General features: G+C 38.3%; 1 protein-coding gene across 1 annotated transcript; it reads right to left on the minus strand.

Annotated features, from left to right (window-relative positions):
* Positions 1 to 10,945: 10,945 nt before the first annotated feature.
* RXFP2 (relaxin family peptide receptor 2) lies at positions 10,946 to 43,128 on the minus strand (the record flags this gene model as incomplete). Its single annotated transcript, XM_026108806.2, is given in 24 exon segments — positions 10,946 to 11,998; positions 12,000 to 12,139; positions 13,400 to 13,618; positions 15,149 to 15,559; positions 17,157 to 17,277; positions 17,280 to 17,323; positions 17,326 to 17,384; positions 19,353 to 19,424; positions 24,566 to 24,651; positions 24,732 to 24,801; positions 26,158 to 26,229; positions 27,266 to 27,337; positions 28,471 to 28,542; positions 29,759 to 29,830; positions 30,167 to 30,171; positions 30,173 to 30,242; positions 31,131 to 31,202; positions 32,703 to 32,774; positions 33,784 to 33,825; positions 33,827 to 33,884; positions 34,399 to 34,476; positions 35,844 to 35,957; positions 39,334 to 39,366; positions 43,047 to 43,128. Coding segments are annotated over 24 exon segments (2,208 nt in total), but the record flags the coding sequence as incomplete, so codon positions are not given.
* Between the last annotated feature and the right edge of the window lie 28,961 nt (positions 43,129 to 72,089).

A 72,089-nucleotide genomic window follows, 5' to 3' on the forward strand; every position in this document is an offset into this window, starting at 1 on the left:
GAATTATACTAAATCTACTCTGCCTGTGCTCTATAAATGGAACAACAAAGCCTGGATGACAGCACATCTGTTTACAACATGGTTTACCGAAAATTTTAAGTCCACTGTTGAGACCTACTGCTCAGGAAGAAAGATTCTTTTCAAAATATTACTGCTCATTGACAATGCACCTGGTCACCCAAGAGCTCTGATGGAGATGTACGGTGAGATTTATGTTGTTTTCATGCCTGCTAACACAACATCCATTCTGCAGCCCATGGATCAAGGAGTAATTTCGACTTTCAAGTCCTATTATTGAAGAAATACATTTTGTAAGGCTATAGCTGCCATAGATAGTGATTCCTCTGATGGATCTGGGCAGAGTAAATTGAAAACCTTCTGGAAAGGATTCACCATTCTAGATGCCATTAAGAACATTCATGATTCTCGGGAGGAGGTCAAAATATCAACATTAACAGGAGTTTGGAAGAAGTTGATTCCAACCCTCATGGATGACTTTGAAGGGTTCAAGACTTCAGCGGAGGAAGTTACTGCAGCTGTTGTGGAAATAGCAAGAGAACTAGAATTAGAAATGGAGCCTGAAGATGTGACTGAATCGCTGCAATCTCATGATAAAACTTTAACAGATGAGGAGTTGCTTCTTATGGATGAGCAAAGAAAGTTGTTTCTTGAGATGGAATCCGCTCCTGGTGAAGATGCTGTAAACGTTGTTGAAATGACAACAAAGGATTTAGAATATTACGTAGGCTTAGTTGATAAAGCAGCGGCAAGGTTTGAGAGGATTGACTCTAATTCTCAAAGAAGTTCTACTGTGGGCAAAATGCTATCAAAGAGCATTGCAGGCTACAGAGAAATCCTTTGTGAAAGGAAGAGTCAATCTATGCAGCAAACTTCACTGCTGTCTTATTTTAAGAAATTGCCATAGCCACCCCAGCCCTCAGCAACCACCACCCTGAGCAGTCAGCAGCCATCGATATCAAGGCAAGACCCCCCGTCAGCAAAAAGATTACGACTCGCTGAAGGCTTAGATGATGGTTAGCATTTTTTAGCAATAAGGTATTTTTTAAGTAAGGTATGTACATTGGTCTTTTAGACATAATGCTGTTGCACACTTAATAGACTACAGTATAGTGTAAACGTAACTTTTATATGCACTGGGAAACCAAAAAAAATGTGTGACTTGCTTTATTGCGATACTCGCTTTATTGCGGTGGTCTGGAACCAAACCTGCAATATCTCCAAGGTATGCCTGTAATTTAATCTCCAAATTATGACCTGTGTTTTAAGGATAAGGACAAATGCTTCTACAGTTAGAAAGAATTACATTATTGCAATTTTTGATTAATTTATTTTGTGTTTTTCTACCTCTTCTGGAAGCAATTATTTTATAGCCTCTTCTATTAAAGTCCATTCGACATCATATTTGTCACTGTATCAATACCATCTTCCATTTGCAATGGAAATATGAAAAGAATTCTGGGGGATCCTGAGATGCCTGATTGCACTAGAGCCATCAAAAGTGTTTGCAAGTGCATCTAGTCCCTCTCTCAAAGGATTAGAAGTAGAATTCAGCAAAGGCTGACACTGTGGTTTTACATGCAGTTAACTGATCTATGGTTTGCAGCTGCCAAAAAGAAGACGACTTCCTTCTTGCCCTTTTTCTCCTCTCCAAGCTCCTGGTTGCACATTCTTGTTATTTACCTAATGCCAACTCTAGTGCTTTTTGAACTCTGCACAGGCTTATATAATTTACCAACCTGATAGAAAATTAGTCCAATAGGAAACTGAATAGCTTTCTGATGAGTTACAATTTGAATTGGCTCCCAAGGAGGTCTGACAAATGCCAGAGCTGATGCAGAATAAGCCAGAGCATACAATAAGAGTGGGGCCACATAGCTGGGCATTAAGGAGGGAAGAAAAGGAAGAGTGGATTAAGAGTGAAAGCCAGGAAATCATTATAAAGTCTTTAAGTCCAAAGCTTTTAGAACCACAACCGGAATTCAGAAATGAAAGTGTACTGGGAATTGGGAGTTACTCTTAGCTCTTTAGATCTCATGGTCAAAATATGTGCTAGGCTGTGGATTTCATGAACAGTTAAGAGAGATTTCTGCAGAACCAGATCCTCCTGAGAAGCCAACTTGAACCAGTTTAAGGTATATACTTAGATTTCATGCGGTCACTGCTGGATTAGCAAAATCACGAGATACTGATTCATGTGCCAGCTGGAATATGTGGCACAGTGCTCATGATCCAAGTGTCCTGTCCTTTTCCTGTCACTTGGCTTCCCTGTGGATTGCCAGGGACCAGTCTTACTGCACAACAGGACTTTTCTGTGTGATTCCTGGTTGGGTCTGCTCTTGGCTCACAAAATGACAGTCCTGGAAGCTGCATAGCATTTTCACTGACTTTGGGATATTTCAAAGATAAGATTGAAAATCTGAATGCAGGTTTCCTATACAGGTGCACAAAGTTCTTACTTTTTAAAACTGAAGGGCAGCACACAAATATGTCATGCAACAAAATATTTCTGTGCACTGAAAACGTATAAGATCATAGATATAATGCTTTGAGCAGATCAGTAACTAGGAGTTATATACTGCTCTGTATTATTCCTACATCTTCCTAGTTACAGGAGAAAATGAGGCAAATAAATTTCATATGTGGTTTGAGGGTCTTAGCATTATAAAAATGTGGCATTTTATGCATGCTGAGAGCAAAGTCTGAGTCTAAAAGGTCCAAACATAGATATGCTCAATGTAGCACTCTTGGGAAAATCAAAGATGAGTCAATTCTTAGGGGAGTCCATTCAGTGGTGTCAGTAATCTAGATATTTCAAAGCTGAACTCTAGAGAGCTAAATTTACCAGTGATTTTTTTTACCCCAGAACACTAATATTAAAAATTCCTTTTTGTTAGATTAGGAACTGTTCAGTGGGGACACTTTATCTTTAAGTGTATTTATAGTTTGGTTTAAATATTTGTGGCAATAGTAATAATGGCACACACATTTTTTTTTCCATTTTATTTCTTCTTGATTTGGCTTTCTGAAACCACAAACAATATTCCTTTGGGCTAGCAAGACGCTTGCTCACAAAAAGTCCTGACCCAGTTCTAAGCTGCATTTCTAAAGAGTTTGGTCTGCCCACCCACGGTGACTGAGGACATGGTTTTGGAAAAAAAATTAAAAAAAAAGCCTAGATTAATAGATTAATAAATTGTATGGAAATTAACTGCTGGCTCATGGAGGCTATTTCCATTTGTCAAAAGCTGAACTTATTTTTAAAAAATCCCCAAAGCTTGCATACATTTACTAAATTAACACATGAAAATAATGTCATAAAGTGTGACTTTTGGGGACATTTCATAAAGAAGCCAATATGCCTTTTGAAACCTGACTGAAAATGTTTTCATCATTTATAGTCAAGCTTTTGAACTGAACTGGGAATTCAGTGATTTGGACTTAAGTAGAAGCCCAGGAATATATTTGTAGCTTTTGGAGGATACTGTTATCTATGTATTCAGTAGAAATCATAATTAGAAATATTTTTGAAAAATGCATGCTATAATACATGTCTGCTTTTAAATGGACACTGTCAATAAAACCTTTTACTTTATAAAACTTCCTGCTTAACTCTGTTACTAATGTCATCTTGAAATATTGACACTGAAAGGAACTTTATTTACTTGTGCCTGCTTAGTTACTATTTGAATTTCACTTGGCTTACGTGATGAAAGACAACATTTTTTTTTTTCAGTCTGCTTCAGTCCAGTTATCTTCTCTGAATACTCAGTTTTCATTGTAATGCAGCACAGGAATATTTGAACGAAAAATTATGGGTTTTGTGAAAAAAACATGAATAATAGCTTTCAGACCTACAAACGAGGAGTAACATGTAAGAGAAAAATGTTTGTTAGTTATTTTCATATTAAATATTTCTTTCACTCTTTTTTTTCCCTTCATCTTTTGTTAGGGTACTCATGAGCATTGTTTTGAGGGGAAGGGAGGCCTTTGTCTTTGTCCCTCCTTTTCCCCTCAGTTGCAAATAATAGCACAAATAATCAAACTTATATTACTGCATCTTCAAGGAGCATTGCATGAGTCTCCAGCTGTGCTCCCATTACCTGTGTAAGCTGATTTAAATGTGATCTGCGACCAAAAGAGGCCCATGCTCTCCCCCAGCACTGGCTGCTGATTCCTGGCCTCCCCTTACAGCAGTACTATCTCCTGTCCGGTTATTCGGTGAGCTGAATTGGGGCAGTGATGTGGCTGAACAGTAGCCATGCAGAAGAAGCTAGCTTAGCACCAGGCTCTTAGATTGGCTGAGGACTGTTGCAGTTTCCATTAAAAGAAAAAGCTGGGCAGATGATTTAGGTAAAATTTCTTCCTTTGCTATCTTTTCCTTTCCATAGCATCACAAGGAAACATACATTATTAGCCTACAGTTTGGAGTCTAAAGGTAGTCAATTCCATCTCTATAAGATAGCCTATATCATCAGATTCACTAAGGATTTTCAAGCAGAGCTGAATTAAAAAATGATCATGTAGCTAATTTTCTGCAAGATACAAATGCGAAAGAGCTGTTTTGATTTAGTAGAACCTGAAGTATTATGATATTGAATAATATTAAAAACATGTAAACGTCATTCCTACAGGATGACCCACAGGGCAGCAACAGCTTGAGGAGGTGGGACAAGAAGGATAAACAGCGTTTCAGCACAAAGGAATGGAGATGGGGTGCAGGGAAGCACCTTGACCAAAGCTATTCCTTTGGGACCCGTGTTCTGATTGCATAGCCCATCAGCTGAAGCCATGTAGTGATAAGAGGATCTGCTTGTGTGTTTGTGAAGAAGGATCAATAAAACCGTTCCAACAAAACCACTTGGAGACAGAAATCCCTAGACACTCCTCCATGGAAAGAGCTGGAGCTGAACTTCTAAGGCAATGGGTCTTGATTCTCTGCCAGCTTCTCTGCCTGCCCCAAACTGATCTACATCACTGATGTTAAAAGACCTCAGAATATCATAGCAGAAGAGTTTTATACTCCCAAGCAAAATTATAAACTATTCTGTAGGTATGAAACAATGGAGATTCATTCAGTGTGTTATTGCAGCTTCTGTATTTGTTTATTTTAATGCTGGAATAACATTTCTCTCACACTAAGTGGAGCTGACTTTAGGGCCAGTTTTGTAGTAGACAGCAGTGGATTGACATTTCCTTCTCTGACTATTTTCTTACCCAAGCTACACAGCAGATTGAAGGAGAGGAAGTAGTAACAGAAGTTTCACAGATACTTTAATTAAAACGCTCCTGCTTTTTCATCAAAAGCCACACTTTCGGATTTCTGTCCCTTTGAATTTCTCATAGAATCTCACAGCTGGAGATCTCAGGTCCCATCTCATCCCATCCATCTGAGAAGCTTCCTAGCTCTAAATAGCTCATGTAGGACCACCCAGCCTCCAAAAGCGAAGCTGAGGGACTCTTTCCCTTTGAATAACTGTTCTGCAATAAAAAGAATCTTCAGAAAATATTTGTGTGGGCTGACAAAGAACGCTTTACCCGGACATTATTCCCTCAGTAGCTGTTAGAGTGAAAAGCAGGTTTCAGTCTGAGTGGTTATATATAAGAGATTTATAAGATTGATGTCATTAACACTTTTCACTATAATGATACTGATAAATGCAATATTCAATAACTTTTTTGCACTTAAATTGTATATTGTATTGTAGTACTATATCTACATATATAACTTTAAAAATCACTCCCTACCTACAGTTTACTTTCTTCTTGTCTGTTATAGTTGATATTGTTCATAATCCAAATGCCTCTGATGCTTTTAAATTTGATACTACCTGTGTTGAAAAGCAAGACAATGAGCAGTCCCTGAGGAGCTGGATTGTTCCTGACAAGCACAGTCCTGTGCAGAGAGGCCAGATTGTGGCAAAGGACCTCGAATTCCTGCAGTGCTCAGGGACATCACACTGCAGTCACAGCTCTGTTACCCTTTTGATAGGTACACAGGAACTCTCCTTGCTGCATGACCAGCTGCTGCTGACTGATGCAAAAAAACCCTTACTGATTGTGTCTGCAGTCTTGTTATACTGCTTATGCCAGTTCCCGAAAGAATAATTTCCCTGGCTCTTCCCTTTGCCTGCTAGCCCTTTGATAACCCTTGGCCATACTCACAATGCATTGGGGAACACCTGTCCCAAACTGTGGCTGGTCTCAATTATGGTGGTGTGATACCTCAGTTATTCTATGCATCTGGCATTGTAGAGTGACAGATGGTGCTTCTGCCTAGAGCTGTGTGGAGCACCCAGCACCCCTTTCTCCCTTTTCTCAGTTTCATGGGTATGTCACGTGGTGACTGCTGGGATCAGTGTGAATGCTGAGAGACTGCAGAAGGAGCAGCTCCTTGGAGCTGCATGGAGGCTCCCCAGGACATGATGAGGAGCGTGAGTTAGAGCTGATGTCAGACGGGACATGTCACGGATGCCACAAGCCCTGGTGGTGCACTTTTAGTGCCCGAGGGCCCCTCATGCAATATATGGTAAATTTGTTCAGGACAGTCTACATGGAGATGCCTGAGGCAACCCTACAGATGTAGTCTCTGGGAGAGTATATGATACATATTAAGTCGCAAAAAGATACTGGGACTGCTGTTATTTTTAATAGTGCTATCATGAAGGGCAAAGTTATCTCTGCTAAAAGTGAACTCCCTTCTTGAGATACCTTTTCCCTCACAGTGAAGGTCTCCCATATGTTAGAGGAGTGATTAAGGAGCTATTGTAGCAAAGCCAGGGGAGCTGCCATGAACATCTTGTTAATTTATCTGTGCTGTACTGCTTGGTGAACCTTTACAAACAGGATTATTCACTTGCCAATTCCTCCATTGTCATTCTGTTGCCCCTTTCAATGCGTGGTAGCAAAAGCAAAGCAAAAGAACCTAAAATGTCAGCTTCTGAAAAGCAGTATTTCATTCAGTTAGATGATGTTATTATCAGTGCACATAAAGCAGAGAGCTGAAAAATAATACAGTAATAAAATGCAGATGGAGAAAAGACAGTAAAGAGCAGGGAGCATAAAAAAAGTTAAAAAGCCTCAAAAGAGGAGAGCTTGTTGCCTCTTCGCAGTAACCTTTAACTTTAGTTTTCTTTCTTGTCCTGCAATAACATGATGAAATAGATAGTGTCATAACAAGCTTCAGTCACACCATGCTTCAGCATGTGCAGTGTTAGTTACAATCCCTAAAACTCTGTGTCCAGATGGAGGCAAAATTCCCCACATACTGTTGAGCTTTACTATTCTTTTCCAGGAAGGAGGAATGTTACCTAGGAGATACTTTTACTATTTACACCTTTGCTTTTATTAGTGAATACTGAATCAGAAACAGACACATTAGTTTAAAAAGTAATTGTCAACTGATGTGCACCATCAGCACATCAACATTTTACCATATATGCAGTGGCTATTTCAGTGCTTTGTTTTTCTTACATTTTTAGGCTGCAAAACAAATAATGTTGAAATATTACTCATACTGCTGAATACGTTGTGTTTGACTTTTCAGAAACTATTGAAATTATTGATTTCTAAAGAGTAGGATAAAAGGAAAAAGCAGCCTAAGTCATGAATATGTTTTTGGTGCAAAACTTTTTTAGAATTAAGAGACTCTCTTTTGAGATATAATTTATTTAAGGCATCTGTGTGTTCGAATGCGGAGACATGGTTCAGTATTCAATCCACCACCACCCTCATCTATCATACTGAAGTACATTTTTTGTAGATTTATGCAGACAGGAAGGTGACTGACTTTACTTTCTGTTCCATTATTCATGTGTTGTCCTGAGGGGACCTTTGTTTATATTACAGTATGCCTCATGAACAATCTTTGTTCAGTGTAGGAAAAGTAAATATTTTTATCCTGGACAAACAATGAATAATGCAAAGTCCATTAGAACTATCCTAAGGGCACATACTGTAAAACACTAAACTTTGAAAATACTGAATAAAATGGGATTGTCTAAGAGCATCTCCATTTTAAAATACATCATCCTCTGAACACAGTTTTGTATCATGCAGCCCATCCTGTTTGATCCATTTTATCTTTCAAGTAGGGAGATAATATAAATGATTACAGTTTAAAAGATCTGGCTCTGCGTTTGAGTATCAGCTGTTAGGATTTCTGAGGCTTGAAAAGTTATGTTGGTCAGCCATTCACTGGTAAAGCTACAAGGGTTTGTTCTTTGCTTCTACCAAGCTCATAACACAGAACCTTAAAAAACTTCCCTGTGTTGCAATCAAGTGAACTGAACTTGGTATTTTTACCAATTTGAAGACAATATTTTGTCTTCAGTTCCTGCTCCTGTATTTCACTGTCTTTGATCTTTTGATCACTTATTGATTGTGAAGGACAAGAAATGATTTTATTCACCACTGTGATTTGTCAGAAACATTTTCTTCTGAAGCCAGCCATTAGGTTTTTCTATTTGCTTGTTAAACACATGCCAGTGACAATAGAATAAAAATATTTAACACAGTACAAAGGCAACTCTCTTTTCAGTTCTTCATGGTGGGCGACTATATGAACAATATTTGTTCAGGCACAGCTGTTTGTTCTACTCTTTTTTTTTTCTTTTTAATTAAAAAGTAGACAAAAAAGCATGGAAAATTTATAAAGAGTTACAGTAAGAAAGGAAAAAAAATCCTACAAATCTTCATAGCCCCACACAATATTTTATATACTAAGAAACTGTGTGAGCTCCTATGAGGGCAGGTTTCTGAGGACTGTAAGAAAGCAAATGTCACCCCTATCTTCAAGAAAGGAAGGAGGGTCCAGGGAACTACAGGCCAGTCAGCCTCACATCCATTCCTAGGAAGGTGATGAAGGAACTAATCCTGGAAACCATTTCCTAACGTATGAAGGACAAGAAAGTGATTGGGGTAGTTAGCATGAATTTATGAGGGGCTTGACCAATCCAATAGCTTTGTACAATGAGAATTCTGGCTTGGTGGATGATGGAAGAGCAGTGGATGTTGTTTATCTCAACTTTAGGAAGGCTTTCAGAAATGTCTCCCATAGGATCCTCACACACAAACTGATAGAATAGGGACTGGATAAGTGGTCAGTGAGGTGGATTGAAAACTGACTGAACTCCCAGGATCAGAAGGTTGTGATCAGCAGCACAAAGTCCAGCTGGGGGCCGATCACCGGTGGTGTACCACAGACATCAATACTGTTTAACATCTTCATTAATGAAGTGGACGATGGGACAAAGTTCACCCTCAGCAAATTTGCAGATGGTACAAAATGAGGAGAGGTGGTTGATGCACCAGATGGTTCTGCTGCCATTCAGAGGGACCTCAACAGCCTGGCAAAATGGACAAACAGGAATCTCATTCAATTATGTGATTCTGTGTATAACTTCTCCTTTTCTTACCTTTTAACTATTTGTCTTTCATTTTTCACATTTTATCAGAGGAGGACATGGCCATCAAGTTTCACAACCTATAAAAAAGAGTATTAGTGTTGCAAAATGAAATAGTCCTTAAAGACCCTTAACATTTAATGTACTAAATGAAATAAAGTTTCAACAATGAGAATTAGGCTTTTGAGACATTTGTAGTCTTTCACATTCATAGGAAATTCAATTACTGCAAGTGGAAACACAGCAAACACAAACTTGAATTAATTTGCTTATTTTTAATAGATGGCATACTTTAAAAATCTGTTGGAATAGATTATCAGTGGGTGTGGAAAAATATCCTTCTGTTTCTCCAGATCTGAAGATCCCAGACAGTGATACAGACCAAGTTTAGATGGAGCTTCATGGCTCGGTAAAGGTAAAGTTCTACTTTAACCCAAAGTTCAAGAGAAAGAACCAGTTGTGTTTAAGTGAAGATTTTGTCAAGGTGAGGAAAGCATCATAGTTATGTCTACATTATTCCAGAGAATATGCCCTGAGAGGCCTATTCAAGACCAATTTCCCTTTTCTTCCACATTATTTTTATAGTGAAATGCCCATAGCTTGCTCCAGAAGGGCAAAAGTTGGGATGCCAGGAGTGTATATGTAGGGGTGGGACTTGCCTCTACAGTGCTCTCCAGAGCAGCCACAAGAAATCTCGCTGATCCGTAGCTGGCAGCACCTCTGCAGAGGCAATATGTATCTCAGGCAGCACAGCAGCTTAGTTGGGTGCTCCCTTCTGACTTCAGCATGCAACCACCCTTTCTGTGGCACTGGCAGTGGGACTGTCCTCCTGGGACAGTCCTTTGCTCCTTCCCTGGGATATCCATCCACTGTAATAGCATGGGCATATCCAAAGTGCTGCTGCCTCTCTTGAGGACTCTTCCTGTAGCATTTAGGGCAGCCAGAGCCTACTTCACCTGCACAACTATGAGCAGAAAACCACCACTACGAACCTGCAAGCTGCTGTACCTGCTTGAAGTCCTGCTCTGCCATCGCCAGGTAAATGCTGAACGCAGAAGGCCGTGGGCAACATTCAGGCCAAGTGGGATGGTGTCTAGTGAATTAGGGAGCCAAATGGGTTAGGCAGTACTGGGAAGTAGATGGTTTGTATTGCTGTCTGGGATCTTCAGATGCCTAACGGCCGATTTAGATTTCATCAGGCAGAATCCCATGCTGAAATGTGTGCTGTGGGAATGCTTGGGTAGAAACCTCAAAGGCAGGCTCATTGCCACAGTACAGTCACCTTATTGTTGGACTTGACCTCCTGCCTTCAGACGTATCCATTTTATTTCACAGTCTGGGTGGGCCTGAAGCACATATTCATTTTTTTCATCTCAGTTGAGAAATGTTAACTCTTCAGGCTCTTCATTATTTTCAGTGATATATCCATACACTTTAGGGTTATTCTCTCTTCCTTCATCATCATTGCACCAAACTCCTTTTGTCTAATAACACTTTAGAATGATTTATCAACTGGAGCTTCTGAAATTTTTACTGAAGTTTACTTTAGTAAATATTAAAAAAAAAAACGTAAAGTTTGCTGAAAGTTTTGCTTTACTCTTTTCCTAAAATCTTGAATCTTTTCTTTGTAGTAGGTTGGCAGCTCATATGTTATAAGCTGAAATACAACTGAGATGGTTATGAAAACATAACTAATAAAGGTGAATTGTTCTTCATCAAAAGTGCCTGAGTCCCATAAATGGTCCCCCAAACATACACTTACCCATGCTGCCAGCATGCCTATGCTTGGTAAAAACTGATGCAATGAAAACTGAATTGACTGCTTTCAAAGATCATTCAGAGGGTTTCATTATTTAATTTTTATTCCAGTCTGGGTTCTGTTGCTTGCACAGGAAGTTTCACTTGACTTTTAGTACCTTAAAAAAATTACAACAATACTACTTGGGTCTTGCAGTTTTGAGTAGTGACTTTATGTGCACAAAGAGACATTCACCTCTTTGCAGAGCCCACATATTAAATCCTACAGGATTAATACAGATTTTCATGCTGCATAAATGTTCTAGCCTTTTCCCCCAGGAACTTTCAACCTTGGGAGAAATACTTCTTCCCAAGGATAATCCTGAAATTGGTAGTACAGTCCTAATGAAATCTTCTTGAAATGTCATTTGCCTTAACCTAATATATGTTAAGAAGACTGTATCTTGGCAAGTACAGGTACACTGACCCTCTGGGGAAGCTGGATGAATAGTACAAAAGTATCGTTGTCTTCAGCCCCAGTGCACAGTATGCCTGTGTTTCAAACTGTAACACAAATCTCACATGATAAATGCAACAGTGGTCATTTTATTTTCTAGCAAGACGAATACAGAGATGGTAATGACCAGAAAGACACTACATATAAATCTCAAAGAGATTAATACTGCTATAATGCAATTAGGTCCAGTTTCCATGATCTTGTTGAGAAACACTTATAAATTAATAAGAGTTAGTACCATCCCCAGGAATTATTTTTTTAAAAATCCAAGGGAATTGTCCGTCCACAGGACCGAAGTGACCAAGGTTTTTTTTGTCATTTTTGAAAATTTCCCTCCTTCAACGTCTGTCCAGTGACTGCTTTAACTTTTCCTTAAAGAAAGTAGTTGTGAGAGTATAGAGAATGGGGTTCAAGGCACTGTTTATTGGCAGGACAAATATCACTATCCAGGAAGTGACAGTGTCTAGGAAAAAATGTAAGATATTTAGTATGTTCTTTTGTAGGAATGCTAAAGAAACAAATATGTAAAGCCTTTGCTGTCTGTCATTTCTGCAGAACTGTAGCATAATATCATTTTTACAAGAAAGGAGTTTGAATTCAACATTACTCATTGCATTTTTCATTAAGCTCATAATGCGTTTTCATGAGAAGGTAAAAATGGAACTTTTTTTGATCTCAGTATGTCTTTTTTTCTATCTACTGGAATTTAATAAAAGCACTAAACATGAGCTAAAGTCCATCCCTCTTTATGATTGTATTTAAGATAAATTCAAATTCCATACTTCAGTAAAACCCAGTCATAAAACCAATTTCAGTAATACCTATTTTTTACATGGCCATTTTCATCAGTGGGTTTCAAAATGCCTTACAATGAGCAGTCATTATTCTTATTTCACAAAAGGGAAAAAGGAGTGAAGTGACTTGCTCAGAAGGCCCTGAGCTGAGTTGTGTGTAGGGCCTAGGCATCTTGAATCTCACTCTGGCCATAGTGGTACATCTGAACACTCTCATGACAGCCATATTTTATTTTTAACTACCTACATGTAACCTCTTTCACCTGGCCACACAAATAAAATTCAGTGCTACTAATGAGGGTAAATAGGTTAAAACAATTGACAATGATGTACTACATTTCTTTAATGCCTTTCATATTAAGGGGAATTATTTACCTAATTTTCTACGAACATGAGATATACATTTTCTAGAGTTACAATGGGAAAGCAGGATGCCTTTATTACAGTGTTATCACTTAGCAGCTGCAGGGCGCTGTGATATTGCCCGACTCCTCCACTGTTGGGTAGCTGAGAGCATGCCCTGCGTGCGGGAGTAGGGAGGGCCTGTGGCCTCCTCAGGACCCCCTGGAAATCACTGCGTGCACTTACGTATATGGAATCTGGGTTGCTTAAAAACCCTCTTACAGTTTTGTTTTCCAAGTGGTCAAACTAATGGACTTATTCATCCGTAACACAAGGAGATTTTGCAGCTGTAGCGGAGGAAAACCTCTTCAGTGGATAGCTTGTACTGGTTCTCAGATACACACATGGATTTGAGGTCATATGCATATACCTTAAAGTTTAGTTTCTGAATGGAGAAAAAATTAAATATTTTGGGCAATACTTCCTCTCATCCCCACCCATGGTTAGCTAGAATTATGCTGGCAGAATTGGTTTGGTTTAAACTGAATCTTTAACAAAAAAAAAATCACACTCTTAGACAGCATTACCTAGAATTTCCACCTGGAATAAGAAGAGGATTTTAATGACAGAGACAGGAATCCAGCAGGTGGCATCAGTGAATACTATAAAAAAGAAACGATTGGCAACAGCAACATCCCTGCGAATGTGACCCCTTACTTCCAATGTCTGAAGGGCAGTTTTTTGAATGGAACAAAACATGCTGACATACGAAAACACTATTATGATGAAGGCTAGCAGGTTCACACCTATGGGGAAACAAGATTCAAAGCAAAAGGCATTAAAATGGTATTCTCTCCCCTCTCTCCCACCACTTTTCTGTTTCATTCTCTTCTGTAATTTTATTGTAATTTTTAACCAATAAACATTAATAGATACCAATTTTATGTTAGAAATGGATCCTAAATATTGTCAAGAGTCACACAGCCTACTCACATGCCACGTGTTCCCATCTGTTACACAGTGAGATGTGAATAAGTTGTAAGGAGTTACTATAGAAACAGTTAATGCACGGTGTGGGTGGGCTCATGATTCCACAGAGAGCTGATCTCTTGGCTAGCAATGCTGCAATAAATCTGAAACAAAAAGTTCCTGTAGGACTCTCTCACAGTAATGAAAGAATGACATATTCCCTATCAAAGTGACAAACCCATCTGAAGCATATGTTGATATCAGATTGGCTTCTTCAGTTTTGTAAAAATATCCATCCCAAATTACTGGTGGAAGAATATATGCAAAATGAGCTGTGCAGCTTGGGTTTTAAGAATCACCCTACACTGTGTTTCAGAACAGGACTTTCGACCATTCATCAAATGGCAGCTCCCATTTGTCAAATATAAAATGGTCTTCAATAAATAGCTGGTAGCCATTGGTGGAGCCATTTATGTCAAAATCCTAGCACCTGAAAACAGGCTGTTACTTAGAAGTATGGATTAAAATAAACAAAACAAATTGAAAAGTATAACAATAATTTTACTTATGGATGGGAAATTGCTACTTGAATCTCATTTGACATACCGATTGCCTTCTTTACTTTCTATTCAATATAATTCTAAACAAAAACCAGTTTTATCTTTTGGTGTGTAGGGATTTTTGCCTTTCTGATATCAAGAGACAAAACCAGCAATAATGGTTAAATGTGTATATATTGGCTACATAACCCACATGGCTCAGCAAATACGGGTCACAGAGAAGATCGTTTTATAGCATTTTGAATAGTTCTCAGTTTTTGCTGTGAGTGAGTGCTCTGAAGCTGAACATAACCAGTTCATACGTATTTTAGGCTGGAGTTTCTGCTTTTTATTGTGTTTATTTCGAGTTTATTTTATATATTTGATCAGTCATTATTCTGTGCCACTATAATGCACATAAAGCTATACTTTTAAAATTTCAGCCCATATTATTTAGATTATCTCAGTTTGCTGCAACAGAATAAAGACGATTCTGAGTGGTAGTTGAAGGCTGCTGATTTTACTAATTTTTTAAAACAATAAGTTTTCAAACCATTGTGCTGTGCACACGGTACAGCTAAGTAATTGTATGACCTCACTGTTGTTATCCAAATTCTCTTCAATGTCTTCTCCTCTTCTTTGTTACACTCATTTGTGTTTTGTTAAAACTAAATGCTAAACTCTTCATATGACAGACCCCTGTAAGTGTCTGTGCAGCCAGCACCCAGCAGATGAGGCTGCGGTCCTGTTGTGTGCCTTTGGAAAGTATTACAATATGAACAGTAATAGTGTAATGAGTAATTATAAGCTGATAAAAATTAAACTTACCAGGAAAAATACCAAGAGAATACCCATTGCCTCCAATTTCTTCTATTTGATCAGAATTCAATGGGTAACAAACACTATTTTTCCCATAATAATTTCCAAAAAAGTCCTCATTCCAAAATGGGATTATTGCTAAGAAAAATCCAGCAATCCATATAGATGTAAGAATCACTATTGTCTGCTGCTTTCCAGGTTGGATATTTCTGAAGGGAAAGACAATCACTAAATACTTTTGCAAGGTCAGAAATGTCAACAAAAGGCCAGAGACCTCTGTAGAGAGCGTGGTGATGAACCCCATGATATGACATGGTAAACTTTCCATCCACAGCACAGCTAATTTTTTATACTGTCCACGGTATTTAACATCAAGAACTTCAATGAAGAACAAATACACCTCCATTAGACAATCAGCACCTATTTAAGAAACAGATTTTACAGTTTACTGAAAATAGCAATGAAATGCTTCATGTATAGTATACTTCTATGCGTAGCCAAACTCTGGTATACAAAAATACGTTAACCCTGTGTTTGTGGCATCAGAATTCACGTGCTATGGGGCTACGTGTACCCTAGTCACAGATAGGACAGTGGAAGCTGGTGTGAGGATGTGGGGAGAGGAAGTGTTGCCTAATGGGACTTCCATGAGCACGCAATAATTTGGGGTAAAACTCCCTGGCTGTAGCCAGCACTGCAGCTTTTGTTGACAGCAGGGTGCTGAACTCCTTCGCTGGCTGTATTTGGCACATAAGCGTGCAGCCCTGGAGTGCTCCTGTAGCAGAGTGCGGGCAGCACTCATGGTTCAGACATTACAGTGGCAGAGTGTAAGGCAGGAGCAAACTGGAAGAGTCTCAGGCAGAGTGCAGGGGACCGGACAGGTTTATGGCTCTATCATAAATACACAGAAGATTTCAGACACCTTGCCAGGGATTCACCTCTCCTAATTTCACACGTCCACAATATGTATCTACTAACAAGGTGAATTTATTTTACCTGACTTCAGCCATTTACAAACCTGAGGATCTAAGCCAGTCATGCCTTGGCTGTTTTCACAGTTAGTGAAGTCAATAGATACTTCTGGGACATGATTCATCTGGCCTATTTTAAATAACTTTTTTAGAATTAGATAAATTGCATCTTCCACTGACTACAAAGAGAGCTCAAGGTGACTAGTTCATATATACACACTGCATTTTAAGCATCTTAAGTCAGGCAAAATAAAACCTTTCCTGTGTAAAGTTAACATACAGCCAGAAAGTAGAGTTTATAGGCTTGGCCTGCTTGAACCAAGAGAGAGATATTAACCTGGAAGTAGTAATAGGTCCCTTATCTTTTTAAAGAGTTAATCGCCAGAGAACAGTATCACGCTATCACATCACAAACTTGCAATGAAGTAGGTCTCAGTAACAGCAAGTCTGAATTTGGCCTACATTATTATTGGCTCCAGGGCTCTTAATCTGAAAATGACTGCTGGACAAAATCCTGTGCAACCCTTTGGAAGTAACTGCATTTTCTGGATAATTATAAAATATTCAATTCAAAAATCACAGAAGTTTTTATTAGTTTCTGTGTCAAAAAAAGAATATGATGATTTGACACATCACACAATAAGTACAAACAGTACGTAGTCTAATGCTAACTAGCTTGGGCATAATCGTTAATGCAAAATGAAGAGTAATAATTAATAACGTAAAATGTTTAAGCTCCCTAGGCTCTTTGCATACATCTTAACTATCTGAAGTTAAGGAACTGAATGACCTTAGTTCTTTTGTTATACTCCTTTTTATTTAGAATATAGGAAAATGGTGCAAAAATAGATAATAATGCATAGCTTACTAAAATTTTGATACCAGTATAGTCACTTACATTCTTATCTATAAGGCAGATTGAAGATACTGGAATATACACAATATTATATATTATACTATACATATTATATAATATATAGTATTGGAGCATATATAACATTATATATCTCATCAGTTTATTATAAGCACCTTTGGTATATACTTACAACACAAAATTTTGATAGATAAGGTATGCGTCTTGTTTTCTGCTTTGATAAATGATCTCATTCCAATGAAAAAAGGATTTCCAAAACATGTAATACAAGCTATGACCCACACAAATACATTGTAAGAACATTGTTAGCTAAGAGATCCTCAACTGGTGTCAATCCATTAATGGTGTGCATATTCGCACATGGAGAGCACAGGAGCAATACCTGAACTTTTTGAAGTAGCTGAAAGTAAAGAAAGGAACATGTAATACAGCTGGTCAAATAAAAGCCAGTGTCACAGTTATATATCAGTTATGCGATCAAGTGCAAGGAATTGGAAGAGAAGAAACTTTAACAAAACCATTCATATAACAGGCATGATGTGAGAGGCATTTAATCAAGGAAGGATTTATTGAGGAGGAGCTTAGGAAGTTTATAGCAGCTCATATCCTTTTGGTCCTCAGTAATGAGGCTTAGCTATAATGGTTGTGGTTGCAACTGCTTCTGACTTCCTTCAGGTCAGCATAATATGTAAGTAAAGCATTGCTGTTGGTTCATTCCTGGCATGAGAGGAATGGTCAGTTTTGTTTTCACCAGCCTTTTAAGGACTTTGCTACTCTTAATTTGTTGGTGGTGCGTTCAGGCTACTGTGCTTCATGCTAAGGTGCTTAAGAAGCAGATCTTTTATGACCCCTTGGCAGAAGGATTTTGCCTACATTAACAGATTGTGGAATGTCTGTGGAATGACTTAAAGTTGGTAATGAACATTTAAGAATCTCAGTGTATCAAATCTTAAGTGTCCTAATTCCCTGACCATTATTTGAGTATAGTCCTCTGTTTCAGTGGAAGTGCATTCATAAAGAAGGCTTGTGGGATAGGATATAAAGGCTCTAATACAGTAAAAACCAACAAGAACATGGTTCTTTTAAAATGTGTCTTTACATCCCATTGATTTCTGCAAGGTTTAAACATATAGTTTAGTATTGTCTGAGTACTTAGATTTAAGGATGTCTAACATTAAGTCTGTCTATAAATGATGCATTTTTATACTGGGAAACTGCTGCATAGTGACTCAGTGTTAAAGACAAAAAAGAATAAAAAATCAAACAGTTAATCCCATGCTTGTATTTATCTATAGTTCAAAAACTTCTCATTTTATTTGTGAAATGGTGTTGATGAATAATAAAAAAGAATATAAAAAATAAAAACACGAAGGGTGGATCTGCAAGTAAAATTCAAATGTGATATAACTGAAATATATGAACAATTATATATCAAATTTTGCATACTGGCATGGTCTTATTGATTTTATCCACCCTCTGCTGGTAGGTAAGGGCATGGACAGGAGCTGATTCATTTTTTATTTTTCAAGAAGTAGTATAAAGAATGGTAAACAGAGCATAATATGAGGTCTTTAGAAATAAAGTCAGAAAGAGCACTGTACAGTTGATCAAGATGCTTATTCATTGTGTAGAAGAAGTAAATATTTATATTTGGGAGTGATTTTATACTGAAGACCAAAATCAAACAAAAAAAGAAAAAAAGAAGCTTAAGATTTATCATCAAGAATGACTTTTTAACTATTACTTTGGAAAGATGAAAGACATTTGAGTATATAGCATCACTGGCATTAACTGCAAAAATATGGCACTCCAAAAGCCCTTTGCCTTAAATGAGGGACTAAAGTTCAGAGGCACCTAGTATTACTGACATGTGGCTGTGGCATACTATGAAAGAGCAAGGCATGTTTTATGATAGCAAAGTAAAATGGCTATGTAGCACACATTTTATCTTCTCTATAAACCTATGTGGCTTTTATTCATGTCCAAAATATAAGCACTTTTCTATTTCTAAACTCATTTCCCATTTTGGTGCACTTCAATGAGATTTTCTACTTCTGCCTGCTGGCCTTAAGGCTACAGTATCTCCAAGCAAGTGAGCAGGATTGCATTTATTCTATTTCATTCAGAAAAAAAAACATGCAATGGGCAGAAAAAGAAGTGATGTGATACGATGCAGAAATGAGGAAACTAAATGAGGGGCATGTTTCCTTTTTCCTGTTTTTTTTTAAAATAGTGAAACATTTAATCTGTTGGTGAGGAAATTGGGCTCCTAGTTGACGTAATATGGAAAAGCAATGCATCAGAATTGTTTTACACATTTTTAAATGGTAAAAATATCACGGTGTCTTCTTTTATTCTGCATACATACATGTGGGAGAGGTTCTTCATATGTTGAAACATTCTTGTATTTATATTTGGAATCTCAATCATTTCCAGGTCTCTGGAAAATATGTAATGTCATGATCTGTAAACAAATTGTATGAAACAGGGCTGTCTGTTGTTATCACATCTTGAATTACACAAACAAGTATTTTTCTTAAATCACAGGTTTCAAAGAAACTCCTTTATGGCAAAATCCACAGTAAGAATGATCCTACTACTTTCCATCACATAGAGCTTTTTAATGAAAGATTGTATCATAGTGTGGCAGACAGATGAGTGAACTTTTGCCTTAAACATTTCTTGGTACATAAGGTGCAAGCAAACCATAACCCTGAACAAGCCATCTGTCCCCGGCGGAAACAGGACTAAGCTGCTGCGACCCCTGAAATGGTCTCCCTGCGACCACCCAGGACACACCGAGCCTGCGCTGAACCAGACCACGATCGGGCAGAGACTTTGGGACCTGGACTGTAAATTATTGCCGCTTAGCACAACTTCTATAAAGCCTTAGGCCGCACTCCCTGGTTCAGTGAGAAAGGGCCCCAGAGCTGGTGCAGGCTGGAAAGATAAGGGAGTTAACAAGCAATCTGCATTCCTATGCTTCACACTCTGGGAGGGAGGATGTCAAGGCTTTGCAGGGCCTTGAGAGACAAGGGCGGGCAGAAACCGCAACAGTAAAGATAAGGGAGAAAAACGGCCTGCCTAGGAACAACGATGAGACCCAATAAGAAGCAGGAGACCCCAGACCTAAAAATTACTATTGGTCTGAACTACCATGTGAGGGGTGGGAAACTTAATTTGAAAAAGCTGTAATTGCCCAGGGATTTCTTTGTTCGGGGTCCCTCTTTGGAGGCACCCAACTTGAGCTGTAACTACTGCACGCGTGTCATTACAATTTATTTATTTAATTTGCCTTGATTTGGCTCCGAACTTTTCAGTGGGAACCTAGGGTTGGACCCTGCTCAAGTTGTAATTACTGCACGCGCATCGCTAAAATTCACACCCAGGGCGAAAAGGACCAACGGGATGCCGCTGGATGCATGGGTGGTGATCTCTCTCTCTCTCTCTCTCTCTCTCTCTGTCTCTCTCCCCTCCCCTTCGCCTTTCCCCACCTTTTTTCCCCACTTCGTGGAAAATAAAGTTAAAAGGTTGTACGAATTTGAACTGTTTTAGCATCTTAATCTCGTCCTTGGCATCGTAATGAAACCCCCCCGATATTGGATTGGGACACATAGGGATATGTGATCAGCCTGAACTCCCTTTTTAGTTATGCTGTTCAACAACCAATGCAATATCTATTAACAGAAACACAAGAAGTGAGTTGCAGGGGCAGTTTTTTGGTTTCTTTCCTCAGGTGCTGAGCTCAGCTGCTCACAACTCCCAAGAGTGCTAGAGAAGCACATAAAGAACAGAAGAACATAATAAAGGGCAGATGTGGCATGTTCACAGCAGATGCAGACTGCCTTACACAAGGCAAAAGAAATGCTGAGAAATGTTGAGCACTCAGAAATGTTAGTATGGAGCGCCATGAGGCAACCCGCTTTGCCCATGGAGCATGCCAACAGGAAAGCACAGGGCGCGAGGTGCAAGGCAAGCAATCAGAGGGCACCTCTAAGTGGAAAAGTTATACAGGGTTTTGTTTCTGTTTTGCTGTAATACAGACAAGAACAGGACAGAAATGGGTGTATGTCACTATCTGAATAGATCCTGAAGAAATGCTAGCGGCAGTCAAAAAGAACAAAGAAAACGAAATAGTGTAGAAATATAGCCCTCCTCCTGCCTGTGACAAGGACTTCCATGGGACTTGCTGACTAGGGAGGACACACACTCCATACTGGGAGCATATCTTCATTCTGCAACATCCCAAAAGAGGTTCAGTCTACAAATTCAGTGTCAGGAGTGCATATGCTGTGAGGATTAACAAACCCGGTAAGGCCAGAAACAGCAACACAACTTCATTATTTAATATATTTGGCTATAATGGAAAAAATAAAGAAGCCATTTGAATAGATCATTTTATTAGCTGTGATACAAACAGGCAAAGAATAAGTGAAGTGACCTACAGCCACCTGACAGAGATGAAAAGGCATACAGAAACCTACTATATTGAGTGTGTCCATTCAGTACAGGCACTGGTATACTGGTCTGCAGCTTACTGTTTTCACCTCTCCAGTTGGACAATAACTTTTCAAGAGATTATGTTATCTGCACTGATGACATTTCAGAAAAAAAGTGCATGAAATACTAGAAGTGTGGACAGGATCTGAAATCTTGCCAAGGATGTTCTAGTAACATAAAAACCAAAAACCTAACTGTTCTATTCATAAGATGGTGCTGGCATAACCTGAAATTTATCCACAGCAACAGCAAGACAGTGTATAAATGATATACTTTGATCATATTTTAGAAGAGGGAATTATCACATATGAACCAAAAAGAAAAAAAAAAGCAAAATTAGAAAGTCAAGTGATATGTTTAGAAGCAAGGCACTGAGGTTGTCAGATTCATTTGGAATGAATGTGAAAGAAGAAAAGTAACCCATTCCAAAGAAAATGCATCCACAATTCCAAATATGGTTTGGAAGGAACACCTTAGTCTGGTAGGATGATAAAGAAAAGGCTGAATTTAATGGCACCAATAGAAGAAATGAGTAACAGCTTCTGCATTTGTGAAGAATACTAGAAACAGAACTGCAAGGAGCCTGTGACAATTGTGACAATGCATGTAGCACCTAGCAAGGCCTTATAACCAACAGAGTGTTATTGTTATGGTGGTGTCAAGAAGACCATAGGAATGCTCATGTCAGATATAAGAAAAGATTAAACCCCAAGCTATAAACCTCAGAAAAACTGTGGCCATAGGGTAGACATGCATTTGAAACCTAATCCAGGGCCAAGAATCCCTATATTTCCAAAAATAGGAATCTATATTTTGACCTATCTATAGGTCAAAATATCTATATGTCAAATATCTATATGTCAAATATCCATAGATATTTGACATATCTATAGGTCAAGACCTAGTAGATAATCCTGCCTCAGCTATTCCCAGCAGCCACTGAAGACACCTTATGAAATTAAGGTTGCTTTATTAAGGCTCTTGTTAATGTAGTTAGAGAAACTGGTGTGTTGTTTGTTTCAGCTCTAGGAAGCTACAGGGGAGATTCTGTTGCACAAGAATTTCAAACTTTGTTTGAGGATTAGATTGAGATTTGGTTTGGCTCTTGTTCTGGCCTAAACCAAGTGACATTGTTTCACTTCTTTTCATGAGATTTTGACTTTAAAAATTCTGGGTTTGGATTATATACTGTCTATCCCATGAAATAAAAATGCCTGTCATCCTGTCAACATGGCTTCTGGAAAAATCAATGGTTGCTGAGATTACTTTGTCCTGGTTAATTCTAGCCCCATTAGATTTTTTGGAGGTTGGCACCATGTCTGTCTTATATTCTTTGTTCCTGTATTGTGTGTTCTGAACAGAATACACAGATCAGACAATAATTTTGACAGGCAGGCAGGTGGTACTATTACATTGGCAGTAACATATCTATCACAGTTAATGTGCTCTCAGATTAAAAATAACTGCACTTTTCCTAGCTGGTCAAGGTTTATATAGCAGCAGAGCACATCCCATCAGTATTTCAAAACAATGTCCTGTCTTACTCTCATTACTCCCTTGCCCTGTGGAGGCTTATGGGCTGGAATATTGATAGTAACAGATACATTTGCTGCATTAATTCTGTGAATAATAATGAGACAAAAGGCTGTAATGCACTTCAAAAAGAATCTAAAAGGAAAAGTTAATCTGGTGCAGGTGCCACATGGTTGATTCAGTTATCTATCAAGAGTAATTTAAGTTCATGGAGTATGTGAGATATCCATGTGGAGCTGGCTGGTACAATACAAGACCTGGAGGAGGCCTGTGGCCTCCTTGAGGAGCAGCTGATGGCTGTGTGAGATAGATATCCAAGGGCACCTCGAATGACACCAGGCACCCACACGTGGGCAGCTGAACAAGCCAGTGGTCAACACAGTCAGTGAGATCTGGAGAACAATTCATCTCAGCGTAGACTGGCTTTTGGTTAGCTGAATCACTCTCCAGACTGTTTTGACTAGAGCTTGATTCACTTACCCGATCATAGTTGTCTAGTACTATCTGACATGTCCTGTGGTATCTGAGATGTCTGTGTGGGCAGGCAGATATGACACAGGACCTATGAGAGACCAAAGCCTTCCTGGACTGGCAACTGGAGGCCAGGTAAAATACCTTAGGGATATCACACAGCACTAGGCATCTGGCCTGTGGCACTAAGCTGATCTCCTAAATTTCCTCTTGCTATAATGGGAGCCTAAGATACCTTGCTACGCTTGGGCATTTATATATAGGGGTCTACAAAGAGGAGCTGAATACCCTGTATGTTGACTTCCTCACATACTTAAACACCATCAGTGTTTTTCACTGTGTGGCACAGGAGACAAATATCAAACAATGCAATGCAGGAAAGCTATTAAGAACAATTTATGCGTAATATCATCTCCATTTTGAATTATCTGAGTATTTCCAGTGAAAACCTGACTTTTGCTCAAAGAACATTTTGAACATTCATATTAATTCAAACTGTTTCTCCTTGCTTAATAAAAAGTGGAGTGAATTGAGGCTTAGGTATTAAAAAACAACAGTTGGTTCTTCCTTTGAACAGATTTTCAAGAAAAGGTATATAGCACAGGATGGCGGTTAATCTTAAAAAAGATGATATGCTCTTACTTTATGTAAAATACTTAGTTTAAAAAAATGAAGTGGCTGAATCATCAGTCCTGTGGAGTCATTATTTTATGAACCACCTCAGAGAAAAGTGCACTGAGGTTCTAAAATACTTTTTACTATTTATTTATGTCCTTCTCATCTGCCCAAGTACCCTAGCTGTGATTGTTATATAATTTGTTCTTTTTTAATGCATTTTGATTGCTCCTAGGCTCACCATTTGCGAACAACAGTAAAATTTAGTGAACTGTATGGCTGTAAATTGTGCATTTGGGCCTGCTACCTCAGTGTGTTGAGCACTCCTGTAAGAACAGAAACTAAAAGTATATCCAGCATCTCATAAAATGATGATCAATACTTCACATGCCCTCACATTCCTTCACATGCCTGATATTATTTAGTGTACTATGTTAGTAAAATATTTCAATTTTTACTTACAATGACTGAAGTTGCTGAAGATTTTCAAACTGATCCTGATAGAGGTGAGAAAGTGGATTGAAAGACGTTGCTAAAAGAAATCAAAACTGTTTCTTACTTCAAGAAAAAAAGGCAAGCTAAATTATATTCTAAAATTCAATGAGGAACTCTCATTTATAACTTACACCTTTTGTAAATACTTCAGGTCTTTAAAATCATAATGTGGTAATTCTCTAATCAAGTTGCTGGACAGATCCCTGGGAGAAATACAGACAACAAAAGCAATCAGTTTCATTATAGGTGATCCACTCATCCATTTCAGCACAGAAAACCGAAGAACTCTAAGACACAAATTTTCTCTGTTTTTATAGGGAAGGAGGCATGATATCTCACTTAACATTTTAATAGCATAAAAACTATCCTTTATCATTACTTCACTTCATCCAATACTTTCTTGCTCTAATCTTACACGTAAGTCACTTTGAAGCCAGCCACTACAGTCACTGATGTCTGGTGATTGCTAAACATGGGTCGTCTAGCTCTGATTCATCATAACTAGTTCAGCTGAGGTATCTAATTTTGGAACCCGATTGCCCAAGGGTTCCTCTATAATTTATGAACTTAATCATTGTTGAGAGGTGAGATGAAACAAGTCATAATTACATAGATGTGGAGTTTTCTCATTTAATATAGGTAGAATATGGAAAAACAAAACAAAACAAAATCAAAAATCTCTCGGTAAATTCAGCACTGAAGATTGGCATTAGTGAATGACCTATTCATTTCCTGGGAGTTTCAGTGCCTTTAACAAGGCACATCAGTTATCATCCTCCTTTAACAGCTAGTAACAGCCAGTTTCAGTCACTCACGTCATTGCAGTCACTGACAGCTCCCTTTCTCCTTTAAGCTTTCTCTTCTTTTTTAGGTTTCTACACCTTCTGCAGCCTTTTTATGTTTCTGCCTAGACATGTCATGCCAGATAACGAGGTAACCAAACCCCAGATGCTGTGTGACTACTTTATATGCAGATGAAGCTGATGCATACATGTTTATTCCTGCAGAGGGGAAGTGGCAGTCTCAGATCTTAATTTAAGTGCCTAAATTCCCCAGACAGCTGATGGGAAGAGATTGGTTCACCTCCAAAGCACAGAAGGACTGCATGGGTGCCCTACATATCCTTCTGTAGGCTTTACAGGGAATCTGGGTATCCACAGCGAGTGATCCAAAAGAAGTTAAAAGTGTAGCACTGGCTCCAGAGGACCCAAATGAAGCTGGGCTACTCTAAGTGTGGAAAAACCATACGCCCAGAAGAGAGGGAGCCTGATTCTCACCCAGATGCAGAGGGACCTTGTTTTTCAGTCCATGTGTTTTGGACTGTGTCTGTTGTAAATAACAAGAGGTCTTAAAATCAGAACTGTAAGGTTCTTCTCTCCCCAGTGTTGCCCTACTACTACCTGTAGCTCCCCCTTGCCCAGTATATTTCTGGCCTTGTGCCTGTGATTCTGCATGGCCTCCTGGGCCTGCTTTAATGGGAAAGGTGAAATACACTCACAAATTACAGATATTTAATAGCTCAAACTCTATAATATAAAAATAGATTTTCGAAAACTCACAGTTCACCCAAATCTTTTAATGAGGAAAAGGTATTTGCAGGCACCAAGTGAATTTGATTTCCATGAAGAAACGTGTAAAGTAAAATATATATTAGAATAAGTATTTAATGATTCCCTTTAATATAGAGTACTAATTTCATGTTTCAGTATGACTGCTTAGCTTTTTACTTTTCCTAGCTGTATTGGAAGTTACATAGGACCCTAGTTAATTTTTACAAGCTGTAACAGGGTCTATTATTGCAGTCAGTGTAAAAGAAGGCTAACACAGGGCTAAGTAGTTAAGCAGAACTTTCCTTAACTTTAATAAAAAGTAAGCAATAAGTAATAAGTAACAATTAAAAGAGCAATAAGAAATTTTATTTGATTAAAGGCCCTGTGATTGGCTGTCGAGACAGAAATTTTACATGTTCAAATTTAGATTTTTTGCTCTTGTTCTGGCTGAATTTCATACAATCCCAGTTTAGGGAATTCTGTTTCCTCACTGATAAAACATCACATATATAACACCAAGGAACATTTTGTATTTCTTAATCTGCAGAATTTTTTCTTCATGAACATGATCCTCCTTCAATCTCTGCTTATCCTGTCCTGTGTAATTATACAAGGATATAGCTAAATTTAAAAATGTTATGTTATTAAAAATGCTAAAAATGTTATTACCATATACCAATATATTTAATTTTATGAGGAACAAGATTTCTTGCTCTGGACATGGGGAAAGCACACTCTGAAGGAGGTACTGGTTCAACAACAACAAAAAATATCTGCCGGTTGAGATATAAATACTCTATATTGTTTCTGCTTTGTTATCGAAACACAAATAAAAGGACTTAGCGGAGTTTAAAAGCACTCTGGAACTCACAATCTGATCACATGGCAGAACTAATACAATATGACTCTTTTGTTTATTGGAACAAGTGATATCATGACAATTGCCAAAAAGTTCCACACAATAATTTAAATAATTATAAAGAATACCTCCTTGACAAAAGCACAACTATTTTGATTAGACTTCATAAATTGAGACAAATCCTGTGTTGAGCTTTGTGAGTCACACATATTGAAAAGGTTTTATTGCTTTATTTTTATACTTTTTTTTTTAACCTACAATACAGTGAGTGGGTCACATTCCAGGAAAGTGGTATTAGTTAAGGCCTTAATATGATTGCCTTCAAAATCCCTAAATAACAATAAGCAAATAGTTTTATTCACAGGTTGTATAGTAATTTCAAAAGAGGGAGTTTAAGCTCTGGGCTCATCTTGGTTTTTTTGGATCTTCCTTTATTTATTTCTTCCCAGATTAGCCCCAGTTTATTACCTGGTTTCAGAACATGAAGGTAAATATCAAACAAAGCAAATTATGCCTTTTTCTTTGTTGTGATTTTGTTTCTGTTTATGGCCCAGCTCACCAACCCATTCCCTCCTCCTGCCCCACTGTCCCCCTATTTCAGCAATAATAGGCCTATACCTGTGGCATTTCTTAAGTGTAGTTTGCATACAGGGAAAAATAGAGAACACTAGGTGGGGATTTTACATTTAATTTTTTGTTCTTTTTCTTAGAATGAAGTAATATTTTAATATATAAAAGAATGTTACATTGTTACTACTTCTGATGCACAGACTTTGAGGGAAAGCTAATTCAGGCAGAACATTTTGTTCCTGGTTTTACCGTGCCTGCTTGGAGGAAGCTCTCAGGGCAGAATAGATTCTCAAGAGCTGGGGTATAGATTATGACTAATAAAAAGGCAATTGTGCACCTGCTTTTTGTGATTGCCCCAGGTATTATGCTAGTATGTGCATATATATGATATATACCTACACATGCATATCCTGGTACATGCTGGTATTTAGAAATGCCAACATTGCTATTTTGAATTCCTGGTGCTCCCTATTCCATCTGATTTTACTTTGAAGAAAGTTCTGATACAATTGTTCCAGGTGGGATTTCAATATATATTTATATCGTAGTCCATTGTAACGTATGTCTGTATATCCTGAGTTACTTAGGATAAACATATATTTGCAGTAACTGATGTTGTTTTCATTGGAAAACTAAAGTGAAAGACAGAATTTTTCTAAATGCATGAGAATCATGAGAACAAGAAGCAGCTCTAAAGATTTATGTTGGCAGATAATTGATATTTTTCAGATCATCATTTGAAACAGTGGAGTTCAACTTTCAAGATTATACTTTTTAGATTGTCACACCTTTGAAAGTGGTGTGGTCTCACAGCATAAACAAATGCAGATTTTTTATCTTCCCAGAAAAGATATATTTATTTATCAAAGGCAACTTTTGCATAATTTACTTACATCCAGTTAATAGGAGGTATTTGAGTACAGATTTTCTTGGGAAGAGACTCAAGTGAATTGTTTATGATTGACCTTCATAAAACAAAACATGATTAGAAAACAAGACATTTTATCATACTTTATAACAAAATATGCAAGTATAACAAAGATATGAAAATGTAAGCTTTTGAGAAAAGCAGCTGGGATTAGGTTTAGTTACATTACTTTAAAATTTGAGGTAAATTTAGATTTTATAGAAGCTACACAAGAAACAAGATTTCTTAAGTTGACAGTAAAAAAACATATTATATTATCTTTTGATGCTAGCTTATTAATGTGTTTTATTTATAAGCAATGATTACATTGAATGACTGAGAAAGGTGCTAAACTGACCAGCTTGAAAAAATTTGTCCATTGAATAATTTACATTCTCAGTACTAACACTGTGGGTTTCCCACACACTGTATGACCTTCTTCAACCCATTTCCGGTGGGAACAGGTAAGGGTGGAAAGTTCCTCCCTCATTTGTTTCAGTGCTTGCTCTGCCAGGAGTCTGTTCTGAAGGCTGCTGGAGCCAGCTGTGAGGACAGCCACCGCCTACCAGAAACTTGGCTGAGATAGTTGACTCATTGGATCGTTAGGCACAAAGCTTTTCATCTCCTCTGCCCTGAATCAACAGATTAGTAGTGAAATCTTTGTTTTCCATTAGCAAAACCCATTTATCTCCCCGGATAAAGAGCTGTTACGTTTTCTAAGAAACTGAGATCATACTTTTCAGGTGCCAGTTTACTTCATGAGGATGGTGGAAAGAGCTTATAGGACTTCCTACATATGATAAGCTCCACCTGATGTTGATTTTTGTGTTACAGTCATCATAGCAGTATCTGTGTGGAGAACTGTCTAAGTGCCTAAATACTATTTCTGTTTTCTAAAAGGGTAGGATAGTTTTTTCTCCTGGTTATACCCAAGAATTTTCAGTTAAGATCATAAGTTTCTGGTAGGCATTCTGAGAAAGGATTTATGGCTGTAAACAGTTTCACAACTTCAGGGATGTACTTTAGGTTTAACAGAAGCATAATAAAGATTGTCATAGCATGAAAGATGCATAGGAGAAATCCAAATCTGAATTCAGACTATTTAAGAATGGGGAGTTGAGAGATGCAATTCATTCACGAAGATGTTAGAAAGTTTTAGCAAAAAAAAAAAAAAAAAAAAAAAAAAAAAGAACTTAGAGGAAAAAAAGAAAGAAAAGAAAGCTACTTGGAGATTGAACAATACTAATATGAAAATGTGCAAGAGTAATACTTACAGAAATAACAAAGATGTTAGCCCTGTAAATAACTGCTTTGAAATTTTCCCTATTGGGTTATAATTCAGAATTCTGGAAAGAAATAATAATTTATTACATCAACAATAATATAAAAAACAATGAAAAAACAGCTCAGATAAACAAGTCATGAGGAAGCTAAATGACTGCTTCTCCTCTGCAGTTCCAAAATAACTAGACCTAGATATTATTTCCAGAAATTAAAATGTAGTCTCTGTAACAATGATAAGGAGTTGCAAGTTGTGGTAGTCATTCACAAGCTTTTGTGAAGAGAGACATTTACAAACATAGATTTACTGCCTTGTTCCTTCCTTTTCAGATAAATAGCATATACGTACATTATCAGTGATGAGGAGTTCTTTTACAAATGAAGAGGAAACCAGTACTCACAGCCATTTCAGTCAATTTGTGTAGATCTCTGAATACTCCAGGTTTCAAACTAGTGATACAGTTATGACTGAGATATCTGTTGAAAAGAATATAATGCTGAAACTAAAATAATACTGTCTAAAAACTGACAGTCAAACTTTAACGGGAGGGAGCAGAAAGCTTTCAGACAATTGATGAGAACAACCAGAAAGATAGAGGAACTATGGCAGGCAATGTTTGATTTTAGAATGTTGACTGCAAACATTTTAAGGTTTCTAGGCTGTCTGTTACTGCCGGGGCAATAGCACTTGACTTAATCTTTCTAATATTTTGTATTTAGAATGATAGTGGGTAAAGCATCAGAAAAATGTGCTTTTATGAATAGTTTTGGATTGCAGAGGTTTTTTTGCTATGATTCAATGAACAACCTTTGCCTAGGTCTTAAACATGCCCTTTTTAGAGTAAGACAGACATAATAAAAATGCTTTGGGTTTACATACACTAATCTATCAAAATGCCAATAACTACTTTTTATTCAAAACTTGATAAGGAACCTGAAAAATTAGCCTGATTTTCAAAGGCACTGAGTTTGTATCAGCTGTTGGAAGTAGCAGAGGTACCTGGATTTTGATACTGCTTAATAATGATTTAAAAAAATATGGCCAATATGTTTTGTGAATATCAACTACTGAGGCTCTGTCAGGTAAACTTACTAAATGAAGTTTATGATGGGTGAACAATGGTATGAAAAGAAGTTCAGTGATTTGTCTTTGCCCCAAAGTACAAGTAGAGTAACAGTAGGAGTAAAAATCTGCGAAGTGCTTACTTCTAACATATTTCTCAAGCTACTGGATTATGTGGAATAGTGATTGAATGAGCGTTTGAAGGGCTGAAGTGTAGATGCAATTTACTCTTTTTACCCTCTGTGATACCCTAGAGGCAAACAATTATATGAAAAGGCAAAATATAGAAATATTGTACTCACAACTTCTGAAGCTTGTATAGTCCAAAGAATGCTTTCCTTGATACTGTTTGAATGCAATTATGCTGTAGAAATCTGGTACAGATACGATAAGAAGGCCAGGGCAATTATGTTTCATTAGCTTCTTAGAATTGCAGATGTTTCATAGTTCTACATTTATCCCCTTCTGCCATTTTAAGCACTCTACTAAATTAATGCCTGGTCTAACACAACGGAAGTCAGATTCAATATTTTTCACCAGAACAGAACATTATAATGACTTGAAGCTGTTCTCTATGTGTCTGTCTCCAGGGCATGTCATTTCCCATTTCTTGGTTACACTTTTGGAAGAGAATATCATAGGGTATAAAAAGAAGATATAAAATAGAAAGCACTGGAGGCTGACGAGAAAAGCCGATACTATTCCAGACCACAGGTATATTATTTTGAATTGTGAACAATCATTAGCTGTCCTTCTTGGCACACTTATATTAACGTAGATTGTGCCTGGTGGTGCACCTCAGCTGAAAATCAGTGGCATATATATTTTGATTAAATAAAATTGGTTCTAGCATGTTTGGTTTGCCCATTTGGTTCTTGCCCATTCTTCAAATTATACATTATATCTTGAAGGCTGCTAATCTGTTCTGGATGGAAAGCAGTTTGAGCTGTCATTAGGAACTGTTTAATAAAAGGCATATACCATCAAATAGGAATCAAGAGCTAAACTGTGTACTTAGAGGATTTGTGAGGATTTATTTTATGCCTGGTATATGAATTCTTAATCTTGGAGCTGTCTCTGTTTTCTCATATAGATGACATACCTGCTAGTTTTGTATGTGTGCCTTAATACTGTAAGAATTTATCTGACAGATGCCCAGTACAGAGCACATCATTGATTTTTTATTAGCAACAGCTGTATTTAAAAGAACACAGTCATTCTACCTCACAATGTGATATACACAAATGTTTCCCTTCTTTGTAACTTCGTGAATGGCAGACTGGTTCCTACAGGAACTTAGAGAAAGCTGACTTGAAAGCTCTCCAAGTCAAATTCCAATAAAAAGGCCATCTTACTATATAAAGTACATAGAAGACACCACCCAGCTTGAAAAAATGTGCCAGTGGTCTATGAGAGGATTGACTACACAGAACTTGTGAAGTTTACAGCTTATTGCATAATTTTGCAATTAGTTTCCAAGGTAGCCTAGCACCAAAAAAAAAAAAAAAAAAAAAAAAAAAAAAAAAAAAAGGAAACAATAGAAAAGGTTGCATTATTTAACCTTTTAAAACAGTAAGTTGCAGTTTCACCACAAAATGGAAGCATTACTTATTAGACAACCTTATTTTCTCCTTACTTATTTTTCTGTGACAGGGAGAGAGACCAGATCTCTGTGTATTGCTTACAAAACTGCCTGCATCTGTGCACATTTGGCTAGATGGGGAGGCCAAACATGACCAAAACATCAATTTCAAAAGCAAATGTAGTGCTATATAGCTAAAAAGGTGATCACCCGGGTGACTGTATGTTGATTGTATGCATTCCAGGTACACTGGTACCCATGCAATATTTTAATAAACTGTCAAGATACTTACATTTTCTTCACTTCTGTATACTTGCTGAAAACTTCATCTGGAAGAGAATGGATCTGGCTGTTTTTAAGTGACCTAAAAAAAATTGGTAACCGATATTTAAATTAGGTCTAGGTCTTAATGGGTCAGTGTTGCAACTTTCAAAAATTAGACCTCAGGTCTGGGTGCAACTGACAGAAGGTCAGAGCCTGAAAAGGACTTTGGGTGCATTGCATTGCCTGTGAAGCCTGGGTCACCGCAGCTTCCCCATCATCAGTTCCTGTTGTTCAGTTCCTGAATGCCGGCTTGAATGTCCTCCCAGGGTTAGCTGAGAGAAGACAGTCCTCCCTTTGGTCTATTTGAAAAGTAAATGTACTTGACAGTTGAAAGCGCTATCTGAAAGCAAGCAAATTTCAAGTACTACTCTTTTAAATGTTCTCCTTGCTTCTGTCATCCAGATGTATCTTTGAGAATTTCTCAAACTAACAAGTATTCAGCCTTATGTAAATTTTAACAACTTGTAAAACAGGAGCTGGCAACATGAAATAGGGAGCTGTCAGTCATTGTTAAGAACCAATAATCCTGAAATTCTCTCTTCATTAACTTCAGTAAATTTTGGTGGTTGCCCATTACCCAGTTTCTGGCTGCAACCAGTGATCTTTAGTGAGTGGCCTGGGGCTGACAAACTTTAAGCAAGAGGAATGACAAACCCAAAGAACAGCATTCAAACTACCTATTTGTAAACATCTACAGTACAAATATCCACATTTCAGCTAACACCTCAAATTCTCTTTAGACGAGAGAGGTAAACACGTTCTGTGTGCAATTCATATGACCTGTATTATATGACTGGTTTACACTGCTGACACATATATGTGGTCAGCTGAATCCTGCCCTAAAGTGAACCTTGTAGCAAAGCACTCACAGCATTCATTATATCCTTAACTCAGCTAGTACATGTTTACAGTGGGTTGGCCCATTCTGCAATCTCTGTTTGAAAGCAGAGGGTCCATATTTGGTAGTACAGAGGTATGCAAAGTGTGTTTAGCCATCTCTTTGTTTCTAAAGCAGCTTTATGCCTGAGAGCTGAGGGAACTCTTCTTACAGGAGGGTTACGTTACTTGAAGCAAGTGGAACAGACTTTAACAGCAGCACATTCTAGTTCTGTTTCCATGCTGCTGCAACCTTCTGGGTTTTGGTGGAGACCTAGGAAAAGGACTGAAAGATTTCTTGATTGTATGTCTTACATATCAGTGGCCAAGTACTTCTGATCAGATGGAGTGTCATTTTGAGATCTCTTCATAGAAAAGGATTGAACATCTAGATGGAAAAAACCATCCAGAATTACCTTAGTAAGGTTCACTTATCAGAAAGGCTATAAACACTGATGCTACACATCTCGGGACTGCAGTGCTTTGCAGATAGTGAAATCAAACACAAGTAAAAGATAAATTAAATTTAAAATCCTGCTCTCCATAAGCAGAGTACCAGCTAGATAAGGGTAAGTGAAAAACAGTATTTGCTCGATGTACAAACATACCTGAGCTGATCTAAAATTCCAGATATCTCTATAATTATGGCAAATGTATGCATATATACACACATATGCAGTGAAAAGTCTTAAAAGTGTAAAATAGATTAAGGATACTAATAAAGGCATTTTAGTGCATTTAAGATTAAGTCAGAATGGCAATGAAATGGAAAGATAGCAATTACTTACAGTATTCTTCTGCTAAAACCAAATAATTAGGCTTTCCATGAACCATATCAAAGATACTTCCCCATCCACTATTATCTCCTATAAAAAGTATTAATATTTGTCAGCTGTACTTTAAATTGTGTATCAGCTTGTAAATGAAAACCAGAACAACGGGTGAAAGAGGGAGAGAAATCTAAAGTTAATGTGTTGATGCAAAATATTATTAAAAGATGTGTTTACAAAAATAACTGAATATTAAAACAGGATGATTAATATAGCAGAGAAACTGGTATTGCAGTGCATGGTATATAGCATGGAGCGTTAGAAAGCAATTGCAGTGAAAATATGAAAAATCTATATAAAAATGGAAATGATCTAGAACAAGGTTGAAAGACAGAAAGTGACTCAGTGGTAAAACAGGAAGATTGCACTGGACTCAACGAATGAATATACACCTCAAATTTCAGGCCAAACAATGGAAAATAATGAGGACATATCATGACTGGAATAGCTAAATATCAGCATAATATCAGCCTTTGGAGCAATCACTGTTGGTACACCAGGGTGTGGTTTGGAGCTCGTACATAGGTGAATGGTAAACAGGGAAGGCACAATGTGGAAAGCCATCAAAACAAATGAACATTTCCAAAGTTAGTAGTTGAGAGATGATAGTAATGAAGAAGGAAAGAAGCATATGGAGGGGATTTGAGATATCTAGTGCAAAGGAGGACTGAAAGCAGAAGATAACACATTATGCATTAGCTTCTGACCCAACATGTTGTAGAGTCACAGAGGAAGTCAAATGTAATGCAGGGGGAACCATGCACCAAAATAGGTATCATTTATTAGCCAGTAAAGGAGAGTGGTCTTGTTACTCTGGTGTACTCATTGCTTTTTTGGATGGAGGGTGGCTGTGGAGATCAGTGGGTGGCTCTGGAGACAGAGAGGAATGGTGCATATGTGCACAAAGTGCGTATGTGTGCATGCCTGTATCCTGACATATCTAAGTCTGTAAGAGTCTTAGATAGACTCTTACAACACTTTAAATCATAGTATAATAAAAATTTTTCTCTTTCACTACTAGAAAGCCTTATGGAGTGAAATACCCTTACTTATCTATGGGAGTCAGTGCACCCACTTTGAAGGTTTCTCCACACATATATGGGTGATTATCCACTGTCCACCAGCAGAGGCTAATGTGGCCAGGACTCCACAGAAGTTTCCCCACTGGAGTCTGCATGGGACATGCCTTTCAACACTCTGTCTGTTTTCTTTCTTGCCCCTCATGGTGTAATTCCTTCATTCATTGAAGAAATGAAGATATAAAGAAATCACATTGAAACCCCAGACTTCTCAGGCTTGTAAATCTTCTGAAGACTATTTGTGATGCAGTGTGTATTAGCTGGAGGAACACATCCCAGAACCAGATTTGGTTTCTGCATACTTACAGATGTTGCTTTACTTACCACAGTTTTCTTCATCTGCACCATTCTCACAGTCATTTATGCCATCACAATGAAATGCTTGTGGGAGGCATGTTGTATGATTTCCACATGGAAAATAACCCTTTTGGCAGGCAGCACCAGCTGAAATGCCTTCCATTGGCTAGGATGCTGAAAAAATATGGGAAGTCATGTTCTGTATATGAGAGCATGTTATGAATTAGAAGGGTCTGATAAAACTGCAAGCACAGCAAGCAGTGGAATAATTTAATTCTCACTTTACAATACATTGTATACATTTCAATTTTGCCACTTGTTTTATGGCATCAGCTAAAAAAGGCTTATATCACCACTGAAATTTAGAAAGGACAGCTTAAAGTTTCTGTTTGTTTTTTTTCTCTTTTTTCCATCATCTGCAGAACAAATTGCTAGCTAGAAAAAAAATCATCAATGTACTTTCCTGGTAGACTGATTCCTCGATGGTGTGGGCATGAAGTGGCAAAACCCTGCTGCATGGCAACAGCTGGACAGGGTAGTGGTATTTTGGTGCTCCTACGCTGGAGTAATGGAAGTCTCATGTGAAAAGAATTTCCAGCTGGAGCATGTGGAAAGCCATTTCCAATGCTGAAGCTGCTGAAGGCAGCTGAGCAATGGAGAGAGATCCACTTAACCATTAGAAAGATACAACTTGTAAAAAAAATCATCATTGCTCCCAGTCACAGTAAAAGCTTTGGGCAATTTGCAAGTCAAATCTTGGTATGAATCTGCAAAGTGTGGTCTCAGATTTATGCTTGTTCTTTTGGGATTTTTTACAATAATGGAATTAGATTTATAGTCTTGTGAATCACTCATTTAGACAAAATGTTCAAAGCAAGAGAATGGTGTCTATTTCCTGTATAGGACACAGTAGAGATGACTGGAATTCTGCAGAACATTCGCTGAAAATCTGCTGTATCTTTTCATCATAGTTATGAAGCATATGTCCATTCTCAAAAGCACTTTTTCCCTTCCACAGGAGCTTTTATGACCAAAAAAACCCTAATGAAATAACCTTAAAACTGCAAAAAAGCAAAACAAACAAAACATAGCAAAGCTCTCCACATCATACAGAACTGGTTATTATGGTTTTTACTCATTAGCGACTTCTTTGAAAAATGAAGTTCAAATTTGATCAAACAAATATAGTCTTTGTTGAACTGATGGGTCTATGGACCCACCTTGCAAAACCAGACAGGCTGACTTTAAACAAGACTCCTTTGGGACTATGTACAGGATTAAAGTGAAGCATATGGGATGAAATTACAGGGAGAAGTGACAGAAACAAAAGGAAGTAATCTAATTCCTGTGAGGCCAATGGACAATTAGGGGCTATGTAATATCAGCACATATGGAAAGGGTAGGAGTTCAGCTAAACATTAATCTTTAACAAATGAGTATGTTTTAGTCTTATCTAACTAACATGTTCTAATAATATTATTTTTTGCATGATGCAAAGAATTGAGGTTGGGACACAAGATAACAGGAGATGAAATATATAGTTGGTTTCAAACACAGACTTGAGTTTCAATACTAGATTCATTTTGGGGGAAAAACAATGTTGTCAAGATACACCTCACCTTTCAAAGTGAGATACCATTAACATTCTCTTGCTACAACACTTACAGACTGAGGAAGAGTTTTAAACTAATTCTTCTGGAAGCTCTTGCTGGAACTCAATATGTGAATAAAAACAGATAGTTTAGACTGGTACAGCTATAGATCTGTGTATATCAGTGTTTAGAATAATGTTACAATTAGACTCTGATAGTTAGCTGTTTTCATCAAATTCCTTATGCTAGTAGTACTTTTCTATTTTGGACCTATGCTTTCATGTATCATGTATTGGAGAAAGATTTTTCCTTGGAGTAAAATAGTCGAAACTTCTTTATAAGTTTGTACAATACATCAGCCTTGGGTATATTACAAAGGAAAAAAGGTATAGTTGCTGGAAAAGATTTCATTCTTATTATAAACTGCGTTCTAATCACTGTTGTGGTAAAGACAATCATATAAACAAAGCTGTTTACTGAGAGCTTTATGCTGTGCATGTCTCTAAGCATTGCATAATGCGAAGAAATCAAACTTTACAAAGCTGTTTATATGAAATTATGTATAAAATATGTATATAAGTAGGTTGAAGAAAAAAAGAATTGTCTTTAAAAGTATATATAAACAAATATAGCTTAGCAAAAATAGGCAATTTCCAGCTCAGCAAGAGGTGGTGGAAGTAAACCATTTCATGATTTACCGTGATATTGAAACAGATTAATTACATAAAACAGAGGGGAAAAAGGAATAAAACAATTCAGCAATTCATTATGAATGACTCTACTGATGCGTTCCTAGAGAAGGATACCATAAAACTTAGTTCACTATGACTAGTTTCCAGCTGAAATGTATACTAGAATGGCAGTCTTCTACCAAAATTAAGGGCAGTTTAAAGCCAGGGTTTATAGAGATTAGTAACCAAGGGAAAGCCCCATGCTCTGTATTTAAGCCACAAGGTATTTTGGTACTGGAAAAACCTTTCTTTCTGTATTAATTCAGAAATAGAAGAAGCACTGTTATGAAACATTCTTTCAAAGTTCACATATATGTTCACTGTGGCTTGACAGCCAGTTTCAAAAGAACTGGGTGTATCCATTAATTCTCAAGGAAAGTAAAGCTACAACAGAATGAATGTATGGTAGTGAAGCTGAAAATTAATCCTGAGCCTCTCTTCACTCTTAACATTCATTTAATTGACCTTATAGACAAGATACCAGCTATTACCCAAAGAGAAAGAGCTTGCTCTTTTAGTTTTCTATTTAAATCTCCAAACTAATTTTAACTTATCTTAATTTGCTATTTTATCAAGCATAGTGTACTTAGAGAACTCTGATAGATGCAGTTCTTCCTGACACACTTTCCATTACAGATCACACACAAACAATCGTGTCATCTGTTGGATATCCACATCCATTCTCATCAGTGTCTGGAGTAGTATGTGGAGCCGTTCTGTAAGACTCCTGATTTACCACCCCACAGATAGCACTTTGGCTGATGAATATATACAGATAAAAGTGCAGCTTCTCTTTCAGAGCAATAATACCGTAAAAGCAGTTTTCATTTACCGTAAAAGCTGTTTTCATTTACCATGTGATAAAATTCAGTCTTCAGATTTCTGCCTGTGATGGAGTTTTTCCTATTCTCTAATCTTATCTCAAATTTCTGAGGAACCAAAATGGACCAAGCCATGTTACACACCATTGAGGCTCAGCAAGGTTCAAACAACATGTGCACAGTTCTCAAACATGTCATTGTTATTCAGTATGCTATAATGGAACAAGTCTGTAAATTCAGTGCAAATTTAGTATAAGTGCAAGCAAGCTATATGGTCTATTTCAGTGGTGTGGTTTTAAGAACAATTTTTGGTTAAAGCAGAAAAACTGAAACATTTTCTGCCAATGTCCAAGTTCTGCAAAAGCTCTCTGGTGCAGTAAGACAGACCCAGATGTTTCAGCAAAGGCTAAAATCTGTACTGTGAGAGCACCTTGTTAATAGCTTTGAGCTGTTGTAACAGATGCAATTAAGGCACATTTCAGATGACAACAGACTCTTTTCTGATCCCGCTGTCACTTCTCCAAGGTCACAGTGAGAGGAGACAGGTCAGTTTGCTTTACTCTGCTTCAAAATCACTGAAATATATCCTGAGAGCCCAGCTATCATTAAGTTCACATACTGCTTAGGAAGGAATGTACAAGAAGAGGCAGAAGGGAAAAGAAGGAAACCAATCAAGTGATAAAAATGAATTGATGAAAAAATTTTGAAAAAAAATTGGAAAATGAAGAGAGAAATTCTCACATTTCTGGATCCTGTTTCAATGCAGATGTCACACTAAAACACACAAAAATGTATTTATTTGTGCATAAATCTAAGTTTTCATGAATATGCCCCCTCACCCCCATGTGTTTCTTTAGCTAGGGAAAGAAAGACTTGTTTTTATATCAAATTTTCATTGGAAAACACAACTCCATAGATTCAAACTGCAGGTTAAAATCATGTCTGATAAACTGCCAGAACTTCTTGTGTCATAGAATTTTGAGAATTATTTTTTGATTGTCCATGTAATGGCCTGAATAGTAAGCAGGACTAAAATGACAATGCAAATTAGATATTGCCCATTTGTGAATTTTATAAAATCTTCAAAAATTGGCTCTAGTCATCTGATTGCACATTAATCTAAAACATGCTTGCCTTAGGATTCCTACATTTATTACAGTGGCAGACTCTTCATCTCCAGTGCTCCACAGTAAACCAACATACATGAACTCTCTGTGAAATAAATTGAGCCTTTACCAGGTTACTTTTTTCCCCTGATGGAAAGGTGAGTCACACAATAATTTATGCTCAGTGGGTGTATGATACTTAAAGATGGTTCATTGTTACATTTATAATAGCCAGCTGTTTATTACCAGAACTGACAACACAACCCATCACTAGCCTGCATTGGTACTGGTATTATTACTTAACCATAATATACTGCATAATTATTAAGGTGCAGACTGTAAATCCCTTCCTGACACTGAGAAGCAGTTACTCACTGAAGAAGTCCAATAGCTGCTGTGAACAGCAGTTCACCAAAGAAAGAAAAGGCTTAAAAATGGTGTTTAAATATCTTATCTTTAAATTTGTGAAGTATAGAATCTCTAGGCAGTGATAAAAAAAGCCTGAAACCAGCATTAAACATACATATTCTCTCAATTACAACAGAAGATCATCCTGAGTTTCTTATCAATTCAGGCTAATAAGACTTATTCAGGTGCTGGCATCTTAGACACAGTTCTGCATGACAAAGCATGACAAAGTTAGGGCTCTGATCTGAATAGCTCTCTTCCCACTCAGTAGCACCCAAGTTTTGTTTCTCCAGCATGCCTTGGGTGCGGCGTAACTACTTTCGACAGGTCTTGGCATGCTCCAGAGCCTTCTGTGAAGTTTCCTTTTGGCTGGAACACTTTGTCTCACAGTGGAGAGAGCTTTTGGGGCACAAACGATGCAAACCGGAGTTGTTTATCGCCATCCATGAGAGGGCAGTAAAATACCATTTTTTTAATGTTTCATCAGTACTAGCACTACATTCTAAGGGTGCATTTTGAAGGTTGACCAAGCCATTCAAACATCAACAGCCTTTATAATCAAGTGATATTTTACACTCTTTTAGAGTGGGATCATATATTTGTGCTAGGAATTTTAGAGTACATATCTAGTAAAGCCTAAACAGCCCATATTCAATACCCATTTTATGCTATGGATTTTTTCCCCTGAAACTTGCAGCAGATGTGGGTTTCCCAGACAGTGTCCCAAGACACTCTCAAGGTTGCTATATTTAACATATACATCTTTTAGCTACATGTAAGAGGAGAGGGCAAGACTAAAAATGTGTGGGAGCTGAGCAGTCATTCCCTTTGCATTTCTGTATCTCCTGGAGCACAGTTAGACAAGGACTTGTCCATACAGGCAAATTGCTCAGAGACAGATCTTCCTCCATGACTTTTGCCTGTACTCATGGTTATTCAAGGCATTTGAGCTGTGACCTGTTTAGGATGGAGGCTGCAATGTCTCTGAGCACCGGGTCATTTTGGATTCAATCCCTCTCTAGTGCAGCCTGAACTAGTCTGACTTGGCTAATGTGAATGACGAGTATGTTGTTAAATCAAGATAATTTATTGCAAAATTGGTTCGATCTTTATTGTCTACTATTGACTGGGGAGCTTATAAGAAATATTGAGCTCTCAGTAACACATCTATTTGCTTGTCTGCGGTTTTATTTATGGCAAAAGCAATTTGAAAGAATGGTAAGATGGATATTTTCATTTTCTCTATCACGGTAATAAATAAATAAACATACTTTTGATGGTTTGTAAATAGGCAAGATAATAAAAGGCGTTTTGCTAATAAATTATTTCAAACTTTTGTTTCTGCTAATTAAACTTCTGACAATGAAAGAATATATTGATTTGTGTAATGAAAAGGTGTGCTGTTATACGTTCTTTATTAATCACACTTTCCTAAAGCAAATGCTGGAATAATGAAATAAAGTGTATTTAAAATAAAAACTTTGTATGAGTAAAATTTCTTTTAGCAATAACAAAACATAGTGATTTAAAAATAGTTCTCATGAAAGAGTAATTAATAAAATTCAGTAGCCTCCTGTATATCCCACTCTCTTCTAACAGGGTGTCCACAGAACAAATAATTTATTCTCCAATACTTATTTTTTATTTCCAACAAGCCAGCAATTTTTTTAATTCCCTTTCTTCCCAGTAATGTATTTACCATTTAAGTTTCTTACTTTGATCACAGTATATCCAGCTCTTTATGCATTATTAAAAAAGCCCTATTGAATTAAAGAACTTTTCACAAGCAGATAAATTACCATTCATGAGCTAATTACAGTTAGAACCATTTACTCACTTTTTTGTAATGCTTCAGGAATGACTAAGTATGAGAAAACTATTCATTATTAAAAATCAAATTGTGCAGGAACTGAGAAGTTTTAATTTTGGAAATTTTGTTTAAATGAAATACTGGTGCTTCTATTTGTATGTTATTATTAAACCAGTGTTTCTATGAAAAAGAACTTTTTCCATAGAAGCAAATTTTTAGGTGATTATTTCTGATATTCAAAATTCTTTCTGAAATGTTTAATTCTAATTTTTAATGTGCTTATACTGAAAGGATTTCATGGCCAAATTACCACAAATTTTGTTGCAATTGGAGAAATAATAAATTAATATCTATGAAAACTCAGTTGCTAAATTAAACATTTATTTTTCCACAAAATATGTAGAAAATTCATTATGCTAGTGGTATGAAGCTTGCTGTTTACAGTAATGTTTCATTAATTTAAGTATTTTTCAGAAAGGATTGATTTATCATTTAGTCTTGCCTTTGATGAATTTCATTTCATCAAAGTTTAGAGTAATCTTTTTGGACAATTCAGTCATTTCATGAAATCAAGTTTCTTCATTTGTTTTAAACAATTTTTTTTCTAGAACCATGTTTTACAAAATCATATAAATGAAAATTCCCTACAGATTCCTTACTGTAAATGAAACTCCTTACTGATTTCTTACTGTAAATGAAAATTCCTTACTGATCCCAAAAGGCACTCAGATTTACAAAGAATTAAGAAGGAAGTGTTCTTACCTTTGATTTCTAACAGAACAACAAGATGGAGTAGAAATAGCATTGCAGACAGTCTGAAGTTAAAAAGATTAAGAGAGGAGTAACAGTATGTTTATGGCCATTAAGTGATCCTTAAGCTCTGGACACCTTAGTAGCTGCACTCATAATGAAATCTCCAGTTCAGCTACGTATGCCATTGAGCATGCTCACAGCCCGCTGCTTACCAGCTCCAAGGGAAAAGTCTCTTGTCATCCACCAGGTTGTTAGCAATTATTTAAACCATAGTAACAGTTTTGTTTGGCTTCTGGATTACTACAGGTTGTGTCTGACAAAGAGTGTAGGGGATTTTAAATCTACTGGATGCATGCCTGATTTTTGACATGGTAACTTTGGGATAGAGTAGATGTTTCTTTTCTAATAATTGTAAATTACCTTTGTAATGGAGATGAAAATCTCTAAACAGCTTGCTGTTATTATTTGGCAACCGGTATTACCTAGCCGGTTACTTAATTGTTTCCAAGAGTGATTTCTGAAATGAGAATTTCTCAGACAAGGATTATTACCTTTTTTCCCCTAATTATTATTCTGAAAAGTTTACATTTTTTCTGCTCCATGTTATGCTAGCCTTATATTATTATGTGCCCCTCACTTAAGGAAACCTTTTTTTTCCAAAAGAGGATACTACAGAAATCCAGAAGATCTTTTCCTTCATCACTATCTGCATTTAAAATTGAATAGACCAGACATATTGCTGTATCATTAATATGTCATTTGATATAAGTTTTCAGTGCATTTAATTAATATGTGTGACTAGCAGCTCCATGTTCTTCTGTGATGTGTTTTGATTTAAAAGGGGAAAGCAAATGCATAAAGACCACAATTCATTTGCATAAAATCTCACCAGAAATTATTGATAGCTTTTGTCTAGGATACTTGAGAATAAATGGCCTAACATCAGAGATGCAAAAATCTCCCAAAATAGGGGCTAGGAAATGCAAATTGTACAAGTGATCCACTGCATAAATTACAAACCTGCCACTCACATCTGTGCAAGGCAGCCAACAATTAAAATACAGAGGAATACTCATACAAGAAAGCATTTGACTTCAGTAATAGTAATATCTAGGATACATTTACCATCCCAGCTCATGATGGTGGATATTTTATAAAAGTTAGGATCTCTCTACGCTGAATTAAAAAAAAAGGTAGCTCAATCTAGCATGAGAGAAGGTGCATAAGAAACTGGCTGTATTACTCTGAACTGTTCTCTAAGTGAACTGAAAACACATTCTGGGGCAGAAGTGAGGAACAGAGCCAGCTTCTGCACCCCAGCTGCAGGTTTGACTTGGTGTTGGAGTTTTTCCTGCTTGTGTTAAGTTGCGCCAGCCCAGGATGACCTGGGGGATGGTTGCCTGCTTGTAGGAGGAGAGTGCTGTGATGCACCCACCTCTTGCACTTAACCCACACATTGTCTGGGAGTGCTAACACGAGAAGTAGAGGAGCAGCTATCTAAAGTCACCTGTGCCACATGCCCTCATGAGCAGAGTTCTCCTGGCAGGAGCTGGAGGGAAAATTTATCCAGATCGATGCTTTTGTGTTGCACCAACGGTAAAAGAATATGCCCATTCCTGTCTGAATATGCCATCCACCTTCCTGTTCCTAGTAACTCATAGGCCTACTCATCCAACATGTGTCAGCTGCTTTCTTACTTCCATAATGTGAGTAGACCTGATGAGGACTGAACAGAAGTGCATCTAGTTTTAAGTCTCTAACATGCATCATATGATAACTATGAATGTTATAGTATAGCCCACTTAAAAAACAGGTATAGATGCAGATCTGATATCAGTCAGATCAATGGGAAGAGCAGAGTGGAGAGGAAGGCTGTTGCCTCATCTGAGATCACAACACACTGCAACACAGAATGGGAGGTGAATGAAGGTGGGAGCAGTACATGGCACACACACACATTTTTCTTACTGCTGTATAGCACTGCATATTTTGTGCAATTTCTGAGACAGCAGAAGCAAATATGTACATTTGCCAACATTGCAATGTGGAAGGTAGATGTGTGAAGCAAAAGTTGGTGGAAAGGTCTAAAGGCTCTTAGCCAGCATGTTAAATTCATGTGTGTCTTGGCACTGTTTGGCTCTGTTTCTGTTTCCTGCATAATATCCCCCGCACCCTGGCCCTTGAAGAATTCCTAGCCTAAGAGGGGTGATGGGCAATATTTACATTCAGGACATGGAAATGACACGTGTAATGGATAATAGTAGTCATGCAGACCTATCATGAAAAAAGTGAAATAACACTGGTAAATCTCCTTGTTGGTTCTTGCCATCCCATTCCTAGTGTGTACTCAGCAAGGTGCCCGAGCAGCGTGGATACAAGTCACTAGCTAAAAAGGAAAAGAGCCACGCTGCTTCTCAGGTTCTTTTGGGACTCTGTTACAGGCTGTATACAGAAATGCAGGCTTTTAGGGATGTGTCATTCACAAAAGTAACAGTGAAACACCATGTCTGTGGTACAGGCGAGACTGATGAAATCCCTAGGAATCTTCTTACCTCTGCTTACCATCACATCAATGATGAAAAGGGCAAATACCTATTAAGGAAGGTCATGGCTGATTTTGCTGTCCTGACATAGAACTCTGCCTTAGAGCTCAGTATAGAAGAACATGGCTACACTTGCTTTGAGCCCGTGTACTTACTGAGTTGCATTTTTGAGCAGTGGTATAGTATTATCTAGATGATATTTGCAGCCTAAATGTTGGTCTCCACACAGATGAAATAAGCAGTCTGTGCACAGGTGACTTCTGTAGAGGCCTCAGCCCTTTTAGGTGGTTTTTTTTTTTTTTTTTCCTAGATTCTCATCACTATCAACACTTCTCAATTCTACGTAATCTCTCTTTTCTCCTTTCAAAGTTGCTGACATGTCAGGCAGGGCAGGCAGGGAGCAAGGGAAAAATGTCTATTGAGGATTGAATAGACATTCACCTTCGATCCTGTCAGTTAGTGTTCAGACCGGGGTGTGAAAAAGCAACATAAGACTGTGCCCAGAAACACAGAGGTATGGCTTTTGAGCCAACAATTCTTAAACTACATTCCAGATATGAAGGAAAGGTGTGGACTGAAGCCATAAAAGGTTGGTCTGCAAGAGGAAGCCTTTCCCCACTCAATGGGTCATCTAGATTGCAGGCAGAGTTGCTGGCAGGCTCAGCAACTAGGACATCAGTCCTGTCTACTGCCAGCACAGATGAATCAGTAAGACGGCTGAAGCTATGCAGTGTGCTGAATTGGAGAAGGGAGATACAAAAATTGAGCTAATTGGAAGTGAAGAACAGGAATCCAGAAGAAAGGGCATCCATCATTTGTAGTGTTAACAAGGACAGTGGTTATGCCAGCGTTTCCTGGTACAGAGGGAGCGTCATAGAACTGAGCCCACCTGTAGGAAAGGCTGAGCAAAAGCGAGGCCAAGGGAGGATACTGGAGTAAAGGCAGTGTATTGCTTCGGCAGGAGTCCCTTGTTTCTAGACAGTAACTGAGGTGCACCTGATGGTAAAAGTGTAAGAGGACACTAAGGAGGATAAGGGAGATGTTGAGGAAGAACCTTGGTAAAATAGAAGGGAGGAGGTCCCCATGAATGTTAGACATTTTATATTGAATCCTTGAAGCAAACATGAGATTCCTCCTGAGGAAATGAACCTTCAAGATAGGATTGAAAAAACAAAAATGGAAACTCATGACTTCAGACCAGTCTTCTGACATTTTTGCAATCTTTTTAGTGATATTTGAATGTTGCTGGGTTGGAGTCACTGCTATTTCTCATCAGGCTGTGAGGAACAGCTATATGTTTCTGATGATATTCTGTTTGTTGGCTAATTAAAAACTGGCATCAGGACAGTGGCTCTACAGTCACAGGGAGAAATTATTTCTATACCTGTTTCAATCTTTTAAAAATATAAAACAGGTGCTTCCTCCATTCTCTGTGGTGAAGCCACAGGGAATCCCAAACAGAAAAAAAAAAATCCCAGTCTCAGGCAGCACTGTAGACCCATCACCATGGCTGCAATAGCAGTGTGGACAAGACAAGGCATTGTCTTATGCAGGGTTTCCCTGGTACAGTGAGAGGATTGTGCAGGGTTTTGATCTCTTCTCATTTAACTCTGCTTTCTCAGTCTATTTTCTCAAATAACATTGCTTGTCATGTTCTTGTAATGTGACTAGAGCTAGTTAGCGTTTTTTTAAGGGAAAGCATCAAAACTGTTGATTTGCAACTGCTGAATTTTTTTTCTCAGACTTGAGTTGGCTAAATATTTATTCAAGTAAATTTCTGTCAGGAAATCTTTCTTGGCTCTAGGAGAGAATTCTTTATCAAAACTGAAAAAGAAACCAATGCAAACTAAAAATCTTTTGGAATAGGAATACTGGTTTTGGCCCTGGTCCTGCTGTGATTTTCAAAGCTTCCTTTGAAAATGTGTCTCTGTATACTGTGGTTCTTCTGAACAACAGATAGGAACAGGTAGCATCAGATATCTGTAAAGCATGAACAGCACATTTAAAGCACATAGTCTGATAACTATGTTATCAGGTCCCATCATTGTCAACTATCTGAGAGGACAACTGAACTCATGTGATTTCTCCCACTATTCCTCTTCATATTTGCAAATATAAATATTTCTGACATTTCATTCATTTTTTTCTGGCCCTATTCAAGTATTGAGTTACCATCTGGTTACTCAGCTGTTCCCACTGGGTTTTAAGTAAATGCGAAAGTAGAATAACACAATGCTGAATATGACCCATATATAACTGACTTCTGAGGAAATAAAATTTAATTATTTTTCATCATTTTAAAGAGTTTCACGTGGGAAACCCTTTCCTCTAAGAAGTCAATAATATGCTCAGATAACTGTTCAGCTGCCACAATAGGCAGATCACCAAGTCATTGTTTCCATGAAAGACAACACAAAGTAGATAAAGCCTTTGAAACATCAGGCAAGGGAACAGCTGAAATCTCTGACTCCCTTGAATGCTGAAATGGCTGGGCTCACTGATTATGCTGTAGGTGTTTCAGGCCTCAAATCATGGAAATAGGAAAAAAAATTGGTTTTGCAGTCAATTAAAAATGAAAGTGACAATATAAAAATGAGTGTGTTGCATGTGCACGTTCGAGATGCATGTTCGTTTTTGGTATATCCAGGAAAGCTATAAGAGTATCACCTAAACACAAAGCAATTGATATTTTTAATGTGTAGTCTTTTGTAACTGGAAACAGGTGTAGTCAGAGTAAACTGAAGCCTCTGTTGAAATTGTTGCTGCTTTCTGTGCTGCATTTTATTTTGATACTAATATGGCATTGCCTCACAACCTGACTCATCCCTGGTTGAACTGCTGCTTGCCAGCAAGACTCCTTAATGCAATTGTTAGCTAATAACAGCAGCATTGCCATGTTTGAAGTTGTATTTTGTGTATCACTGCTTAAGGAATAACTCTTGAAAAGTGTTTCTCCTGTGTTCTTCATTTGTTTATTCCTTCCTTCATTTCAGCATACAGCAAGGGCATCAGCTCTCTGGAGGTAATGCTGTAGAAGTGAATTATCCCAGCATGGATGTGCTGTGCTGGCTGAGGCCTCAGTCATGAAACAGTGTTAAGTTCCAAAGCTTCACACTGCACATTTAGACCTGCTAGATGATATGCAGTATGGCATGCATGCAATACAAAGGAAATCTCTAAATATATATGTCATTGATAATAAGATAACTGCTTACAGTGGTATGGCAAATTGGACAGAACTGCCCTTCAGTACACCCTTAATTTAGTATACAGTTTGGTGCTGTGTTGCTTCCAATCTCTTTCTCATAATTGACTGAAGAAATATGCATTGGCGCTGCTGATCTCATTTGCTACTTACCTGTGTGAGAAAGCATAATTCAATAAAAGCATGCAAAATGCTTACATGTTTTTCAGCCACTGTCTTGCCAACTCTGACAGCTATGTCTGTGTATAACTTACTCAGTGCAAGCTGATAAAAAAAAAAAACTTCATTTTTTTTTCCTAATTATTGTAAGCTTAAGACTCTCAGCAGGCCAAGTACACATGTTCGTAATCACCTGGAGAGGTGTGTGTGCGTATGTGTGTGTGTGTGCTTCCAGGGGTCAGTGAGTATCCCATGACAATTGCCTCAAAGACTTTTGGGGGCTCTAGAGTCTGCCAAGGATAAATATTTTTCTAGATCATCAGCTGCATCTGAATCTTAGCAATGAAGCCTCCTGTGTACCACAGTATTGCTGTGTAAAAATATGAGAAGGGCATTAGGGCCTTCATGCTATTGTGTCTTCTACCATTTGTGACAGGAGCAGGATTAGACAAGATGCCACCTGCACTGTCCCATCCAATAACAGAGACAAGTGATATGCCATGGTAATTGCTGCCATCTGTCTTTTCTCTTTTTCTCTTGTAGATGGTAATGATAGTGGCATGTTTGAAAACTTGCTTTGCTTCTCCATGTTGACACTGCAGTGTCTCTCTGTTGAATGAGATAATAAATGTATGGGGAAAATTGTACTGCCAAGTCTATTATCTTTGCAATCTGTATTCAGCTCATGAAATCAGAGTTTTAGCTACGCATGACTTTGATGGAAAAAAATCCCAAACTGTTTGCTTTTGATTGAGAACAGTGCTGTTCTGGCATAAAGTTGAAAACCAATTAGCTGTCAAGCCCTGAACACTGACAGGTCACCTGAAAAATCACCTGTGATGTATGTGGAATGTTAAAAATTCTGTCTGTCTGATCCAACAATTTTCAGATATATAATATTAAAAAAAAAAAATCAGTGCATCTTTGGGAAGCATTCATCCACACCTCCTTTTCCAGTAGCAATTTTGAGAATAACTTGGGGTATTCCTCACCTTTGTTTCACATTAACCCTTCCTCATTCTTGCAGGCCTACCTGATAACATTCAAATTCAAAGTCTGTTTGCAAGTCTCTTGTGGAGGTAGCTGTTGTGCCCCACCAGGGCAGATGGCAGCACACAGAGGATGGCAAAGCAGCCCTGCCAAGCATGGTGAGGCCATGGCCAGGCCACTTCCAGCACTCATGCCGCCATTGTGTCTTTGACTGTGGGTAGCCACTCCTTAAACAAAGGTGGCCAAAAGACCTAAAATAACATAACTTGTATGAGAAACTAGAAGGAAACATCAATTCTGAAAATGTCATTAATGTAAAAGTCAAGCTCTGTCACTGAGAGGCAAAGGCCTGGGAGAACATGGCAGCCTTCCACCCCAGGCCGGTTAGTCAGCACCCCCGCAGTCCCTGGCCGGCTCCCCTCAGCTCTACCCGCTGGCTCCTGAGGTGAGCAGCAATGCCTGCTGTTTAAAAGAGACATTTCACACGAGAAAATGTTCTTAATCCTTCTTCTCCCTCTCCTACTGATCTCCTCCGGAGGGACAAGCTCCCCGCTAGCACCCTAGGAATGGTGCCTTGCTGCCCCACCCCCACCCCAACCACGCCCCTTCCAGCATCTTCCGGAACCTTCCTCAGCCACAGGGGAAGGGCAATGCTGGCTCAGGCTGGGCTCCATGCGTGAAACAGGGGCGTCCGGACCAGCCTCCTCCGCAGATCACACCGAAGAGAAGAGCTCACAGCTAAAGTTTAACACCAGTATTAAAACAAAAATGAATGCTCTTGAATTTATATACCTGTATGCTCAAAAAATGCATAAAATAATGATGCCGTCTAGGTTGGGAATGAGAGGCAGTCCCACACAGTCTTCGTGATGCTCCCAACTTGAATTTCCGATATTCGATATAGATCTTTGTGGCAATGTTTGTGACAAACATATGCATAAAAATTCACCAGAATTGTGGAAAAATAGAGCTTGAGAAATTAGAGCTGTCACCTAGCTTGAAAGGAGGAATAAATGCAATGTTCGGGGTTTTGTTATGAATGATTCATTTGGCTTCTGTCAGCTAGTCAGCCCTTTCTTCACCTCCGTGGGTAAACTTTTCAGTCTCTGCGTAACAGAAGTGCAGTCAGCTGAAGACGCTCTCCTCAAAGGGAGTGAAAATGGTGGTGTTGCTGGGAAGGCCATCAGCTTCAGCAATGCAGGGCTGCCTACCCCTTCCCACCGCTGGCTGAGCTGCTTGTGAGAGCTCCCTGCAGGTGCCATGGTCTGAGCTACCAAAATTGGCTCTTGTGGCTAGCCTGGATCAGCTTATTCAAGTGCTCAGTGGCTGATGAAAACTAAATATTCCCATAATCCATGTAAAACTACAAACTCCCTCTTCTCCTTTATGGCTTTACCCTCAGTTTGTAGACAGGAGGTGGCAGTGGCTTTCCAGTGTCCCTCTGCTTCATTGTGGGTGGCTCCAGGGCAATGCAGGCTGCAGAGCTCGTGCTGACCTGCTTTCTCCCATGCTCAGGCAGGATGGAGCCTGGGGCACCCGACTTGCTTGCAAGCTGTATCCAGCTGAGTAGCTTTTGGATGGCAACTCCTAACGCACGCTGTAAGAACAGAGATGTCTGTGAAGCACTACGTTGTGAGAAAAAGTCCAAAAAAAGTCCTAAAAGAAATCAGTAGAGCTGTCTTTAGAATAGATTGGTGAATGTGCTACCATTTCAGTGCCAATCTTCTTGGCAATTTTTTTTCCACGTATTTCATAGTCTAGTGTTTTGTCACCTTGTTTTCTGGCAGTTTCTTTATCCCTGTACCTCTAAGAGAGCCTATCTCTTCCTTAGCAAAAAGCAAAGGCAAAAAAATCATATCTGCAGCTATCCTTCAACTCCTATTTATATCTTTTCTCCCTCTGGTAACATAGGAGACTCACTAACTCAGTTTCTGGTCTTTCTAGTCATCACTTTTTATGCCTTTGACTATTAGCTCATCATATATCTACTGGACCAACCTAACTTACTCATCTTACCACTAATACCTAATGCTCTTCGCCAATTCATGTTAACTAGATTTCTGGAAGTCTTGAGATATTTTTTAAAGGCACAATGTAGCACAATTTATTAAGATGTTGATCTTGACTTGATTTCTGTTGAGTGCATCCAGGGACTCCATGGAGAACTGGGATCTCAGTGAAACTGAGGATACATTTATATAAAGAGAGGGCTCCATCAAAGACTGACATCTAAAGTGGTTTTCTATGGCTTATTATCAAGGAGTGGGAATTATAAATGTGTAGTCCCAGAGTTAGATGATTTCTTTCTTTTTTTTTCCTATTTTTTTCCAAGATAGCTGTGGATAACTGCTATGTAACTTATAAAAGGAATGAAATAATTTGCTTACATGTAGCATGGTATATGATAAATTAGTTGTCCTGAGCATGGCATGTCCACTAAATATGTGCAGTGTTGTATATCCTGATAATAGCTGATATTTCAAATAGCAGTTCTAGGAGGTTGGGGAGGTGAAAGGGAACTCTGCTAATCTTTCCTTAGCTTTCTCCTAGCATTATATGTTACACTGCCCGTTCTTTCACAGACTGTAGTATGTACATTGTTCAAATACAAAATTTTTGAAGATGCCAGCTTCATTACACTTCATTCAAACACTGAATTCTGAGAAAAAGCCCTGGTGTAGCCCATCCATGTGGTTGTTTTCAGAGTAAGCACTCAGCGAAGCTTGGAGATGAATTGTAACTGGCAGGGAACACTCAATACCTGTGTTACAAAAGCATCACATATGAAATGTAGCTTCACCAGCACCTGCACACAGTGTGCACTGTTCCTTCAATTTCGATTTATGTGCAACTGTGTGGTATTCCAGGTGTTAGGAGAGCATTTTTGTGCTGAGCACTTGTGCTCACAGGGCCTGGAGTGCTTGCTCAGATCAGGCTGTGGCTGTGCTTAGATCATAGGGCTAGAGCAGTCCGAGAGCTCCTCTCCATGCTTACTTTTTATGACCCCTCTGGCTGCCTCTTCTCTTGGGCCTGCACCAGTGCTTGTGTAGCTGACCAGTGAACCAGCTGAAAAATAGATTGGCAACAAAGGAGCCAGGCAGGTTTCCTATTCCAAACGGCCACGCAGCCTACAGATTCCTTTGTCAATACAACAGGAAGGTCAGCATAAGGGTGAAGATAAGTGATGGGGAGTCTGGGGACAGTCCAATACTGCTTAAGCTGGCCCTGCCAGTGAGAAACAGCAGTTGCTTGGCTCACCTGTAATAAAAAATGGATCCTGGCAGAGTAAGCTTATGCCATGCTAATACTTAAATGGCCTCTAGGTCCTGCTCAGAGCATTTTCCTCTGTCTGGTCAAGCAGCATGTGGGAAACCTGAGCTGGGGCTTCAGAGGATAGAAGCATTTCTGTTCAAAGCTGCACTGTTAGCTTGGCTTGTCTGCATTCCAACAGAGATATTCAGGCAGGAAGGACAACTGACAATTGTTGTTAGTAATTAGCAGTATCTGCAAGTCCCTGATAAATGTTTTGTTCTTTAATTAATTGTTGTGTTACCAGGCTGCTCAATAAGGGTAAGGTTTCCTCTTAAGGTCAAACTGACCTGATGGTGAGCTGCCACTAGAAAAACTGGTCTGGCTTCCTCATCTCCAGCTCCTGCTGGTTTAGCTTCCTGAATGAGCACAGGGCTGGTTACTGAATGCCAGGGAAGGGAGGAAAGTGATGGCAATGTGCAACCAGAACCAGGTAGGGGCAGGCAGGCCAGCCTGTTCCTCCGGACAGGAGTCACCATTAGATCTTCTTTTCAAGATTATCAAGGTTTATCAAACAAGAGGGGAAAGATAGTCTCTAGCACAATATTTTAGCCAGACTTTGTTAGTGATGAGTAAAAAAATCATTTTTTTGTATCACTAGATGTAAACACCTTACTGCTAATTTACTGCTACCTCCCCTAGTTCATATAAAGCTGGGGTGAGGTGGGGTGGCAGGAATAGTGCCTGAGACCTGTGAAGCAGCAGAGGAATGCTGGCCAAGTTGGGGATGGCCCAGAATCTGAGCAAGGTTTGGGCTGTCCCAGGTGCAGGCTGGATGATGACTGTGCCCAGATATGTCAGTGACTTTACTCCCTTGTACAAATAAGGAGTACGGAAGATGGAGGAATTTCTGGGGAAGGTGGTCAGCAAAGGGGAGGAGAACAGACTGGATGGCAGTGGTATACCCAGAGATCATCTGTCATGCTTCCAGAGCTACAAGTAGTAAGCTCCCTCCCTAGGAAGCTCCAGGATGGGGGCAGCTGGCTGGAGGAAATATTAAGCGCTATGCTGATGTTGGTATTTCTATGGAGGAAGAAAAGAAGAACTAGTTTAGGACTACAAAAGCTTATCGCTTTTTTCATAGCTGTTGGTAGAAGGTGTGAGCAGACTGTGGGATGTGAGCTGGGAATATCTGCAAAATGGCAGGGGCATATGGAGCCTTGAAAAGTTGGTAGAGATGTACAGATTCTCTTGGCCAGGTCTGATGTTTGGGGATCCCTGACTAGGTGATTCCCAGTATCCAAGAACTGGATTTTTAATTTTTGTTTAATTTTACATGATATATAAACAAGTAAAGCTACAGCTTACTCTATCAGTCCCATACCAACTATCATGTCATCCCTCACTTGTAGTCAGAGCCAATTATCTGCAGTCTTGTAAAAGTGTTCTACAGGAGAACAAATCACTGCAAATGTCTCCTCTGTTCCCTTGAGAATGAGGTGGCTGGAAACCAGCCAAGCATGCAGTATCTCTCCAAAACAGCCAAGCTTTCCCAGTACCCAGTACCTCTCCCAGTATGTTACACAGAATACAAAATTTGCTCTGTTGTGCTGAGCCAGAGGGGCCAGTGAGTAGTTTTCATGGCCTGGCATAGATGGTGCTGCAGCTCCTGTTCGGGGTTTTGCTCGTGTACCTGCTTTGTCTGGCAAATCACGTGAAGTGGTGTTCAGTGAATACATGAATATACACAAGCACAGGTTTACTGACAACCAGAGAGATGTGATATCAAAAGCAAAGTTACTTGCTGGATAACACAAAAGGGGACTTCCACATGATATAGAAGTGTTCAGAATATGCTTGTGTTACAATAGATTTGTTTGAAAATTGGTCTACGACTATTCAGGGAGAAAGATCCCCTCCCTAATAATGTACCTCCTGCTCTTAGCAATTGCCTGTTAAGGCGTATGCCATGCTCAGTGCATTATGTTGTGCAGTTGGCATGCAAGAAGCCAAAAGAAAAATCGAGAGAGTCAGAGAACAGAGCAAACACAATGTTACAATACTTGTGAAAAATTAAAAGAGATTTTAAACTACAAGACCAAGGTTAGGTGAAAAGAATTCCAACCCTAGCATGGGGGAAATGGTGTTTGCTACACACGGAAGAATGAACTTTTGTGATGTGGCTAAAGGCTGAATTGCTACAATGAAAGTTGTGGGGTTTTTTTAATTGCTGAGTTCAGGCTAGAAGCATCTCATCTGAATCACAGCAGTTCTCCTCCAAATTTTATATAAAGTATTTGATTAGCTGCCTAAAGGGCATTTAATGAAAATTAAAAATAGAGATATTATTAAAAAATAAAGAAATCTGCATGCATCCCTGCTAACATTTGTTGAAATAAGAAGGGACGTGAAATATTGAAAAGAAATTTTGTGAGTTAGAGAGGGATGTGAAATACAATCAATATGACACTTGAGGGATAATTTTTGTGGAATATGGTAATAAGCCAAAGCATTTGTGACAGTAAGTCAAAGATAAGAAATAGTCAAAGAATTATTGAAAGATTTAGCACAATAGACCCATATGCATGTATTTAAAACATAATTGTCTACAAATATATCACACTAAATGCTTTTAAAATAAATTGATTTGAAAACTACCAAAATTTCTGAGTAACTGCATAACTCACAAAGCCCCGAGGCACTACAAAATGGAAATAAAATATTAATAAAAAATATTTTACACTGTCTCTATGGTAATAAGGTTAGTTTTTGGGGTTTGGGATCCACGTCATGACTTGACTAAATCAGCATAAGCTGGGTCAACTTACTTTTTCCTGGTTCTTAAAAAAAGAATAAGCAAATGAATAGACACCTGAAGACGCCAAATTAAAGAAATAATAGTGCAAGGACCATATTGAGTTTACAATTAAAATTTAATCAATAGGCTAAATTGATCACTGAATTAACACAACAGGGAGTCAAAACAAACTGTATCGTTGACTCTACCAGAGACTGTATTATTTTGCTTTCAGAGATTTAAACATGTTCTGCCTACATTCTGACTATCCAGAGCTCTAGTTGATATGTGGTGTTGATATACCTGATGAAGAACATTGGTATCTGTTGGATATAAAAGCTTTACAGGGCCTAGAGTGTCAGTTCTGGCCTTAGACATTTCTCAAGGAAATTTCTCTGGTTCTTTTCAAGGAGGTACAGATTGATGAAGGTCCTAAATAGCTTTATATGCCTGATATGATCAAGGTCCTAAACATGCTTTAACACTTAGGCTGGCCTCAATAGCTCTGTCTCATGCACCCAGAAATTATACCATACAGCACTTAACATAGAAGCATCCAGCCTTCCAGAGTGAAATCCAGACAGCTGTTCTTAGTGCTTTATACAGGTTTTAAGGAAATTTGGACTTCCCCAGATGACAATCCCCAGCTTTTAACACATAGAGCTCACTAACTCACACTCAAAGTCAATGTGATTAGCAGGCAGCTTCTAAAAGGATATGCAGAGAACAGAAGAACATTTGAACCCCTGTGGCCCTCTAGTCTGTGAACACTTTATTTCACATGCGTTGAAGCATCTGTTCATCAGGCTTCCGCTATCTTGCAGAGAAACACTTACTTATAGCCTATCTTTTAATTAACTGAACTTTCTCTTTCAAAACCCAGCTAGAGGCGGAAGAGGAGCAGTGACCTCCTTTTATGTGATGGCCTATCCCTTAACACATGCACATCGGAAGGAGAAGACCTCCATTCCATTTGCTCCTCAGCATGCAGGGATTGACACCTACTGCTCTCGCAAGTGTGTTGAATCACAAGGCTATTGGCCTTAGTAGGTGAAGCAGTGAGCAGTTTCCGGCTGCGTCTCTATGAGCAAATCAAACAGCCCTCAGCAATGTTCTTGAGTACTGAGTCTAACTAATGCAAACTGGCCCACATCTGTGCTAGTAAAACTTTACTCTGCAAACCCTGTTTTAACAGGGCAATGGTGTCCATATTGCCTACCTGGAATGGTACCTGCACTGTTAGGTGCTTGAATGCCCTACCTGTGTCTGAGAATCAGGAGACTGCTAGCTGGCATAGGCCAGAAGTGTACCAAATAACAATATAGACCATCGCATTCTTGCACACTGTTTAACTTACTGTACAATGGCTAACCTCCATGTCTCCTATAAAGTTGTGCTTCTCCGCATGGAGAAATTCAAAGTCCGCTGGGGAATGAAGTGAAGACAAAGAGAGACAGGTAGCAGGGCCAGGTACTAAGACGTGGGGCCCTCAGTATTGTAGCCATCCTTATTCTCAGAACTTTTTGCTGCAATAGGAATTCGATAAAATATGTAAACAACCCCAGGAGCAAAACCCGGGTTTTTTGCTTCCAAATGAGCACTCAAATCACCTGTAGCTGAAGAATCGTGTTCCTTCTACCCAAAAATGAGCAAATCCTGCTTATGAGTGTAGTAACTTCACAGCTGTAGCCCAGTGGGAGAATGCTCCACCCAGTCACGACTACTCCTCAGACATTGTGCTGAGAGGGAGAATATTCAAGAGGAGATGTGACTGAAAGAAAAGTCCATACAGAGGAGAGATGAGGTGTCCATATGAGGTATGGAAGGAGACTGGGAGGGGAGAAGGTATGCTGCACTTGCAGGGTTGGCAGTAACACACTGAATAAAGTGGATTCATTGCACTTTGTTTCTGCCAGGTTAGCATACCATTCCTATAAGGTTATTTTTATTTTTGCTTTCCATTTCCTCAGTAAAAAGTGCCTTATCATGAATAGAAGAAATAGCTATTTGTCTTAACATTAGGTAGACTGAGACTGTGAAGCTGGTTTTAAAATAAATTCATAGGTGAGATCTGTTAGGCCTTCAGAAGGCCTCAAAGTTACTTATCTCCCAAGGTGGGAAGTTGTCCAGAATATCCTGTGTAAAGTCTTTGAACCACATGCCTTTTGATTTGATGTCTAGAAACATACCTAGTAAAGCTCAAAACCTTGCTCTTTAGAAGCAAATTGTCCCTGTATACTTGTCCTTATTTTTCCTTTACAATATAGGAAATTAGTAGGTAATTTGCATTTTTTATGTTTTGATAGAAACAAGAAGTAGATGTTCCAGAAATGCCAGCGAAAACGTTATTGGCAGGGTGTTTGTTTAGGGGGTTTGCAAGAATAGCTGTAGCAATTCCCTAGCTCCTGGCAAGTCTTTGACTGTTTTCAAATTTGTTGTTCTTTGTGGGCCTCAGAAGAGCAGTAATTCAAAACCACTACATCTAAAGCCCTCTGCATGTCTTTCCTCCCAGCACAACACTTTTCCTCTTCTTGTGTCATGTTTTCCTAACTCCACAAGCCTTTGACAAATATTTACATACTAAGCACCTGATTAAACATGTTTTTGTCTTCTAAAACTAGATGCAAGCTAAAGATAATGTTGGAGTTCACATTTAAATGTTTGTTTTTTCCCCTCACTTCCATTAGAAAGGAACTGTTTGCCACAGTGAATGACTTTCTGATTTGTCGAACTTAACATCCACATATACCAAAATTTCTTTCTGTCAGTTTGCATGCTTAAATTCTCTCTCTTTCTTTTTGTATGTGCTCATGTAAAACAAACCTTGCATTGTCTCCTTTCATTAGAATCTCAAAAGTCTCATGATTTCTTCCTCCTCCACCCTGAACTAGTTTAGTAATTTAATTAACTACTAAAATTATGGTGGCATTTTGGAATACTGTACTTGTTGGCTTGGGAATGTCACATTAGCAAGGCTACTTATTTCTATTTTATATCTAAAAATGAGTTACCTTCTACAAAGAAATCCTTGGTTGCACATCCCAAATGTATTAGATGAGTAAAAAGATGTTCTCACATGCTTCAAATTAACAGCCTGAATAGACAGAGGAAGGCTGCAAAAGTGATGCAGTACAAACTTTTTTCTCCTTCAGAAATTACTTGAAGTTAGTAGCCAGTACAAAGACATATGGCAATTTTATGGTGCTTTCTCATGGTGTAGTAGGACAACACTGATATGCAACTACTTATAGTCTCTGTAGTTAGTACTTTTCATAGTGAAAAGGGTGGTAAGAATTATTACAGAAAAGGAGAAAAATTAGCTGTGTCAAGTAATACTAACAATAAAGGAGAAACCCTGAAGTGCGTTTATTTATGACAGCAAAATCTGGAGGTGAATGAATTCTGTGCTTTTCCAGTCAAGTTCCCCGTTTTAATTTTAGCCCCACCCTTGCTTCTTGGATATAAATCTTCTTTTTGCTGGCAGATAAAAAGGCATGCTTTGTTTAAAAAAAACCTGCCAACACATCAGTTTTTAGTGTTCAGGCATTTATTTGTCTTGGCTGGTGATGGTACAGCTGTCAGGTGAAAGTCTTTCCCAGACAATAGGCAATAATGCAAAAGGACATTCTGCTGTTTTAAGGTTGCTCCAGCAACTAATTTTGGATATCTAATCTCCACGTGCCTTTGGTCTCATGCGATTTTGCTTGGTAGAGAGGTTCAGAGCCACTCCATTCAAGGGCTAGCTGGCTTATAGAAAAGAGGATACAGAACCTTAACAATACACTGAAACATATACATAAACATGGAAAACATACAGAGCTTCTAAGAGAAGAATACACTGCCTTCTGGAAGAAGAATATAATAACCCTCTGTGCAAAATGCCACTGAGTTTTGAATGAGAAGCAGTAAAGGATTGCCTGTTTTTTTCAGAAGTCCAGAGCCAAAACCAGTGGAGATTTCCCATGCAGGATTGGGAACCATCTACCTTGAAAATTCTGCTACAATTAGTAGATATGTTCCACTTTCCTGCAATCAGAATTTGTTTCTTGCCAGTGTATCTATGTGTCAGACCTTACTATATCCTTCACATTGCCTGGAGTGAGCTGATGTTTGTGTGGGAGCAGACTGCAAGAAGCTATCACAGTATGCCCTGCCCTGGATGCTCTCCAGTGCTCCTGGAGGCACCATGCTTACCTCAAGCCTCCACCCTGAGTTCTTCCTTCAGCCTCTGCTCAGTTCTGACAATGGCTCAGACTGAATCTCTGGCTGTATTTCCAGAGTCACTGGAAATTTCAGTTACATGAATGCATCTATTGCACAAGAAAAAGCATTGTGCTTTTCGAGTATTTTTTTTTTAATTATTACATAGACATGGATGACTCCATAGCCAAACTTCAGTGACTGTGAAACATGAATAGATGTAAATACAATCCTGATTAAGAAGTTTTATTAACCTTTCTCCCGTAGCATATGGTAAAGATTACTGGAAAAGGAGATTTTGAAACCTGTCAGAAGAAATAGTGAAAAGACTGTTAGATAGAGCAACCTAACTGGCTTAAAGAAAACAAGAGATGCTTAAAGACAATAAGCATGTTAAGAGACTGTGGGATTGTAAGAGGCAGTGTGACTATGTGTGGTCAGGAAGTTTTCGTACCTTTCCCCTGAAAATATATTCTAAATTGCTATACCTCATTTTATTTTTTTCTCAGTTTGCTTGTATACTCATGATGAATCTCAGCTCAGTTCAGTTCAGTACAGTTCAGTACAGTTCACTTCCAAATTCCAAAGCTGTGTTGTTGAATGAATATTCTCATAAAAGAGAGAAAAAGAAAGAATAGTACTCTGTGATTTATCAGAGGCATCAAAGTAAGGTACATTTTATGCATACTATGTCAGAGTAGATTTTTTGTCAAGCTATGCACAATGTTTATAGCATGATCTCTAAGTTTCAAGAGATCTGAAAGAAAAATTGAATCATTTCCCTGCATAAAGCAATCTGACATCCAGAATGGTATTGTGTTGGAGAATATGACATATTTATAAAGTTTGTGACAGGCAATAAAATTATTTTCTGAAATGTACATAAGCCAAAATGCAAAACAGAAGAAGGCCAACACACAGCTAACTAAATCAGTTGTCATTTTGCAGGTCACTCACTCCACAATGTACTAGGTATATACAGCCCCTTCCAGTGAAATATTAATATAAACCTTCCTGCATAATGTGCTGCAATGAATGGTTTTACTGGGAACTGATAAACTGAATTAAATACTAGATAGAAATTAGCTGGCAATTGGAGAAAAGAGAACATTGAGCAACCATTTTCTGGGGAAAAAAGAAATAACTGGCACACTGTTTTATCAGTATCCAAAGCAATGGCTGCATGTTACTATTCCACGAGCTACACAAGTGAACCCTTCTCCCACCAAAACTATTTGTGTCTGCTCCCTCTTAGCTGTGTTGATTGTCTTTGTGTGGCTAATCTCTGACCTGATATTAAAAATGATCAAGCTTCAACAAACAAATTACCCAGATATGGTTATAAAGCACCCAGCAACTGAGAAGGTAAAAATCTCTCCTGGCGGGGGTGAGTGACTGGGGATGGCAAGGGGTAAGAAAGAGAGGGGAGAGAAACATCAACAACTACTGTGAAACAGTAACATGTAAGCACAGACTTTAGGATGCACTAGTTCCTGTTTTGGAAATTAAGGTCAGAAATGTTAAAAAGGCTAATAAAAATGTTACCCTTATTTAAAATGAGCAGTTGGAATTATATTGATAGGTTTTAATAGCAAATGATTAGAAACAGATTCATCTTTAAAATAGGCAAAACACACCATGCCGAATATGTAAACTAGGTCAGCTCTCTTGGCAAAATTCTATATGACTGAGAGAAGAACTTGCACAGACAATGCCAAAGGGAATGTGTTCTAGCACTAAATCCATCAGGCATATCATAGCACAAAGCTAGTGTTATAATTACCATTGCTTGATCAAATCATAGAAATCACAAAAATATAGAGTGAAAGGGACTTAAATAGTCCCTTTTTATGCTCTGATGATCAAGTAAGACCTACACCTGCTCTGAGAGATACTTACCTAAGCCAAAATCATCCAAGGCTGGAGATTTTACTACCTCTTGTAAAGCCTGTTAATGCCTATTAGCACTTTCTTTTGTGCTAGTCTTAAAAACAGAAATATTTTCCTGATATCTACCTCATATCTTCATTTTTTAAAATTAAGCTGATTATTTTTTCTTCTTGCTTTGGCAGACATGGAGAACAGATGCATATACCCTGTTTACAGGAAGCTATACAAAAACCTCTCTTAATCCATTCTTTTCTAGGCTACACAAGCTCAGTTAATTGGATTTACTCTTACAGATCATGTTTCCTAGACTTTGGACTACTCTTCTTACTGTATGTTGGATTTTCTCCAAGGCCCCCCACATTTGCTCCAAGTGTGGTGACTTGAACTGATCATTGCATTGCAGCTGACACATGACCAGTGCCAATTACTGTTTCAAAATACCCCCATGATCCACATACAATTCTTCTTACTAATGCATCCTGGAAACCCAGAACTTCATTTACCACTTTCTGCAGTAGAAGCACACTGTTAAGATTTTGTGATCCACTAAAGCATCTACAGCTGTTTTCTGCAGTGTTCACAGTTTGCCAGCTATGCTCTATTTTGTATTTTTGCCTTTGATTTTTTTCATCCTCATTGTGGAACTTTTTTATTTCAGACCATTTCTACAATTAATTTAGGTAACTTTGGGATTTTATTCTGTCCTCCAAAATGCTTCTGATCTCCCAAATAGTTGCTCTCAAATTCGTACACTATTCTTTCAACCAGGTAGAATATTAGTGAATAAATATTATTGATGATGATATTGAACATGATATTTTACCTGGCATTTTATAGGATACCCACTGGCACCCACATGGTATCCCCATAACATGCCAGCAATAAAATGAATTGTGTTAACTGCAGCAATCCACAGAAGGTTACATTTCCAACTTGCCACACTGAGTACCAAATGCAGCATTCAGCCACTGTAAAGATCCAAGCAATCAAAGCTCTGAACACAGGCTATTAGACACTTATGATTGTGCAGATAAGCATATAAAATACTGCCTGAGTTATCAGTGTCACTCAGTCCAGTCTGCTGACAGTGAGCACCACAGGGAAAAGGGATTTATCCACGTGGAACAGATGAAGAGTGAAAGAGATGAAATTCTACAAGTGTAGGAGCAGCAAATGAAAAAAACAGACTTGGAAATAACAACTCATACATGATGCACATTTACCAAGACAAAACACTTTTTAAAGATCTGCTTTGACACTGTGCTTTCTTTGCAAAACAAATTCCAGAGTCTTTTTTCTTTTAACATAATTTATGGCATTGTTTATAACGTGTTTAATTGTACCTGGATCAACATTATTGGACATTTCATAACACAGTCATCATCCTATCCGCATGTACTTCCAAACATATCTGGATAATATGTCTGGAAATCTTTAAATATAGTGCCCTTACAGGATATTTTTATGTTTTCGCATGCACAAAACTGCATGAAAAAATGTGGTAGTGATTTGTTGTTCTGGACTGAGGAAAACAAATCAAGTACAAAATGTCTTCAAGTGAGAGATCACATTCCATTTCTTTACCATCTAAGCTGAGCAGCCCCACAAAGGTGACAGCTTTTGCAGTGCCAATGACCTCTACAGTTGAGACTGACTTTCAAGGCCTGTGTGTTACATCTTCAGCAAAATTTCCCAGACAGTTGATGACATTCCCATATAAAAGAAACGGTGCTACATTTGCAGGGCTGTTCTTTCCTTTGAGTATCACTATGCTCCAGCCGCAAGACCAGGGAGGCCAGAGGCAGGCCCACTGCAGCAGCAGGAGGGATGGGTGCTCTAGGGCTTGCTAGCTTCCTCTCCTTGATCTACCCCTCCACCTCGAGTCAGAGCCAGAGCAGGCAGATGGATGAAGAAAAAGAGCTGCTCCATCTCTCCTCAGCTGATATGGAGGGAAAGGAATAGATGAACTGGGGAAAATTAGGTTACCTTGAGAAATGGCAATGATTTCAAAGGCTGGTTGAACTGAACAGGGCCAAAATGCCTCTAGCAGAGCCCTGACAGTTTGGGTCAAGATAGAAAATTGGGACACAAATGTGAAAAGATAGGTAACTATGTCAATGTTATTTGTAGTTAATGACTTACAAGTTTAAGTTCTCTGTCCTAGGTGCTTATTTTTCTGCAGAATATTAAGAAACTCATAATGAAGTTTTCTCAAACATTCTCCTACTGATGAAGTCATATTAGGTACTTTGAACTTTTTCAGCATTGACTGTTTAGGCTGAAATTTGGCATATTTGCTTTGTGAAGGTGCTTTTCTTGTGGTTGAGCCAGAAGTGTTCTGCTTCTAATGATAATGAAGTGTGGGGAAAAAGCAAACGCCTTTCTCATCATGAAAAATAAATGTGCAGTAGCTATTGAAGAACTGTAATATCACTATGTCAGCCTGAAGGAATGATATTTGGCAGTGAAAGTCCTTAAGTCATGCATGTTATTTTTGGTGGCTTGGTTAACACTATATCCATCTCTTACAACCACAAATGTTCAAAGAAATATTTTTCATTCGCACAGATTGTCACCTTTCAAGTGATGATTCTTTCATGTAGTTGCACCTTCCAACCTCAAAAACCAAACCTTTTTTTTTTTTTTTTTTTTTTTTTTTTTGGATTGGCAAGGATGTGGAAAGCAGGAGGCAGAGTGGCTGGCTACCCACAAGCAGACCTCCCAGGGCATTTTGGGGGGCTGCAGCATAGAACTTCTCCACAGCTCCCCATCCTCTGCGGCTAGGAGAAGAGTTGTGACCAAACTGCCCAAAGGTTCACATGGGTCCTCCTCAGGTGGACCCAAAATTTCAGACTGGCAGACAGCTAGTCCAGGAAGATGAAGGAATGACTTCTGAGAAACTAGGAGAAATATATATATATTTTTCCTTTTAGTTTTTGGCAAATATGCTGTAAGATGTTCTTAAGTACATTTTAATTCTCTGTACATGTGTTCACTGCTTGCACAAAGGACTTAGGGTCTTTTCATTTTGCTATAGCATAATTACCTAGAGTGAGATATATATGTGCAATATTAACCAACATAACTACTGTTTATTCAGTATCCCAGATAAGGAGCTTTTGTTTTATGCAGTTCCTCACTATTTCTCTCAAGACAATTTACTACCTCTATTATAAATAGTCTTTAGTTAATCTTTTTAGTGTTTTTAGTTCTTTCTTTCTAAAGAAACAGATCATCTCCTTCTGCATCCAGTCAGGAGAAAACAAAACCAGTAACAACTCCCCTAGAGCCAGTGAGTTTCATCACCAAGGTTTACTTCAAAGCCTGCCTTTCTTGCATGACTCATTCCTTTCAGTGGTCACAGGAGAGGGCACCTGTTAGTATAGGGAGCAAAAATAGATCCTTTTTTTTCTGTCACTGATTTAGAAAGGCATTAGTTAAGAATGGGGATGTTATAGCCACCCAAGGGAACAGTATTTCCTATATTATCCCAGTGTTTCTTCTTATTATTTTGAGGAATTGTCTTTAGTGGCTTTTGTGAAATGCTTTGAGATCTCAGATAAAATGTGTTATATGAGAACTCAGCCCTAAAAGATGCTGAAAATACTCTGGCCCTGATCCAGTAAAGCACTTAAGCAGGTATTTAGCTTAAAGCATGGAGGAATACCCCTGGGGAAAAACACATGCTTAAAGCTAGGTATATACTTCCATGCTTTGTAGGATCAAAACCAGAGCTCTCAAATCCTTACAGAACTGAGCCCACATGCTCTGTATTTTTACAGAGTATTTTTTACTGTGTTTCATAAATCTGAGTAGATCATTCAGCTCAAACACAATGTTATTAATTGCTTTTGACCCTGCACTGTTGACACCAGTAGCTTTATTTCAATGGGAATAAGACTAAACCTTAATGGTTTGAGGGACTGATGGCCAAACCATACTCATCAATCAGACAAATAATAGAGGCACTGAATAGTAAATGATCACAGTCTGTGTCCTAAAGTCATATACAAACAGTAACATTGCTTATCCAAAGCATTCAAAAATGTTCTATGCATTTCATAAAGAAAGACAGAGGGAAACACTTTCACAATAGCATTTCCCATCTGTATGAAGGGTGATCCAGTAGGGGAGCATCACTGGTGAGGAGGAAAGGGGAGGATGGGCAAGGTGCATGCCCACTCTTTAGGAGCAGAGCACGAGCCATGCAGAAGCACCTACCACAAACAGCTGCACATTCTGCTTAATTGCAGGAGGAAGGAGTTAAGAATCTGCCACTTTGAAAAAAAATGTAAGCCTTTATTTCCCACCACTTCTCAAAGATGAGAAGATAGGCAATATCATAAAAGGCAGTAGTTAGGAAAGGCAATAAAAAAAAAGAACAGGAGAGACTTAGGGGACACAAGAGGGTCAGGCTGCAGATTTCCTTCTCATCTTCAAAAAACAAAAATAAGGAAAATAAGAAAGTACACACTGGTAGGCTTTCCTACAGGGCCTTGGCCTGAGTTCAGTAATATGCCTGTATTTACCCCACAGAGAATGCCAGTGCTGCCTGTGCTGTCTTGATAAATCATATCAGCACTGCTATATTGAAGCTCCGGAGTATATTCTTAGCACAACATTAATTGTTGCAACCATCTGGATATACTGTGAGAAGCTATCAATAAACATATCAATCATACCGATGAAAGTATTTAGCCAAGAGTAATGCTACAGCTTGTTGTATGTTGTTCATAAACTCCTAATTCAGTGCTTGCAAATATTCTGTGGGGTTTTTTTTTTCTGATCATCTTTTTCTCTAGTAGGCTCTCTGTGTGGAAAACTACTGGTCTTTTCTCTAGTAACAGTTGTTTCTGCATTATGAGGTAAAAGCTGCAGAACTACTGGCCAGACCAGAAGACACAAACTAAAATAATTGAGAAGTAGCTGAATCATAAAAAGAATGGAAAAAATTAAGGCAGTGCGTGAGATAATGGATTCTTATATAATGCAAAAAATAACAAAAAGGTAAATGTACATTGAACATTAAGGAAAACACTGTTTTCATCAAGGTCTGTTACAAACAGGAGAAATCTTCTGTGTGCAGGAAAAAAATCTCACAGGATCTATACTTTTACTAGACTAGATAAACCTTAAAAGTGTTTACCTCAAACAAATGTGACATGACTAGTGAACTGGACTGAGCTAATGCTTCTTTTCATTTCTTGTTTTATGATTACAATAATAAAAGGTAATCTCTAAAAGATATTTCAGAAATGTTTGAAACATTTTGTAGGCTTTTAAAAAACTGTCTGGTCAGGTTGAGCACTTTGTCTTTCCAGCTCAGAGCTTTGTTAAAGCCTGGATGCTACCAAAGCTCTCATTGTTTTAATTTGGTACATGGTGCGTGTTTCTTGTGCTTCATTCTACCTTCTCTACTGCTAATGGGAATTGTCTACAGAAAATTATATCTGCCCCAGATTAATTTAAAAAGGAAGCTTACACCCCTAGATTCCCATTTAAACATCACCCAATTGCAGTCTCTATTTTCTCTTATTTTCTACTGGTGATCCTTCTTCCTGTTTCAAAGGATCCCTCTACGGCATTAAAAAGCTTATGGCAGGTTTTTCTTTCAAGAAAACATCCTACCTAAACACCAACAAGAACATATTCCTTATACAGATGCCTATAAAAGACCCTTTTTTGCTTGACAGGGAAATAGTACAGTGACCGTTGCAGCCAATATAGCATATGTTGGCAATGACTCCATATGTCTACCGGGTCAAGCCCTGGAACTTGGGAAAATGTAAAGATTTTACTCTAAAATCCACAATATTATGGTATAACTGCTCAAATTTGCTCAGCTACTAGAACTTCTTATTTAAAGGTTAATCACAGTACTCCATTCTATTTAATGTTTTATATGTTTTCAGTGTATTTTAGCTCTTGCTTTACTGTAATATCACATAGTACCCCATTGTACAAAGTTCAGACAAAACTATTAGCACTTAAGAAGGTTTTGGATCTATTAGGCCTGAAATTTAAACCCATGTGAAGCCCTCTGAAAAATCCAATAAAGATAACTCTGTCATATTCTTCGGGGGATGGAAAGGAGAAAAAAATAGAAAATTTTAAATTAATTTAATATATACATATAAGGAACTGGATTTTTTATCTATTCCTAGTTATTTCAGTTTGTTTCTACAGTTGAGTCATTTTTTTATGATTATGAGAAAATTGCAGAGAAAATTCCTCTCCTGAATATGTATAAGACATATTTTATTCTGTGTTTGTGCTCTTTCTGTTTTCCATGGCTTTGAACACAAAAATGTGCTGCATTTAATGCTGATTAGATTTTCTGCAAATTCCCATGATGATGACTGATCAATATTCTGTTTTTGCCAACAGAATGCATCAGTGACCAAATGTCAGAAGCATGTAAAGCATGATAAGTTACAGCAGTGGTCAATACCAGTATTATTCGTTGTACAAATGATATTATGTTGTCATTGCTGTTTTATTATTTTATAAAGCACTGGCTGTGGGCTATGGACCAGATCTTGATGACAAGAAAATTGATAGACAGTCTCCTGCTGATTCAGGAGATTTTATCTCCTCTGTTTAGCAAGAGCAATTTGAATTATTGCAGAACTGAATCAACAAGACACATCAGATCTTCTTTAAGTGCCACCCATTTGGCTCTGCCCCATTTCCACCACTTTCTTGTTTGTTTGACACTCCTTCTGCCCCACTGACTCAGAGATCACAGACATCAAATTCACATGGCAGTCAGACTGCTGAGGAGGCAAACTGTTCTCCCTCTCAGAAAGACCATAAACACCCTCCAATTTGTAGAAGAGTCAGAAATGCAGCCTAATAACTAAGAGCTGTGATTTCTGAAGAGCTGCTCCCGTCTTTGGAGTGAGGTGGTCTACAATGGATACTGAGTATGGTGAGATGCCATGTTCTTTGGGGATATATTTGCCAAAAGTTGAGTCAGGAAAAGGAAAGCCCCTCCAAACAGATGCTTAGCTGCTGAGCAACATCAATATATGCTAAATCAAATGACAACAGGTTGGTACATCAGAGATAGCTTTTCTTGGATAAATCCTTTGTAAATCTGAAATGAAATTGGGAACTATATGGTCTTCTACTAATATCAGGAAGGTAAAATAAAAGTCACTTCCTTATTAAGTCCAAGACTTCATCGGCATTCATGCCTATACACAATGGCCAATGCAAGCTGAAAAAGTTTACACAGGAAATACAGAAGACATACAAAGAATGCTATGGCTTTGCTTGTTGCACCACAGTTTATGGTTAATGCAGTCTCTGTTTATAGCACTTTGTGGTTCCTTTATATGACAAAAATAGACAAACTGTGCTAATGAGACCTGCAGGCTTCGCTGGAGACATAAAGGGCAGAAGTGTGCAAAACCTTCCAGCAACCAAAACTGCTTTGCTTCCACTCACAGGACACCGCTGAGGTCAAGTACTAAGAGTCACTTTGGAGCCTTCCTTGCCCATACAACAGGAACCAAGAGCAGAGCTCTGTTACTATCACCCCTCTCAAAGCAGGTGAGAGTTTGCATAGACTCCAAGGCTTTGGCTGTGGAGCGGGATGGCCAGCACAGTGCAAGTACTCAAAGTGGGCAGTGGCTGTGGCAGGGAATGCATTGTGCTGTTATTGAATATTCACAGTGGTGGTACAGAAGAATTTTTTCCTTTCCGAATTTCACTTAGTTTGCGTGATTATGTAAGTGTCTGTGTCTGGCTTTCCTCTAAACACTTATTATTTTTTGTATTTTTTGAATCATGATAATAGCTGCTATGATTAGTCTTAAATACAGTAATTAGTGAAGAGAAAAGTGACTTTTTGTTCACGGTAAGGAATGTGTAAGCTTATGTTCTTCAGATATGATAAAAATTCAGTTTAAAACAATTGACTAATGGGTAAATGTGAGTTCAGGCTCAGAACAGAGTAGGAAGCCCCTAGAAATAATAATTAGTTCAATCACAGCTGTCCTTTGGAGGCCATAACAAATATCAACGTGGTTAGATGTTACTTTAATGTTAAGTTCCTCTAGTAAATAAACTAAATAAAACTAAATAAACTGCATCATATTCAACGTGGTGCAGGAGTTGAACTCAGCTGTTGCAGCAGACATGCATCTCTGTCAAGCCACAATGTCCCTTCTCTGACCTTGCGGAGCCCCACAGGCTTGTCTCATGGACGGGTAGGGCTAGGACCTTCTAAACGCTGGGTCTATTTGTGCAACTTCTGAATCAACTATTGAGCATAATCAGTAAATGCTATACACAAAATCAAGGTATTGCTGGTCCTTTCCAATTTAAGCTCTCTGTCCTGCATGCAATGCATATGAGGACACACAGCCTTGAAAGCAAAAGCTGCATCTGTTCCATATTGGCCAAACAAAAGGAATGGTTGCAACATGAACCATATTGGTTAAACAGTGCTTATCATTTCCAATGTCTCGGAATTTTTTCTGTTATTTTCATTTTTTTGTCTGCTTTCATTGTCAACAGATGCAGAACATCCTGAAGCCAGTCTGCAGTTTGGTAACTGGGAAACACAACAGCTTTTACATAAAAAAAATAAGAAGTATTAGGGTCATCTAATCTGATTCTTGGTCTGAGTTTCAGAGAAATGAAACTGTCTTCTCTTAGCAATCTTTCTTCTAAAGATTTGTATACCTGTCACCATGCCTTGCTGTGAAGAGAATGGGATAGTGGCAAATAACAGTCCTATACCCAGACTTACGAAAAACATAGAGTTTCTGTGGTTTTATTACACAATATGATTACAAGGTGCAAGTGAGAGTACAAAGTGAAAAAAAGAAGACATAATAAAATGAGACTGTTTATGTGTAGATCATATACTCCAGAGGAAAATGGCTTCGACTTGTTCAATGGAAGAATCTGGACTTTTTCAGCTCAGCTTCTTCCAAGAATAAATCTTGGCTGTTTACCATCAACCTCAGATTACATTGATAAGTTTTACAGATTTATAAAGCTCAATGCCATTTTTCACTTAAAGTAGGAATTCATTTTCTCTTTTATGAATGAGAAATAAAATGTATCCTTCCCCAAACAGTATTAATATTCTTTTGAGAGCTGAATGAATTTTCTGAGATTTTACAGTGTAATCTGCTAGGTAAGTTAAGAACGAAAATTAGTGAAAACTGAGCCCGTTAAGAAATTTAGCATCTATGTCAGACTTTATTCTTACCCCAAATGAGCTAAGTAGTGCAATAACACAGATGCATCAAGCTTCCCATATGGTTAAGCTAATTGAGAAATGGTGTATAAGCCATATCTGAAGAAATTAGCTTATAATTAATTCATAATTATTTACAGAAAAGGAGCTGGATCCCCTTCCGCTCTTCACTAGTTTCATATGTTGTGCTGCCTAGGTAATATGTCATTATAGTTGTGCCTTTGATGTCCTACCTTCTCCACACTGCAGCTGCCTGTAGCCCCAACCCAATGGCTCTGCTTATATCTGTGTATAGACTTTTTTAGCACAGTTCCTTCCATTGCCACAATACTTCCCATGGAATGAGCTTTATTGCTTTTCCATTCTTTTCAGTATTTGCTCGCTTTTCCTGGCAACAGAAGTGTAAGGTCCAGGTACAGCTGTCAATGCTCACTTTGTACACCATTTTTTGGTATGTTACAGCTTGCCCACATCCAACTTAGAAGAAATAATGGGGATAAGACAGAAGGGAAAGAGCAAAGCTATTTCTCATTCAGTCTTCTTTTAAGAAGATTTTCCCTAGGTCTCAGAAGTCATATTCCTAGCAAATATCTTCAATATTTCAACAAAGATACCACTGTAATAGATTAGCCCTTTCCTTTTCAGATTTCCATTGTGTGGGACATGTCAATATTTTTACATTCAATTTTCTGTCACAAGGATAAAAATCAAAACATGGAAATTTTTAATGGACTAAAAGTCTGATTGTTTTCAAATATGAAACATCAAAACACCTACTTTTTTACATTTTCTGTTTTAGAAA

Source organism: Dromaius novaehollandiae, chromosome 1, assembly GCF_036370855.1.
Source record: "Dromaius novaehollandiae isolate bDroNov1 chromosome 1, bDroNov1.hap1, whole genome shotgun sequence".
Classification (NCBI taxonomy): domain Eukaryota; kingdom Metazoa; phylum Chordata; class Aves; order Casuariiformes; family Dromaiidae; genus Dromaius; species Dromaius novaehollandiae.